This window comes from Lactuca saligna, chromosome 4, assembly GCF_052625555.1.
Source record: "Lactuca saligna cultivar CGN05327 chromosome 4, ASM5262555v1, whole genome shotgun sequence".
Classification (NCBI taxonomy): Eukaryota; Viridiplantae; Streptophyta; class Magnoliopsida; order Asterales; family Asteraceae; genus Lactuca; species Lactuca saligna.
The window spans coordinates 330,297,338-330,358,285 of record NC_136420.1 but is presented as its reverse complement, the minus strand read 5'-3'; the positions used below and the strand labels follow the sequence as shown (position 1 = coordinate 330,358,285).

Genomic DNA, 60,948 nt, shown 5'->3' with positions numbered 1-60,948 from the left:
GTATTAAGTAAATTTTTAATATTAATGTTTTATTAATTTTGATGTTATTGATCTTAACTTCTTCATTTTGCCTGTTTTTTTAGCGGAAACAACAACAATACTTACCACTTGGGCCGATGAAATTGTAAAAGAAAACAAAAAAACTTTTACTAAGTGGGATGTTCGCATGATCTCAAATACGAAATGCAAGGTCAAAAAGGGGGCACAAAATGTGATTGTTGATTTCCAACATATGACATGTACATGTAGGCATTGGCAACTTGATGGGATTCCTTGTGGTTATGACATGTACATGTAGGCATTGGCAACTTGATGGGATACCTTGTGGTCATGTCATAAGATGTTTAACAGTTAACAATTACCAAGACTACTTTAGGTATGCATTAAATAATTACTTTACCGAAACACTGAGGAAAACATATGAGGAATCAATAAACCCTCTGCCAAAGCCATCCGAATGGGAGATCCCCGATGATTTGATGGTTGTTAAGCCACCTATAATGGATAAACGTCAGCCAGGCAGGCCAAGAAACATAGACCACATTCCATCCCAAGGCGAGGGTCCAATTAGAAAAGAGTGCTCTACATGTGGTCAAGTAAGACACACGAGAAACAATTGTACTGGAAGGGCATCTGGTAGTGGAGCACGTTACACAATTTCTACTGCAGAAATGACATTTAATATTGGTGGTTCAGCGAGTTGCTCACAAACCTATGACACTAATTTTGATATAAAACAACCTAGAAATGAAGAGCTATTAACTTATTATGTATTGTAATTTTTTTTATTAAATCTTACAAGACATTGCTATGCTTTCATATTTTAGTTTAGTTTGTAGATTATAACAATTAATGAAGCTTTTTTATTATAATATTTAGTTTGCAGATTTTAACAACAATTACAACATGGTATTTAAAAAAAACAACAAACGATCCTTTTGCAACCTAAGCTGTATCATGATAATATTACAACAATTTTGTAACTAATTTTTAAACTTAGGGAATTGCAATGGGTACTTCTCTTTCTCCATTGTTATATAGTCATCCCTAATTCTCATTTTGTCTTCCAAACGATCCTTTTGAACCATAATGTGTATCAACTGCTCGTCCTTCTCAGCAAGCCATTTTTCAGTCGTTTTGATTGCCTTTTTACTCTTTTTTATCCAATCTTCATGCTCTTTGATTTTGTTTTTATTGAGGTCTATCCATTGTTGAGCTTGTTTGCATTCCGATGCAATATCATTAGCACGTTGAGTGAGAAGTCGGGATGACTCTTTGTCCTCTTCTTGTTGTTCTTCAGCCTTCTTCAATTCTTCAAATTTTTCATCAGACATATATGGCCCGACTGAAGAGGATGTAAAAAAAGGGTCGACTGAATCACAATAGTAACAATCTACTTTGTTGCATGAGCAAACTTCGAATTTGTGTGAGGAACTCATAATAAGGTTAACATTATAATAAACTGGTGCTATAAGTGGTATTTATACATACTAGACAGTAATGACAGGTCCAACTTTGAAATGACTAGATAGTAATGACAAGTCACTGCAGTAACCTCCAAATCGTACTGAAACTCTTAAGTGACAAGACATAAATGACTGTTTGACATGATAAGTCACTGCAGAAAGCTGATAATCGTAGTCCAAATGCAACCATTTCGTAGTCAAAATTGTAATTCATAGTCATGTATTTATTTATATAAATAGATGTTTAAGATCTAAAAGCCAAACACCCAAATCATAAAAAAGAAACAAACTCCCATATTTAGAAATGTCGCTGAATGCAGCAAGTTCTTCGAATGAAGTACCTGGTTCCAATTCTGAAAAGCTATGGACGACAAACGAGGTGTTGGTTCTTACACGATGCTGGATAAGTGTTAAGGATGGTGTATCGTTACTTGCTCCCCCGCATTGCCTAGTTGGTGATGAATGGACTCGCATAACAACTTTGTTCAACCATGAGATGGGACAAGGACAACAACGTGAAAAATCAGATGTTGTTACTACATAGATGGATGTAAAGGAAGAAGTGGCATGGTTCAATCGAGCGTGTAATTATGCGAAAAGTAGCAAACTTCGTTGTCGGGACGAATAAGAGTTTTTGGAAGTTGTTACAGATTTTTACATTTGTGAGCGTGACGGTGGAGACTTCGAATACGAGGAAGTTTGGAAGGTTGTAAAAAATAATTAGTATTTCATGTAGACCGCTCTATTTTCCGTTAATAATAACCCATGGACTTGTGTTTTATTTTAATGTTTTGTTTGTAGTATGTCCTTGTTTTTCATGTAATTATTGTAATGGTTCATGGAATTCTTGTTAGTAATGTATTCTAATGTATTGTCAAAACTAATGCAATGAGCATTTATTAATTGAAATTAAACATAGGAGATGCATCCAATACATACGAAATACATAAAAATAATGCAACGGACATTTATTAATAGAAATTAAACATAAGAGATGCATCCAATACATACGAAATACATGAAAATAAAGCTGAACTCACATAATAAAGTAAAATAGATTTTAAACAAACGGGATATATTTCAAAATACTCAAAGGAGCTTCAAACTGGAATTCCAACCCGTTACACAATGACTTGTATTCCTCCTTAGCAGCTTCCAAGATGACCTCCTCAGTAGCATTTAAACGGGTGTCGTCAATTTTGGTATAAAGATCGTTGAATAATAGAACTTCGGTTTTCAATTCATACCATCTTGCTAAGATGTCTAGTTAGTCACGATCATTTCTTGTAGTTATTCGGTTTTCAGCGTTGAAAATATTGGTTAAACGGGTCCAAAACATTGGATCGTTCAACTTGCTTGTCTCGTACACATGAATATAAGCACGTGTAAGAACCAAAAACTCTTCGTTGCTCCATTTTATAGAACTCATTTTGATTGCAACAAAGAGAGTAAAATCTCAAAAACAATATTTGAACAGCTGTATTGGTTGTTTATTAAACTAATTATTTAACTTAAAACTTAATGCCAATTTATAGTAGTTTATACACAAAATCGCAGTCCAATCTTCTAATATGTTTGCAATTCATAGTCAAAATTAACTGACGAACGCAGTGTACTATACTAATAACACAACAGATCACTGTTCGAGTTGACAAGTCATCCTCGTCGAATGACAACACAATACACTGCTACTTGAGTTGATAGGCCATTGCACCGTGAAAATAAGGAGTCTCTATAAAAAGTTGTTAATATCATTTTAATTGTATCGTATTACTTCCCCCTTGAAATTATGGACTCACCTGTACCCGATATATGGAGGAACGAATAGGAGGTCGCTTTGGTTCAAGCTTGGATTATAACTGTAGAGGAGGATTTTCCATCGGGCCCCCCACAAGTTCGCGCTGGATCATTTTGGTCTTGTGTCTATCATTTGTTTCACCATTTAATGGGGCATACTCAATATCGAAGAAGAAGAGATGTCAAAACGAAGTTTCTGGATTTGAAATAAAGGTGAAACAATTTCAATGTATTTATAACGAGTTGGATAATGAACATGCAAATATGGATGAAGATATTCTGCGACAGGTGGATTTGGAACTATACCGTTTTGAATATGATGGTAGCGAGTTTACCCACATAGATGCATGAAATCTTCTAAAGAATGTCTCTCATTTTTAATATACATGTTGGTTAAGTTGATTGTTTTTCGTTAGTTAAGTTGATTGTTGTTGTATGTGTGTTTTATTACTATTTAATAAATGCCCCTTACTTTTAATGTATGTTGTTTCCTCAATCGCTAATAATACGACATAAATTAAATAACTAATACATAATACGACATAAAATATAAACGGGGTACATGAATAACTAGTACATAACACGACATAAAATAAAAATGGGGTACATGAATAACTAGTACATAACACGACATAAAATAAAAACGAGGTATATAAATAACTAACACGACATAAAAAAAAAAAAAGAACGGGGTACATAAATAACTAATACATAATACCACATAAAATACAAAGGGGTTACATGAATAACTACTGCATTGAGAGAGGTAACAGGACCATCGTTTTATTTGGTATTTCCCAAAGCACATGTGATGATATAGTATTCACTAACTCAGATCCATATGCAAGTCGCTACACGAAATTAGTGAACTTGTAATCAACCATTTTGTGAATGGCTTCAAACGTACGGGCTCTTAGACATGCTATAGCGTGGCCACATGGTATACCACTTTTTTGCCATTTCCCACAACTACATACCCTTCGTTCAAGTTGTACGTTCGTGGTGACAAAATTGTCATCGACTTCAAATGTATCACCATACAAACGTCTTGCCATCCAATTATAAGACTTGTTGACACGTTTTTGAACCTTACTCTCAACATAAGGGGTCAACCCACCAGACAAACTCCCTGGAAAATCTGATAATTTTAGAAAAATATTAACACAAGAAAAAAACTAAATATAACAATCTCCCTTACCCGCCACTTCAACCCGTTCAACATACTTTGATTGTATCGACGTATTGATTAACTCAATTATCGTTGTTATAGGAAACTCACAGGTGGATATAATTTGCAAAATTTCAGGGACATCAATCGATTTAACATTGTAACGTACTTTTGGGAAAAATGCTCGTGTCCATTTTGAAATTGCTATATCGTCAAGCTAGTAAATTGGGCTCCTAAGCAAGGTGCAGAAAGGTTGTTTCCTACATGCACTTTACAACCTTTCCAGACACAAGTAAAAATCATCAATGCTATATGCATTGCATGACTTCCAAAACAATGATTCGACTTCCGTATTGTTATGTCCGATTGACTCACGTATTTTTCAAGCTATATCTTTAGGACAATATCCATGATACGAATCTGGGTAGGCACTCTGAACACCAAAGTCTATTTTATCACATAGGTTGCTTATGAAACCAACCTCTGTATCCTCACCTAAACAATCTTTTAACCTCATCATGAACCATATCCATGATTCTTCACACTCTAACGTTCCCAAACTAATTGCTAAGAGTAGGGGTTCATGATTTCCATCTAAAGCGATTGCGAAGTACATTGTTGTTAGATAGCTCCCAAGAAGGGGTAAGTAACCCACATTTATCAACGGTATCATGCACCTAAGGAAGGTACAAATCTACATAATAAACAAACATATATTAGTGATAAGTAAAAAGTAATCGAGATACATTACCATGAAATATTATATAACACAATAAAAGAAATATATTATACCACGCAACCTAAAGCCACAAAACAGAATTGAAAGCGGTTGGTATCCGTTTTCTTAATGGTTGTGAAGGTATTAGGATTTGTTCTTTGAAGATTATGCAAGAATATTGGTAGCTGAGAAAAGCTTCTTTCGGTGTAAGTACTCATTTTCACAAGCAATGAAAGTGTTTTACAATCATCACACAAATGCAATTATAATTATATTGAAATTAGTGTTTCTCTACAGCTCATACTTCATAGTTCAACTTTTTAAATTCATAGTCAAACCAGTTCATTTGATAGTCAAAAATCACTAACCGACAAGACAAGACAAGACAATGTGCTTATCTGCAGTTCATAGTTCAACTTTTTTCAATTCATAGTCAAACCAATTCATTTCATAGTCAAACATCATTAAGTGACCGACAAGACAAGACAAGATAATGTACTTGTCTGCAGTTCATAGTTCAATTTTTCCAATTTATAGTCAAACCAATTCATTTCATAGTCAAACATCATTAACTGACCGACAAGGCAAGACAAGACAATGTACTTGTCTGCAGTTCATAGTTCAACTTTTTCAATTCATAGTCAAACAAGTTCATTTCATAGTCAAACATAATTGTCTGTGATATAATTTCTTTTATAAATGGGTGTAAGTCATTATGAGAAATTTATCTGAGAAAATAACTCATAATTAAAGGAAAAATAAAGGCTTATGGCATACTGCAATTGCAGAGGTGAACGTATCGTTAGGATTTCGGGTACAGCTAAAAACCTAGGAAGATTGTTTTACGCTTGCCCATATTTGGTATCATGTTCTTAACGTCATTCATATTTAAACCCTCGTGTTTACATGGCAACAATTCTTACTGTCTATGTTTAAATTCACAGGGACCAAAATGCGGGTTTATCAGCTGGGTTGATGAAGAGAATGACCAATCATCTATGGTAATAGCTAAAGTAGCTAACTCTAATAAGCTCTTTCAATCAGAAAATAAGAAGTTGAAGATAGCATTGGTTTGTAGTTAGGTGTTGTTCTTGGCAGTTCTTGTTTACAAGTTGTAAGCTTTTTAATATTATTTTGATAGTTTTGAAGTTGTTAGGTCAATAAATTGTTGTATTTGTACTTATGTTTAGAACCGTGTACTTGTAACGTTCAAACGAATGTTCTTGTCGTTCTTATGCTGTAAGTATTGATAATTTATTAGTAGGTCATTAATTTGTTGTAATTGTTATAACGTTAAAACTAAAAATAAACTAATAATCAAATCCAACATTAATTTACATATATAAAAATATAATCCAACTACATAGGACCAAGACTCGACCCCCAAAATTTTTTTGCCATCCGTTGGCGAAACTCTAAAGTTGCGTTCTTTGGGTCAGTAAGTTCACGGATTGGTTGACCTAAGACTAATTGCTCCATAAACATACAAACAAAAACACCGCAATCTCCCAAATGACTAATTTGTTGGGAAACATTTTCTTCATAAATGAATTGCATATTTAATGGAATCCTTGGGATGTTCCTTCGGGCCCAATAGTTAATCTTGTCTAAATAATTTGCCACCCGAGATTCAAATTTGGTAAAGGTTCCATCAGATTTGAATTTTTAATAAGCCACTCTACCAAGACTATCATAAATATGGACTTCCATTGATGCCAATCATAGTTCCCCAAATAGCCAGTGATTAGGGGATGAATGAATCGGCAATAGGACCTGTATAAGGATAAAAAAAATTATGTTTTTTATATCACAATACAAAAACATAACGACAATATCGATAATATTTTGAATATAATAAATTAAGTTTACCGTATCGATATCCCACCAAGCAACCATGAAGTTGGGGTACATAGCAATACCAGCCATAAACGCCCTCCAATCCTGTCCTTCATCCAAAGGATGACAAACAAATTTTTTTTGAGGCATTATTGTATGTCGGTCCCCCTCAAACCGTGTCTCCATCAATAGTCTATACCAAATGGTTATATACTGCACAAAATTATGATAGTTTTGTTATTGACTAAAAAACAAATTACTTTTAAAATAATAAATTAACAATTATTTTACCGTTGACTCCAACCATCCATCGTGTGTATGACCAAACAAGGCGCTCCAAAAATCTCTATCTAACACGAAATTAAACAAACGATGTTGGACATCATATGAATGAAATAAATAATTGTGGATGACAAGCAAAAGTTAGCCACCACTCGTCCCTAATGCTCCCAAAGACCCTCCATAGCAAACCCTAAGTGTTTTGGTGCAAGATCTAAGGCTTTTGAGTGATTTTTGTGGGTTTTGACCTCAAGGAAGAAGGAAGAGCATAGAAGGATCAAGAGGAGGCTAAAGGATTCGAGTTTGGTTCATCATTTGAAGTCTTTGAAAGGTATAAAGTATGTACCTTGCTTATTTATTTGTTAGATCCCTTTTTGGGGAAGATTTAGGGATTTTAAGTCGTATGAGGTGACCAACCATGAATTGCAAACATGGTTGGGGGTCAATACTTCAGATCTAGCACTTGGGATGAGTCACTAGACAGATTTGGGTTGCTTTTGCACCCAAGGAAGGCCCCATGCAACAAAAGAGCCATTTTAGAGCCTTTTTGGCTCAAAAGTCCCATGCGTGCACGTACGGTTCGTAACTTTACGTGCTAGATCGAGCTTAGGGGCTTGGATCTATCATTTGGACTAGTGTTGTACATCAGAAATTGAGGATTTAGGGTGTGGACGTCATCGACTTGGCGAGTCCGTTCTTGGGACTCGACGAGTCCAAGGCTTGAGTCTCATATCTGTTGAGGGTCAAAAGAACTCAGTTGGGTGTTAGAAGGGTTGTAGTAGGACAGAAGGAGTGAGCCAACGCATTGGACTTAGTTTTAGACCTTTAGTTCATGGGACTCAACGAGTGCTAGAACAGACTCGGCGAGTCCAAGGCAATCTTCTTATGTTTGAAGATGAACTCGACGATTTGTTCATATAACTTGGCGAGTCAAGGTTAGGACTTGTTCATGAAATGAAGGTGAACTCGATGAGTTGTTCATACAACTCGGCGAGTCGGATGAAGGTTCACTGATGTTTGTAAAGAAGCGGAACTCGTCGAGTCGTTGCCAAACTCGACGAGTTGAGTCATGGATAAGGACGAGTAAAGGGTAGGGACTCGACGAGTTGACGGCCCAACTCGGCGATTCGGTTCAATTAGAAGTTGACTTTGTCTTGCACTTGGTTGGGGGTAAAATATTCATTTTACCCTAAGAGTAGATATCGGATTCTGACTAAGTGTTTTATGGGGATTATAGCTAGAGGATTTCCGGAGCAGTAGCAGTCAGAGGTTTCCTGCACAGATTTTCAGCAGCTACTCGTACGAGGTGAGTTACCTTCCAGTAGGGGTGGGTCTAAGGCCACAATGCCGACCCACCAAAGAAAAATAATTAGGAGATGATTGTCTTTGTGATAATTATATTGGTCTGGTTATGTGCCTTGATTATGAGATCTATCTATCTGTATGATATGTTATGTGTATAGTAGGGATCAGTTTCCCAGACAGCGGTCCTTAGGACCGAATGGTAGGTCAGTACCCGGATATGCATGACTGTATGTTATATCTTGATTTTGCATGCTAGTGGTAGGGGTGGAATATTCCCCAGTTACCGGTTGAAAGATACCGATGATGATTACTGGTTGAAAGATATCGATGATGATTATCGGTTGAAAGATATTGATGGAAGTTACCGATTGAAAGATACCGAAGATATTTTATGGTATGTGGTATAATGGGGGAGCTCACTAAGCTTTGTGCTCATGCTTTCTGTTTTGGTTTCAGGTACCTCTTTGTCTAAGGGGAAGGAGCCAGCGGCGTAGCATCGCATCACACACACACACACATGATTTCGCATCGGATTTTCTGGGATGGCACTCTGAATTTCATTATGTTGATGTCCTGATTTGGGACCCAATATTATGATTTTGTAATGTGTGGCTTTAATGACAATGTTATGGTAAAATGTTTTAAAAATTATTAATTAAAAAATGAAATTTTCGGACTTGAATTTTGGGATGTAACATGGATGGGGCTTTGTATAAGTTGTTCCTCAAAAAGGAAAAAGCTCATGATATGGACATAAATTTAGTGCAATGGAGCTCTACTGTAAGTCAAAAAATAGCAACAAAATTTTGTTCATTTCTTTATTATATAAATTTTATGGTTATATTCATTTGATATATAATATAAATTTTATATAAACTTATATCTATTTTATTATTTATAACATTCATTTTCCCTTTTTCTTTATATATTTCAGGCGGGAAATCCATTTTCTTTTCCTTCTGTTTACCAAAGTGTGCATGTCATTTTCTTAAATATTTTTTTAAACATTATTTTTGACTAATTGGTGTTTCTTTATAGGGTAGTGTATAGTTGGAAGATCTGAATCCCAATCCATTATAGTTGGTACAATAGACAAAGGGTAGTTACTATTTGGTTTGCATCTGTTTTTTCTGTTATATCATATTGAATAATTTGGTGCTATTGCCCGAAGTGCTAAGTAATAACACTAATATGGTTCTCATAAATTTTCTGCAAGCTTATAAGAGGCTATTGCAGAAATTTTATCCGTTAACCTGTTCAAATTGTTGGCACACTATGAAGGATCGGACGTAATGTTTGTGTGTTAGAGGTTGCATTATTGTGATGTTATTCTCGTTTCAAGAATTCGGTAATTTTATACAAACTTGCTTTCCAATGTGCGTTTACACAAATATTCAAGCAAGATTTTGTGTTTTGTAGGTCACCAGAGGTCGAATCAAATCGTTTCATGCCGAAGAGAACGTAATATGTTTCTATTATCTGTTATAGATCAAATACAAAATTGTTTCTTTTCTGGAAATTTTTATAAGTTTGCTCTTAAATATGTCAAAAGTTGGATAAGATCGTAAAACAAGTTTTTTTGTGTTTGAAATTCTTGTAGGTGTTGTAGAAGTGATAAATTACTAATTTACCCATTTCACATCTGGATATGAACCTTTGAATGTTGGGACAAGACTTCATGCTATAGAAGGATCATCCTGCTAAGAAATCAAGAATGAAATTTCTCTCTTTCGTGACATGATTTTTTGCTTCTCAGGGTAAAACATCATTGAAAAAATATAATTGTTTGTGTTTATCTATTTCAATTCTCATGTTTTTGTTTTCCTAAACGAACTCGGTAAAATATTCAATACAAGGGGAATAAAGGGAAGAAGGTACCATTTGGTCCACCTTGAAATAAAAAAAAAAAGGAACACACCGCTAACGGTATGTATGATTCTCCTCTAGTTTACTATTAATTTATTCCTTTTTTATTGTCTATCACTTATATATCAAAAAAAATTATGTTAAACACAAACAACAAAATTAAATGTTACACAATATATATATATATATATATATATATATATATATATATATATATATATATATATATATATATATATATAATCAAGAATTGATTAAATTCTGTGTTTCAATTTATAAAAAAGAAAAAAAATGTTCAAAGTCTATAAAAAAGTATTTAATTTTTTTATAAACAAACATACAAAAGAATATGTAAACTAAGTTGTGTAATTAGATTTGAAAAAAAAATTTAAAAAGTTTTAAATTTTGTTTTATAAAGACTTGCTTAAAAAAAGTAAATTTCTAAAAAAAAGTTAACGAAAGATTGTAAACATATTTATATCACATCTATAAAATTCATTAAAATGGATAAACGTTATAACTAAAAAATGAGGTAATTATTAAAAAGTTTTTTAATCAAATTTATGAAAAAAATTAAATTTAGTTGTAAATTATAAAATAAAAGTTTGAAAGGGGGCTGCAAGTAGTTACTAAAAGAAAAATAAAGAAGTAGAGATGGATGGATTCCAACCTAGTTTAGGAAAGGATTATTAATGTCAGGGAAAATGAAAATTAACTTTGATTTTGGTTATATTTATTTATATTTTCATATCAATAATTAGTTTGTTTCTAACAATTAATATAAAAGCTTTTTGAGATATTGATTTATAACATCTTTTTATTTATTTATTTTATTTTATATACATTTGTTCTTGCAGCAAACCCAACAAGGAGTTAAATTACTAGAAATAGCAAACGCAGGAATGGCTACTCTATCGCCTTCTTCTCCCCCTTCTTCCCCATTCATCACCATTACAGGTTCTCTCGAGGTTGCTCTTCGTTTATCTTTGTGCAATTAGTTACTCGATTCATTGGATTATGCATTTAATCATGTTATTTATTGTCCTTAGGCAAATTGACGACTCGTAGATTAATCAATTGTGCTTTTAGAAGCAACTGTGGTAAGCGCATTTCACGATTTAGGAGCGGTGTGATTGTAACAATGTCGATGGAGAAGAAGAAGAAAAAGAAGGAGGTATGGATATGGACGGAGAACAAGCAGGTTATGACGGCAGCTGTTGAAAGGGGTTGGACCACGTTCATCTTCTCTTCTATTCATCGCCAGCTCGCTACTGATTGGTCTTGTAAGTCTACTGATACTGTTAGTTACTTGCTTCTAAAGGGAGATACACTCGGGACTTCAGTTGTTATGTAGGAAATTTTCAGAATTATATGGATCGATTTGTTTTTATATGGATTTTCCTCTCAAAAGCTTAATCGGATGCCCCTAAATAGCTTTCAGCGTAGGTTAGATCATAGATGCTAGCAACACATTATCCATTTTAGCTTAATTTCTTTAGAAGCTCCTATAGGATTCACCATGAGTTACTGATTGCTAAACCTTTCTGTCATGTTGTAAATCTTCCCATTCCTTTTCCACACCTACGTTGACATTTCCCACAAATCACATATTGTGAGAAGTTATGAACATATGAATGTGGTAAATTCCAAGAAACTATTTTCATCCATCCTGATTTTATTGTTGCTACACGCAGCAATAGCATTGATAAATCCCATCTTCATTGAAGACAAGAGTCTTTTTGACAACAAGGCTAAATTGGTTGCCACAATTTCTGAAATATCTTCGCCCCAAGAATTGGAGCAACTCCAGCCAGCTTATGAGCATGCAGATAACATTATTGTTGATCTATTGGATTGGCAGGTATATATGCATCTCATCCCTTTCATTCTTATTCTATATGTCATCAGCAAGATTGCAGACAATTTATGTCATTTCCACTTGTTTATTTTATATGTTTTATACAAACATATATTAGTATAACAGGTCTATATAAACTTATCCTTACTTATTTTGTTATCACTTATGTTTTTTCAGGTGATTCCTGCAGAGAACATTGTTGCAGCATTTCATGGCACTCGCAAAACAGTCTTTGCCATCTCAAAAGGTCTCTCAGAAGCTCAAATTTTCTTAGAGGTAAACCTTAAAAACCAAAAGTTTCTATTCTTACAAAAGGATGTGCAGATTTTCAAGACAATTTCACATTGTAATTATCTGATATTATTTGCCTTTTGTAGGCATTGGAGCAAGGTTTAGGGGGAGTAGTTTTGAAAACTGAAGATGTTGAAACTGTCCTTGAGCTAAAGGTACATTTTTTTTAATACCCATAAAGTCTCTATAATTCATACTTTCTTACATAATTCATATTAATATCAGGAATATCTTGATAAAAGAAATAAAGAAGGCAGCCTATTGGATTTGACCAAAGCTACCATTACTCGAGTTCAAATGACTGGAATGGGAGATAGAGTTTGTGTTGATCTTTGCAGCCTCATGAAACCCGGTGAAGGCCTTTTGGTACTCTCAATCCTTCTTTCTTGTGTTTGTTTTTTCTGATAAAAGACATTAATGCCCTTATCCTTATGGATGTAGGTTGGATCTTTTGCAAGAGGATTATTCCTTGTTCACTCAGAGTGTCTAGAGTCAAACTATATAGCCAGCAGACCTTTCCGAGTTAACGCAGTGAGTTTCTATTTCGGATGTATTTTATTATATAAATTATATAAGTTACCATTTTCTAGTTATATAAAATAACTTATTTGTAGGGAATATTTTCAGGGGCCAGTGCATGCTTACGTGGCAGTTCCAGGTGGCAAAACATGCTACCTTTCAGAGCTGAAGGCAGGGAAAGAGGTTCTTGTTGTTGATCAAAGTGGTATACAAAGAACAGCTGTAGTTGGACGTGTAAAAATCGAGACACGACCTTTAATCATTGTTGATGCAAAGGTTTAATAATTTCATCTCAAATAATTAGTGGAATGCTGACATGGCAATATATTTTTTTTAACTGCTTAAAATATGTATAACAACAGGTTGATTCTGATTCTGACAAGGAAACTTTTTACAGCATTCTTCTACAAAATGCAGAGACTGTTGGATTTGTACCTCCTATAAAAGGTGTGTATATTTTAGGGTTGTTTTATATTATTATATATAATATATATAATATTATATATTTATTTGGTGACAGGTGGAGGAAATGAAGCAACAGCAATTCCAGTGACGTCACTAAAGATTGGTGATCAAGTGTTGGTTAGAGTACAAGGTGGTGCTAGGCATACTGGTATAGAAATACAAGAGTTCATTCTTGAAAAATGAATTTTCATTTATTTTTCATGATGTTTCATATATTTGGTTGGAGTTTTAACGAAAAATAGACCATATGATATATCTTAAAAATATATTGAGAGTTTTAAAATTGGTGCGTAGGATATTGACATTTAGGAAAACTACTGACAGAGTCTTGCCAAACTCCACCACCTCTCCATCTCTTTCGGATGACACAATAAACTTCTCCCCTTCTTCCTGTTAATAATCGTGACAAGTGTTTTCTTTGATGTTGAGTTTTGTGTTGTGAAATAGTGTCGTTTTGTATCTTTTTTGGGCAAAATGAGTGCAATTGTGTAACGTGATTTATTCTTCCATGGCAATTTTGTAACGTGAATAGTATGTGGAATGCAATAAATTCATGAACCTTTTGTTAATGATTAAGGGGTAAATAAGTTGGTGGAGACGGGAAATAACCTTTAAACAACCTATGAGCAATGATGAACTACAGCAAAATTTGTGCTTACAACCCAAACCAAGAAGAATGAGCTTGAAACTAGAAATAATGGGAATGCTTGTATTAGGAACACCTTAATCGTTCTTATTAGCTAAAAATTATTAAAATAATGATGAGCAAACATCTAATGATTCCAAAGATTTGGAAAATAGTATCTACTTTTTAGTTTTAGTTTGATGGCAACTCATATGGAAGTGCTGGAGACAATCTTTCTCACGAGTTGTTATCATCCAAAAATTAGATAATTATTCCTAAAACTTTGAACAACATGTTGGATATTAATGAAATATGCTAGGAAACTTTACTCGCATATACAAATTCATAAATAAGATATTTCTAAGAGTTATTTAACCAACATAATATATGGATAAACAATATCAAATAATGTTTTAGCAAAAATACAACAAAAAATATATTTAATTAGGATGAGCATTTGACACCATAGAACTTTACCATTGGGAAAAAATCGGAACCGGCCCCCGTCAAGCCTGACCGGACTGGAGTTACATATTATCGGGTCGGTTCTTGGTTTTGAGATATCCACTTCTTTGGTTTCGTAGGCTAAACCTTGGTATGGAACCGAGAACTGAAATCGATATCCCCTTAACCGGTTTGGTCTTGGTCTTGTATTCCTTGTGTATTTCGGTTCTCAGGTATTCAGTTTTCAGGATCGCAACCGGTGTTCATCCCTAATTTTAACATATATGATACACCTATAGATATAAATAGTCATTCATGACAAATGGGAACTCCTAAAGGCCACACAAGGCTTTAGCTATTATGGTCTCACAATGATCCACAATTAGTTGTAGGTGAGTTAGAATTAAGTTCATGATATTATCCGCCAATGTAATTCACCTTGATAATGGATTAATGGTGGTGGTGGCACATGTGCGACATTGACTCTCTAATCTCATTGCAATACAAAAACTCTCTCGTAGTCATGTGCAATGTCTAACAATCTTTCAGAAATATTTATTGGCATATCAACATCTATTTTATATTTTAATTTAATTTTTGGATATTTTAAATAATAAATATTTACTAATAAGTATATAACTAATATAAATAATAATATACTATTTTCATAAAATAATATAAAATGATCAAAAGATACCAACTGATATTGCAAAGGTCGTTGGAGAATTGAAATTTGGAAGGTCTTTTGTTGGTTTGAGTGGCATGGCACACGTCACTTAGAATGGGGGATGGAAATGCTAAAAACCACCGTTGTGGTTGCTCAGAGAGAAAATAGAGGCGAAGTTGGCTTCATGCTTCAATTCAAGGTATCATTTCGATCATAATATTGGCTTCAATCTCTATATTCTGGATAATTTCTTCCGGTTTTCTACTAGTTGAATTCTGTTGTGGTTTTGCAGCTTGATAAGGTAGGGTTTTAAAGGCGATTTGTTGATCAGGTACGTTTGTCGATCTGAAGTTAACTGGTTAGAACCCTAGGTCGTCGTGTAATTTTGCATTTGATTGGTTGAAGTTTGGTTCGGTAGCAGATCTGTGCTAGGCTATAGATACATTGCTTGAATTTGATGCTTATGCTGTGTGTCGTTTTCGCAATTGCCTTTTAGCTGTCTCTGATTTGAATTTATACTTACTATGAAATAAAATGATAACTGTTCTCTTATAATTACTTAAGTTCTTAATTCATGTTTGAGACTTTCGGTTTTCATTACATATAGACCATGATAATATCTAACACAAGTGAATTTGTTCATATTAGATTAATGATACATTGAATATGAGTACTTGAGTATTGACTTGAGCATACTTATCTTTTTGCACTGAATCATACTGCTTTTGGAACGTTGTTTCTGATCTTTTAATGAACATTGTGAGAATTTTGACTCATTACTTGTTGGTCATGTTGACATGCTGTACAAGTGATGGAAAAAGAACTTGAATGAGAAAAATGATTTATGGAATTCATTTATGGAATCCAGGGACTTTTGAGTTTTGAGGTTACACTGTTTCCAACTTCAATCTTTAACAATGGGAAAATCTCCTGGAAAGTGGGTCAAAACTGTGCATTTTGGGAAGAAGTCATCAAAATCTAATCTCTCAAATGTAAGTAAATTACATTTGTGTCTATCACTTATATTCAAGTAAGCATACTCTATGGATTATTGACCTAATCATTTATTTGATCCTGTATTATTGAAGGATGCTACTTCAGACAAAAAGACATCAATCACTATCAACTCACAATCAAATGATTTTAGTACTGATTCTTCTGTGATATCAAGTCCACTGTGCAATGTCATCACACATTTAGAAAAGAGCTCCACTGACAACTTAATCTATGATAGTGCTGCAAATGATGATGAGCTAGAGCAGGCTGCTACTAAGGTGCAGGCAGCTTTCAGGGGATACTTGGTATGCTTCTGGAACTTGATAAAATGTATTCTAAAAGATCATTTCAGGAACATGTATTTCACTCCTTTTACCAATATAGGCAATGTACTTCATTTTTCACCCATTATAGCAACATACTTAGGTTTCTTACCAATAATAGAACTATTTAACCCACAATAGTAAGAGTAAGGAGGTGAGATTCCATAAGAGAGGTCTTGGGATGGCTTATACCCTTTTTTTATTATCATTTTTTGTTTTATGTCTTATGTAATAAGTGTGATACATTTACTAATATTAATATCTCCGTGAAGGCTCGAAGGGCATTTTGGTCACTCAAAGGCATTATATGGCTTCAAGCGGTTGTTCGTGGTCAAATAGTCAGGCTTTCCGGAAGTTGTCCTCAAATGCTGCAAAAAAGACATCTACAAGAACATTTGGTAACTCATCCTTTTTGTTTGGTTCTATTTAATCATCGCTCTTCTCATACAATATCTTCCCCCTTTTTTGACTTCAATTTGTTCCATTACACATCTTTACTAATATTGTCTGTATTGGAATTAGGATTCCTACAGTTGTGTAATATCTTTATAGTACAGTTTTGTAATACAAGGAAACAAAATTGGATGCAAAACAAATATATACAAGTATATTACTTTTTTTATTTATTCAACCTTAAATTCATGGATAAAATAAAACAACTTTATATAATTTGGGACACATACAAAAAAGTATATACATTAATAACCAGCTATTCACTATCCATATTTGTTCACTCTAAATTCTTTGTCAATCAAAGGTACATATACTCTTTTTGTTGTACCTTATATGTACAAAAAAATTCAGAGTGACCAAATATGAACACAACGAATAGTCATGTATAGCTGTCCACATTAAGTGTTTAACCCACTAAGCCTATTAAGTAAAAAATAAACAACAACTCATTTTTATTATTAGCCTTTTGTAGGAAGTGGAGCAAGGTTTAGAGGGAGTAGATTTAAAAACTGAAGATGTTGAAGCTGTCTTTGAGCTAAAGGTACATTTTTATCACCCAATAAAGTCTTTAGTGAGTCATGGTTTCTTACATGGTTGATATTATCAGGATTATCTTGATGAAAGAAATAAAGAAGTCAACATACTGGGTTTGACCAAAGCTACCATTTCTCGAGTTAAAATGTGTGGAATGGGAGATAGAGTTTGTGTTGATCTTTGTAGTCTCATGAGACCTGGTGAAGGCCTTTTGGTACTCTCAATACATATTTCTTGTAATTAATTATCTTGATACTGAACAAAACAGACTGTACTACATTTGACATCATATAGGACATGACATGACAAGTGATAACAGGTTGTACTGTATTTGGCATGTATATGATATCAACATAACAAGTTGTACTGATTGAAAAGGACAAGACAAGACAAGACATGTTTTACTGCTTTTAGTATGCATTGGACACATATCAATGTTATTGGGACCAAAAATTGTAATATTTTGGTGTCACACAAAAAGGTGGGACGGGGACTCACTCTCCATCTCTCGCATGTGAAAAAAGACGATAATACCCTTCTCATACTCATCATCTAAAAATATCCCTAGAAGACAAAAGACATGAATGCCTTCATCCTTATCTTGTAGGTTGGATCTTTTGCAAGAGGATTATTCCTTGTCCACTCAGATTGCCTAGAGTCAAAATCAAATTACATTGCCAGCTGGCCTTTCCGAGTTAACGCAGTGAGTGTTTATTTTCTGAGGTATTTTATCATATTAATTATGCCATTACTGATTTTCTAGTTATAGAAGCTTATTTCTTTTTTAAGTATTAACTGGATACATTTTTTTAATATATAACGATGGCGTGTCAACATTTTCAGGGGCCAGTGCATGCTTATGTGGCGATTCCAGGTGGCAAAACTTGCTATCTTTCAGAACTGAAGGCAGGGAAAGAGATTCTTGTTGTTGATCAAAGTGGCATACAAAGAACAGCTGTAGTTGGACGTGTAAAGATAGAGACACGACCATTAATCATTGTTGATGCAAAGGTTTGTTTGTTTTCCATTATTTTATTGATTGTCACTTAACTGTTCTCTTTAGTGATTAAACCTTTATTTATTTTTTTACCTTTAAGAAAAAACATTTTTTCCAGGTTATTGTTATTGTTTTGTACTATTGTACTTTGTCCTTTTTTGAATTTTAACCTTTTTCAAAACCAGGTAACTTGAAAAAATGTCAAATATAGTAGATTGCCCTGTCATAAATAAATTCAAAAAGGGAAAAATACAGAAAATCACTTTTTTTATCAACTCAATACTTCGTTTTTCACAGTAAGAAGCTCCTTTTTTTCGACGAAATTGGTCTTTCAAAAATGTTTTCTTGAGAAATAATCATGAATTTTTTTAAAAAAATGAACAATCCCGTAGCACTAAAAAAAATCTTGATATTTTTTTGGCCATTACGAAATTGATGGCTATTTTAGGGAATATATGAACTTTTTGGCAAATTAAAGAAATTGGCTATATTTGTCTCTTTTTTTTTCTATGTTTTTAAATGGTCAAAAAAGGATAATGGGTTAATCACTATAGAATATAGAATATGTAGTTAAGTGGTCAGATCCATAAAAGGATAAAAAGTTTTCTGTATTTTGATAATCACTATAGAATATGTAGTTTAAGTGGTTAAATCCATAAAATGATAAAAAAAAAAAAAAAATTCTGTATTTTGTCATATCCCAAAAATTATCAGAAAAAATAATCAAAAGTGGTTGAATCTTTCTTCGACATTTATCATTACAGGTTGATTCAGATAAGGAAACTTCTTACACCATTCTTCTACAGAATTCAAAGACTGTTGGACTTGTAGCTCCTATAAAAGGTTCGTAATTTTAAAGGTTGGGTTTATATTAATAATAGTGTATATATATATATATATATATATATATATATATATATATATATATATATATATATATATATATATATATATATATAATATTGATTTGGTGACAGTTGGAGGAAATGAAGCAACAGCAATTCCAGTGACGTCACTAAAGGTTGGTGATGAAGTGTTGGTGAGAGTACAAGGAAGTGCTAGGCATACTGGTATAGAAGTCCAAGAATTCACTCTAGAAAAATAATTCTGTTTTTTTCTTCCTATTTTTCTTGTTATCTTGACACACAATTTTCATAATGAATAGGTTGCTTAAACATCGATACCGATTTTCTTAAGGCAATCTAAAGGTGCGAAATTGGCATGTCAAAAACGAATTGGGTCAAAAATCAAAATTGATACTTCTTTTGGAATTAGTCAACTACCGTTGTGTTGATCTGCAATGAAAGTCATAATAGAAAAAATTTAGTGTCAAAAATTTCACTAAAATCACTAGACTTCGATAAAAAAAATATATTTTATGACCACTTTAACATGCATCAAAGTGATCGACATTGAAAAAAGTATATAAAACGTTGGTGGCATTCGTTAATGAAAGTGAAATATAATGGTTAAACACAAAATAACCAAAAGACAATTATTTTATGCAATTTACTTTAATTATTATGAAAAAAAAAAAAAAAAAAAAAGACTAGTTGGCCAATTTTTTGGTTTACCGAAGATTGGCTGCATAAACAAGTTAAAGTAAAAAATACATGGTTATTTGTTTATGAATTAATATCGAAATGACGACTTAACAAGTTAAAGTAAAAAAAATTGGCTAAAATAGTAAGACATTAACCCTTCAACTATTTGCTCTTCTTATTCCTCTTAATTGCTCTAATGTTTAAATTGATGAATATTTGGTTAAAAGTTAAAACTATGAATATTGAAAATGTTTTCTTGAAATGTAATGTTAATTCAAGTGTGTGCTCTCTTTTTTAGATTTGGTTAAAAGTTAAAACTATGATTCAAGTGTCGTCTGTTAACAAATGGAATCACGAATAATTAAAGAGTAGATATTTTCAAAAAATAAATACCATTTTAAATATATATAAATTACATATATAACTTAGGAAATATTCGATAATAAACTTTTAGCTTAAACAAAAAACTGTAGATTTAAATATTTTATTTATAAAAAAATAATTAAAAAGGACTTTTTAAATTTTTTGAATTATAACTAACTTGAAAAACTATTAAATATTGTTTGCAAGATTTTCCAATTCAATGTTTTACGCTCAACCTGTCCAAATAATTTACACACATTTAAGATTTTAACCCGTTAACTACCTGTCCATATTGCCATCTTTACAGCTTATAAGTTATAAACTGCACGTAATTAAACAGAACAAAAAACTACGCTCAAATAAAGATTTTTTGGATATCTTTCAAAATGCGCGCTTTCAATTTCAACATTGAAAATTCAAACAACATATAACTTTGATCAAAACAAACACAAACAAAACCACCAACAATCCATCAAAACCAGAAAATTTCACAGATTCGCCACATCACCAACACCTATCTTCCAGGTTTCGGAGATCGATACGCTTGATTCTGATGATACGGCGAGTTTGAAATCGACAAACTCCTACCCCCCTGCCCTTTCCCCCCACCATTCCCAATTCCATTCCCATTCCCATTTCCATTCCGACTTCCAGTCCTTTCCGATTGCATCGCCTGAAAATACGGAGACGAACACGCCATGTCTTTCAAATTCGGGAGCGGTTTCAGCGCTTCATGAACTTCGCTCATCAGCGGTCTCGCTTTCGGGTCGCGGCTCAGACACAATGTCGCCAACTGCGCCGCCTTCTGTGCGCCGCGTATCGAGAATCTTCCTTCGAGCCGTGGATCGATTAATCGGTAGAACCGTCTTCTTTCTCCTAAATATGGGCGGGCCCACTCCACGAGGTTGTGTTCTCCGTTGGGTCGGTTTTTATCCATGGATCTTCGACCCGTTATCATCTCCAGTAGAACTACCCCGAAACTGTACACGTCGCTCTTTGATGTTAAATGTCCTGAAATTTGATACATCGGGTTGTAAATTGTAAATTAGTTGGAAAAAAGGAAATGACCTTTCTACCCTTGAATTGGAAAGCAAGATTTTTTTTTCTCACTTGGGTAGAGTAATTTGAAAATGTTATCTGATCGCAGCATTGTGGTTTCGATTTCTTCTTATTGGGACACTGTACTTTAAAAAGTAAAAAATAGCAATGCACTTTTGCTTATTTGTGTATTATATAGCTAGCATCCTACTTTTTTTTTTTTTTTTTTTTTTTTTCTATTAGGACATTATGCTTTCAATTTTTCTTATTATGACATTATATTACGTAGCATCCTAACTATAACATTGTACTTTCAATTTTCTTCTTATTAGGACATACTGTGAAAAATCTAAAACAGAAGCATACTTTCGTTTATTTGTGTATTATAACATTGTACTTTTCAATTTTCTTCTTATCAGAACACAATACTTCGAAAATCTAAAATAGCAACAGACTTTCTATTACCACATTTTACTTTCATTTTCTTTTTCTTATATAGGCATTGTACTTTACCTAAATATAGCATTCTAATTTCAATATTTTTTTTATTAGGAGATTTATACTTTGAAAAGACTACCCAATTGTAGCACTGAAAATTGTTTTGTATTTGGTTGACATTACTATAAATAGGTAGATTTTTTAAAGCACAATGTTGTAATAGGAAGAATTCAAAGTATGATATATATATATATATATATATATATATATATATATATATATATATATATAAAATAAACAAAATCAATAAAAGTATGTTGCTATTTCTTGCTTATAACCCTTGGAAGGAAAATAACGCACCCGTCATGACATACTCAGGGGCAGCATAACCATATGTACCCATCACACGAGTCGACACGTGGGTCTTATCGCCTTCCGGACCGTCTTTCGCAAGTCCAAAATCGGAAAGTTTTGCATTATAGTCCTGAAAATAAGTCATCACGGTCACAATAAGACTATTGTTGTACTGTGTTTGGTGTGCATTAGACTGATTCTGATAATAATGTGTCTGATGTCAATGGGACACAAACTGCAAATTTTTGTTTTCTATCTCACTCCCACCTAAAAAGGTGGGCTTTTTTGTCTTTTTGTCCCCCACCCAAAAAGGTGGTTGGACAACAACTCCAGACTCCTACAAATTTCTTGTCAGTGCAAGTGCAAAAAGACGTAAATGTCCTCCTCATCCTCACTAGAATACTAATGTTAATGGAACAACATAAGCAAAAAAGGTGGATTTTTGTCTTGTCACATCCAAAAAGGTGACTCATGTCATAACAATTTCTTGTCTGTGCAAAAAGGCGTAAATGCCCTTCTCATCCTTGTTATAGAAATTAATCAAATAAGGTGTAGTTAGGAATTTAAAGAGCCACAAACCGCATCGAGTAAAATATTTGATGTTTTAAAATCACGATAAATAACGGGTCTTTCTGCTTCCTCGTGAAGAAAAGCAAGACCCTTTGCAGCACCAAGTGCGATTTTCATCCTCATTGCCCATGGAAGTGGCAACGACCCTATAAAATTCAAGAAAATGTTTAAGACTTTCTATTAATAGAAAGAACGACATAGAATAAAAAACACAACATACTTCTGAACAAATGATTTTCCAAGCTTCCACGTGGCATAAACTCATAAACAAGCAGCCTTTGGTCATCCTCGATGCAATAACCAATTAATTTAACCAAATTTGGATGCAGGAGGTCTCCAAGAAAGTTAACTTCCGCCTATCACAAAACCAAAAAGAATATATATAAAAAAAAAGTCAACCATATTATCATTAAATACACATAGTTTCGTATCAATTTGGATGATATTTTAGGGATAATCACAAATACGACCATCATATACTCTTTCTATTTAACAACTAGATCGCCTTTCGGTCCACGTGCTTTACTTAAAATCACAAGTTTGGGCCACTTTTTGAAATCTTCACGATGTTATCCTTAAATTTGCATGTTGTTGCGGATTTGGTCCATGTGCTTTACTCAAAATCACAAGTTTGGTCCAATTTAAGACTTGCATTTCATTGTAAGAGCCTAAATTCACCACAAAATGAAAACTTAAAGATGACTTCAAGAAGATTTCAAAAATTGGACCAAATTTGTAATTTACTCATAAAAAAAATAAATCATATCCCTATATTTCATCTCCAAAGGGTCAAATAGATAAAACCTAAAAACTTGATGGGTCAAACCGACCCGTTTTGATCCATTATCCAACCCGCCAATTTCCCCACCTCTATTTTCCATAAACTAAAAAAAAAATTAAAAAATAGGGTTAGAATTACATACGAGCCATTCTTTGTGACCTTGTAGACCATCATGGTTAAGGGTCTTGACCGCTACGGTCAAACCGGTGCCTGGTTTGACCGGGGCAGTTCCATTCTCATTAATCCATCCTTTAAAAACACAACCAAATCCACCCTCACCAAGTAAACTCTCTGGCCTAAAATTCCTTGTTGCAGATTTAAGTTCACTGAAATTAAACTTTCTAAGTTGAGAAGCAATTTTAAGTTCTTCTGTTATGTTCAAAGTCGATGTATTGCTTTCCTCATTGCTAGTTGTTGAAGATGATGCACATGGAACAACCGGTTGATCTGTACTTGTGTCATTTGTTGATTTACTTTCCGCTGTTTCACATTTAAAAAAAAAAAATTAAGAATTCAATCAGTTATTGCCATTTATATGTATACCATATTAAAAAAGAAAAAGAAGAATCATGCAATTATTTAAGAGTTTAATATATGCAACATACATACACTTTTTTTACCAATAGAATCAATATATTGCTATTATTGGTAAGAAATATTAGTATGTTGTTATGATAGGTAAGGAATTGTAAAGAAACCTACGTATGTTGCTATTATAGCTTTACATATTGTTGTTATAGGTATACGAAATACAAGTATGTTAATATTATAAATAAAGAAATGCAAGTATTTTGGTGTTATGAGTAAAAAAATAAAGCGCATTGTCTAAATTGGATAAAAAGAGTAAAGTAAGTTGCTATTATAGGCAAGGAATAGTAAATTAGTGTGTTTGTTGTTATTATGTGTAAAAAAATGTAAGTATGTTGTTAGTATGGGATTACATGTGATAGATAGACAAAAATGTGAGAAAAAAAAGTACGTTGTATATTAGTAAAAGAGTAAAATTTGTTGCTATTTCATGTAGTTTTTTTTTTACCGATTTTTGAAAACACTAGAACTCGTGTGGAAAACATGTTACTATTTCTTTTTATTGTCGTAGGGAACATGATATGTTTGTTAGTAATACGTTTTGAAATAGTCAAAGAAACTATCGAAACATGAAACATGTGTTTCTACTTAAAAAAGAAACCAAAATACGCGTCAAAATCAAACAAAATTCAAAAGTGAGAAGCAATCTTTCCTTTTTGGTCATACCACAAATAAAGAGAGACACTTTCCCTTTAATTTTGTTCCCCATTGAGAAATGTATTTCTATTTTTGGGCACTAAGCCATTTTGAAAGTGGTTATGTGATATTGAATAATCGGATATGATTAAAAACATCAATGGTGATGGTGTATGGATATGCTTTTGCTACTTGAAGGTGTAAGAATCACTTTTGATGGTGTTCTTATTTTTAATTTTAAATTTAAATACTATATAAGTGATTTGATCTACCCTTTGACACTCTCTTTTGTTGCAACTAGTACCAAAACATTCATTTGACCCTTGAAAAAAATCATATAACACCTACTTAACATTTCATTTTAACAAATAAAAACTTCAAAAAATGGGAATCATTAAAATTTTGAAAGATAATCTCCCTAAAATCAAATGCAAAATACCATTAACATAACCACATATGCACAATAAGACTATATCCACAAGAGATTAAAGCTAACAAAGATTCAATTATGCAGATATCTAGTACAGAATAATAATAATATGTTTATCCATATCTACATATTGAAAAGAGCTTACAAACTTAAAATTGCATTTTAATGAATGAAAACTTCAAAAAAAAAAAAAAAAAGGAAAGCATTGAAAGACAATCTACCTAGAAGCAAATGCAAGATTTCATTAACATAAACACAAATACACCACAACGACAAGAAATTAAAGCTAACAAAGATTCAATTATGCATATATTTAGCAATGAAATAAAATTAGTGAATTTGAGTCTTGAAAAATTACCATATTGAGTGCTACTGCCGCTAATAGAGCTCTCAACTTTAGACCTTGAAGATATGCATCTTCCAAAGAATCTGAACTTAATCCAACACCCTGTTTCATTAACCTCGTCTTCTTTCTTCTTCCTTTCCTTCAATTTATCCACATTCAAAACCCTAGTTTTCATAGAATCAGGACCCACCCCCATTTTTTTCTTCAAAAACCCTAGATTTCAATTTCTCAACCACAAACCCCTTTAAATAATTAAAAAAGAATCACAACCCATCATGAGCTAAACCACACTCCCTATACACCCCCAATTCAAACACTCTAAGCTCATCAAGATACAAAGCATCAAGCTTTTCCATTATTCTCAAAAGGGCGTGTTCTTGAAAAACGGTAAAGCACAAAGGAAGTGAACCCCAGATCAGAAATCGGGTCGGATTTTTAAAATGGGGTGAGGATCGATTTACCCAGATCATAAAATGACATGCAAAGACAATGGCGCCGAGAAATACGAGAGATTCATGGACGAAAAACTTTCAAGAACCCTAATTTCAAGAAACCACAGGGGCAAACAGTTGAGAGTCAAAAATGTAGTCCGGATATTCCCACACCCACACACACTCACTCACACACACTATTTTTTTCTTGATAGAGACAGGGCGAAAGGGAAGAGGGGGTAAGACATAAAAGATATAGAATTTAGATATGTAGATATGAGTATATGTGGTAAAGAAAAAGTTTTTTTCTCAAGAAAAGAGGAGACGACAGGGCCAGTTATCGAGGCCAAGTAAGAAAAACAAGATGAGAGAGACGAAAGGAGGGTATTTGTGTCGCTCTGCGTTTCGCGTGAAAAGCAAAGCAAGGTAGAGGGAGAATAACATGTAAACGTATGGTGGCTAGAATATAATATTACTCTATTTAGGTGTAAAATTAGTCTATACATGTGTGAAATTACATCTTATAATATAATTTTTTTTATTCTAAAATAAATATGCTTATTATTTAAATTTTAGCTACAATTAAAAAAAAAATCTTCATATAAGTTTTTAGTTTTTACGGGTAAGTTCGTAGCAAAATTATATTATAGGACCAAATAATATAACTTAATTATTGGTGGTTAATGAAATTTTTTTAAGACTCCATTGTATTATATATAATATGAGAAAATAACATTGTAGCATAATAAATTTTTAGTTTGTCCTAAAATGATTATTAAAATAATTTTTTATGTAACACGTCAGTGAAGTTACAAAATTGATGTCAATTACATCATTTTTACCAAGGAAATGAGAGTTTCAGTGTAAATGAGAGTAAAAGCTTGTCTTCTTCGTTTTCATTCCATTACTCAAAATTGATGTTGATTTGGCACCCACCGTGGAGTCATGGTGTTTAAAATCGTTTGAGAATCATATCTACCCAACCAACGTTATCATCTTCCTCCATTCCTCTCGTTTCCTAAAAAAATCTTCCTCCACCTCCACACAGAGCTTCCAAGAAAACTTCTGAGGCACTAAAGAAAAACACCTCTCCGGTCGCCACCCAAGGATTTCAGGATCCTCCTGTACTGATTTCCAATGATGAGCTATTTGCTATGATGAAGAGACTGGAATGACAAGTCACTCAGCAGCAGGAGAACAACAAGACGGTACTCAAGGAAATAGAGAGAATGATAGGGATGTTAATTGGGGCAAACAGGACAGTGATTGCATCCCCCACCGCAGAAAATATCTAGCTTTTTCATCCCCGCCCCTGCCCCCCACCCTTGAATTCCTGAATTACCTTCGCCCCCGAAAAAAAAACACAATAAATTTAAAGTTACAACCCAAAAAAAATCAAAGAAACATGAATGATTACGATAAACTTCCAAAAAAAACCACAATATATCCAAATCTATCATCAGAGTAAAGTTCCAAAAAGCACAATAAATCTAAAGTTATAAACCAAAAAAATGTACGACGAGTTCAATGAAACATCAACGATTACTATAACACATAAGTATTTTACCTTTCATCTTTCTCTTCATCTTCATCTTCATCAGCATTTAAGTCATCCACAAGACTACCTATAAAAATATTATAGTAAGCAACACTTAATATGGAAACGATAACACAAATAACAAACAACATAAAACGCATACCTTTTTTCCAGCCATATAATCAATTTTAGGTACATATGATAACTTCAATTGTTTTTGGAAGAAGTTTAGTACAATGTGGATCAACAATTCTACCACTAGTAGAAAAGGAAAACTCTAAAGCAATAGTAGAGATGAGAATAGTCAATATGTCTCTTGCAATCACACCTAAAGTAGGATATTTAATAGCATTTAGCTTCCACTAAACTAAAATATCAAAATCATGACTCCTCGGTAAAGTATTTTCTTCTAAGTACACTTCTAACTCTGTTTTCCACACAAACAACAATACGAAAAGAATTCCATGAAAAAAACATCTAATAATTATGTCTCAACATTGGGAGTTACATTTTGAGTAGAAGTGAGGACATTATCATCATTGCGTGTTTGGCTCACACATCTTGAATCGTATTGTTGATATATGCCTTCACAAATTACTTTGACATTCAATAGATGAACTTTTGCTTTATCATCTCCATATATAATAGGGAAAAAGTACTCTAGGATTTTCATCTTAAACCTAAGATCCAAGATGGTAGCCATAGACATCACCCCATAACTATCTTCCCAATTTTTATCAAATTTTGTAACCATACTTGACGCCATTGTACTAACTTCCGTGAACTTGGAGTCATTCCATTTCTTTAAAGCTAACTTTATTTCGCAAATTTTAGGAAAAAAAATGTTAGTGGTAGGATATTTTGTTCCCAAAAACAATTATGTGACACTATAAAAGATCTTTAGTCCGTCACAAAGTTCATTAGCCAAATCCCAATCACTTTCATTATGTAAACTCTTATATTGGGGCTCACGATTTTTAACATGAATAATACTTTTTTGTATTTCATGGCAGTAGCAAGCATCAAGTATGTAGAATTCCGGCGTGTTTTGCAGTCAAGGGCTATTTTTTTTTTTTCACAAATAACAGCCGATTGTTTTGCATTTTGTTTAAATGTGTAACATTTGGAAAATTCTTGAAAATTTTAAACTTTTAAAATAAACCTTAAATCATCATTGTTTACAAATTGTTTTCAAAATAAGTTTCACATTAGAGAAATCCCAAAACCGTAAAACAAAACATGAGGAGGTGCACGATCACTCCTTCGCCTTCCCCTGATCCTTTGAAGTGCCTAAAACATAATCCAAAACTGTAAACCTAAAGCTTAGTGAGTTTCCCCTAAAATATCGATACATAATAAATAGCACAAATATAATAACAACATGCAATGGGTCCACAACTTTACAGACCGGATTACCCCTGAGCCCAAAACATAAGTCTGGCTTGCCCCACGGGCCCGCAACTTATTTTTGGCTTACTCCCCAACCTGACCAGTCAATAGACTGAATACCGCTAAGCCCTCAGTATGAGCCTGGCATGCCCTGTCCGGCCCTCAGCTCGTATCTAAAATGGTCATGAGTACTCAGTATGAGTCTGGCATGCCATCCCTGGCCCTTAACTCATATCTAGCATACTCCAGGTTTTGTTGGCTACAATACAAAGCAGTACTACCTCAACCCATCCAAACAATATGTCAACATATAACAGATAAACAGACACTATCACAGGTAGTCCTACAGATCTACTAAACTAGCTATTAAGACTAGCATGCACATATAAACCATACTCAGCATATCCATAATGTCAGGTTATCAAACCAATAGGTCGGACTTGGTGCCTTCAACCCGAAAGTACAGTGAGGAAAACTCACCTAACAAGCAGTTAAACCGATAAGATCTAACTTTGAATCTCATCTCCCGACTCAAAGCCTATAACCATCATGACCAACCCATCAAAATCTCAAAATACCCAAAATTCCCTCAAAAGTCTAACTTGGTCACCCATAGTCAAAGTCAAAGTTAACGGTCAAGGTCAACAGTCCATGTTGACCCAACTCATCGAGTGCACCTCTTGAACTCGTCGAGTTCTACAATACTCAGAAAGTCGGGGCAAACCCTAGCCAACGTGCCGAGTTTTCCCCAGCTTAACACATACAACTGATTCTTCGATTCCAATGACTCTAAGGCTCAGATCTAAAATCTAAATGTGTCTAAAAGGATAAAGTTTCCAACTTTATCCTTTGGGGCTACTCCAAATGCTTAAAAACCCTTCCACAAGGCTTGAAAACTCAAAGTCTTAATCATTTAGCACAAAATCCTTGATATCTAGAACCCAACTTTTCCAGAAGAGATTCTAGCCTTAAAACGTCCCAAAGGTGGGTGTTTTATAGACATGCATGTCCAATGCATGTCTTGAACCAAAAATGGGTCAAAAAGGGGAAATATGACCTAAACTCCATGCATGGCATCAAAGCTTGACTACAGACCATATCTAACCCACTATAAGGTCATCTTGACCTAGAGATTCATAAAGTTGCAATTTATGAAGTCTATCTGATGAGATTAAACTAACCTTTAATCTATAAAGATCGATTAGATCTTGAACAAGTATATAAACATAAACAATATGAATGCAATAAAAAGAATAAGTCAAGATGGAATCAAACGTGTCGAATGATTAAACAAAATCCTCAGAAGAGCTCGATTATGAACATCAACTGTAGAGGATTGGAAGGTTACAGGAACGATCAAAGAAAAACGTTATCGTCTAGATGTATCGCTATTTTCAGATCTCTAAAAACCTTAACCTAATATGCATGCAAGCGTAAACTTATATACAAAACATAAAAGGTTCACGGTTGGACAGGCCCAAACCGGAATACAAAGTAACATAATCTGTCGAGCCCAAAAGACGCAATCTTCAAAATAATTTTCAACCCAACAATCTCCCCCTTTGCGTCAATTTGGAGCGAGACCTTCATTAGTTACTTGGGCCAGCAGCTGAAGCAGACACCTTCTTCTTCACGGTACTAAACAGACATTTGGTGATGGAGAGAATGGTCTGTCTAAACCGGATGTACCAATTAATCATATCTTCAAAGTACTTGATGTCATCAGCCGAGTTCTCTTTACACCGTTTGATAATGAACAACACATGCTCCAAACAAGTTGTGGTGTAAAGATGCTTATCAGCTAAAGCGAAGAGACATTTCTGTCCTTCCGCTCTAGTGAACATAACCGAGTTGCGTCTCGGGTCGATCCTGCCCAATAGCATTTGGTTGAGATCATTGGCCGATCCCACAGGAGCAATCTTTGGTTTCTTCTTGAAGATTGTGGCGACCTCCTGATCCATTAGGGCAACCTCCATGATGTAGCAGGCTAACATCCTTTAGACATGGTCTAGATTGGGACCATATTCAGCTTCATTAGTCAAAAGGATATTATACATGACAATCCAATCATGAGGATTTAGATTCGGTAGATCTGCCAGGGAGATAAGATGAGCAGTTCTTGCAGATCCCCGAATCAACTTGAACCGAACATTTATAAAACGACCTTCAGTATAAGGTTTCAGCACCCGAACGTTTACAATCTTCTGGGCGCTCCAAGTAAGGAATTGTGGACAAGCAGCCGCCAGATAGAAGTCAATGAGCTCCCTGTCAAGCTCAACGTTCGGGTGAGGGACTTCAAAGATGTTTGAGAAGACGTGGAAGATGAACGCCTTTCGAGTCAGCGGCATATCGAACTGCGAATCGACAGTGTTGTTGCATTCGAACGAGATAACCGGCTCGAGCCATAAAATGCTAGGAGTTTCAATGGCCTCTTTAATCAAACGTTCCCTGGTCCAGGCAGGGAAGAGAGTCTTTCGTCTCTCAAGGAGATCGTGGGCTTCTTTTTGTTTGCGTTCGGCTTCTTCAGCCTCTCGCGCCACACGACTGGCATTTTCATCAACCTTGCGACTGTTCTTTCTTTTTAAAATGTCAGCAATGGTCTCCTTGCCGCCTTCTTCATCTTCTTCCTCAGCTATGTTTTTACCTTTGTCCTTCACACCCGAGCCTAAAGGTTGATCAGTCGGAGATGGTTCGGTCGTGTGAGTAGCTTTGGAGGAAGGAGGTGGTTTTGATCCTGTCTTCTCATCTCCCCCTTGTTTCGGAATGGACACGAAACTTGGGAGCCCTTCTACTTTGTTAAGAAGATCGATGGCTGGAGAGAGTTTTTCAGCAAGGGAACGCCTCACCGAAAAGTTTAAGATGGGATCGTGTGCTTCCAGAATGTTGGATATAGCAGCGTGGACATCCGAAACACACGTCTTGATCACCTCCCTTTCGAATCGAAGATCTTCCAGTTGATGTTGGGATTGGGAGAGTTGAGTTGTCTTGACCTCAAGGGCGGTTGTTTTGGTTGCCAGATCGTCCATTAACGAACGCTCGGTTGCAAGATCCTCTTGTAGCTTGGCGAGGCGAGCATCAATGGAGGCACGAAGGGCCGAGTTGTCGTCGCATATGTTTTGGCGGAGAGTAGCGAACGAAGGCAACTCCGATGAGACAAAGTTGGCTAATTGTTGAACAATTGGTTCCAAAGATGTCTTGGTGGCATTGGCACTTTCCTGCAGGGACTGCAGCAGGGTACAAGCGTCAGAAAATAGTTTATCGACTTTTGCGGTCGCAGCCTCATAGGCTCTGGTAGAGGCTTCAATCGCAGCAGTTGCTGAGGCCACTGAATCATGTTGAGCCCTGGAGAAGGCATCAACAATTTTCTGAAGGGCATCTTCAGAAAGAGAGGACTGCTGGTTGGAAGAGGAGGCGAGAAGTAGGTCAATCTTCTTGTTGAGCTCTTTGAGATGCTTCTTTGTTACTGGAGCATCATCCTCCTCGTCACTTTGAACTTGAAACGGACTATAGTAGACCGAATCAAAGATCATATTTTCACCATCAAGATAAGGGTTTTCGCCCTCAGAGGCATTTTCAGGAGATGAAGGGGGTGGTGAAGTTGGGGGTGTTGTGGGTTTGGAAGGATCAGGTTGAGTGGGTGATGGTAGAATTTTGGTTGGTGGTTGAGTATGGGTAGTTTCGGTTGTTTGGGTTTTGGTTTGAGGTGGTTCGGTTACGTGTGGTGATTCGGTTGTAGTTGTAAAGATTGGTGGAGGGGAAGGAATTGGGGAAATTGGAAGTTCCATCTCTGGGGTAGGGGACCGAGGTGGTGTGTTGCCTCGTTGAGGAGATGCGTCTCCTTGAGAGTCGTCAGAACCCGAACTCTCACCCTCAGAGTCACTCGAAGAAGAGGGAATTACAAGCTTTCGCTTCGGTTGGGTCTTCCTCCTCTTCGGCGGTGGGGATTGTGCGGCTTTCGGTTGTTTCCGCTTTTTAGGAGAAGGTCCCTTTGGAGCTTTGGACGTTTGCTTACCTTTTTCTGCCTTTTTGCCCCTGCTTACCGGTTTGTCTGCATCGTGAATTGACCTGAGCATATCCGGGGTAAGTTCCCTTGGACCAGATGGTCTTAGCTCCTTGAGCTTCCGAATCAACCTGCTGTCAGAGGGCACGTCGCCATACATTGACTCCGGGATAGAGCCAATGAAGGAGAATTTTGATGCATCGGAGACGATGATCTTCTTGGTATGGAAAGTACCAACAGAAGACATCGATGCACCATCAGCAGTAGAAACATCAAATTTATCCATGGCCCATTTTGTAATCAGGATCCAGAATCGGGCCAACGATACCTCAGAGTGTCGGGATGAAGAGGAGAGGCTTTGAATAAGTTGTTGCCATAGGACAAACCCATAGTCCAGGTTAATCCCATTGTAAACCCCGTACATGATGGTGAGGAAGAGACGACTTGCACCATCTGATCCTGAGCTTCTTTCCGACAAGCCCTTGAAAAGGACTGTAAATAGACCGTTCCACTGTGGCGGCAAGCATGACTTTTTGAACCTTGCGACAGAGGTAAGAACTTCTGTGTATCCCATGTTGTAAAACATGTTATACAGATGACCAATCTGAATCGACTCCGGATGAACTCTTGAAGGGTCAACAGCAAACCCTAGCAAGGTGCAGAAACGTTGGCGAGAGACTGAGGTTTTGTGTTCTCCAATCTCGAAAAAGACCCGGTCGACGGCCTTGTCGTAGAATGCAGTCGCGTAGACCTGCGATAGGGCCACCATCGGCACAGATTCGATTCTGGAGAGAGCCGGAACAAGTTGGGAATACTTCAAACACTCTATGACCGGCGACATATAGGAGTCGTACGCCAGTGGGTTAAGATCAATGACCAGACATTGTTGTGGGCGAATGGAAAGGATCTGTGAGGTAGCATGAACAGAAGAGGAATCAACCATTTGTTTTGCAGGTATGAAGAAGATGATGAACAGGAAACTGTTTGGGAGTATTTGCGCTCTGGAAATTTTGAAGGTGGTAAAGAGGTAAAAGGTGGTGTAGTGGGCTATTTATAGTGGGTGATAGGAGAGAGAAAAATCGTTTCAAATCTCTTATGGAAATTTGAACCGAGTTGTTGAGTGACAGATGGATGACAGTTGGGGCGTGCGATGATCACGTAGGAGAGAGAGTGTCAGGTTCCTAGGATCACGCTGCCCAACAAGCGCCGTTTCATAGGGACAAGCCGTTACTATTTCCACACGCGCATTTAATGCCACAGGACAAGAGAGAACTTAAGGTTTAAAAGGATTCCCGTTAAATTACGATCAACCATTTATTAAGAAATGTTGAAAGGCTCCTTTTAATTAGGCTAAAGAAGAGTGGCTTGAAAATAAAATCTCAGAAAGAAAAATAAGAACTAGATCCCAAGGGAAGAAATGTTATGGGTTTTAACAATTTCATAGGAATCACATAAAATTGGAGATTTTAACAGGGTACTTTCGTCAATCCTTTAGTGAAAACTTGTTGTTCACCGTCAATTCATTAGGTGTGGAATTTTGGGTTTCACTTAGCTCGTAGTGACACAATACTAAGATCATAAACACAGATGTTGTGTAACCATAAACCTCAGTGGTAATTTTTGAGAGTCTCAAGGGTTACTATGATGGAATGAGTGTAGTGGAGAAGTAATGTGGAGATGGTGTAAGAGAACGAAGTACCTCTGCTGCGAAAAGAAGGACCAAGCAGGAAACTCTTAACTCATGTGAGAAAAGAGTGAGGTAGCTCACGATTAGAATAAATGAGTTGGCCTTATTGGGAAGACAAAGTTTGTGTATACCAGGTCATGAAGGCCATTATTCAAAATCTTATGAGGCTTGAGACACATACAGCAGCATGCTTCTAGGGACGCTTAGGTATTTCATCAAATTTATCCCCATAAACGAACACGAACACACAAAAAATAAAATAAAAAAAATATTTTTTGGAGTTTTTGAGATTAAAAAAAAATTTTGAAAGAGGAAAAGAAAAAGAATAAGACTTAAAAAAAATTAGACATAAAAAAAACTTTAAAATTAGACAAAAGGAAAACCGAACCCGAACATTCAGTTGGTTTCGGTTGTTGAAAATTTTGAAAAACCGAACCCGAACCTTCGGTTGGTTTCGGTTCTAGAAAATTTTGAAAAACCGAACCCGAACCTCGGTTGGTTTCGGTTCAATAAAATTTTGAAAAACCGAACCCGAACCTTCGGTTGGTTTCGGTTCAATAAAATTTTGAGGAACCAAGAAATTTAGGCAAACAAGAAAAAGTAATTTTAACACGAGGAAAAACAAAAATTGTACAAGAAATATACAACATAGAAAAACTACCTTTGAAGTAATGAGTGAGTCAGATAGTTGAACCGAACCCGAACGTTCGGTTGGTTTCGGTTCTTACGTTTGAGTTTGAGAGGTAGTGTGAGGTACTGACTCTGATTCCATCATACCTAGTCCTTGCAATATTTTATAGAATGATGCTTCAGGAAGAGCTTTTGTAAAGATGTCAGCCAGTTGATCAGTGGTTCTTACGAAGTGAACTTCGATGTTTCCATCTTCCACGTGATCTTTGATGAAGTGATACCTCAGTGCTATGTGTTTGGTTTTGGAGTGTTGCACTGGGTTATGACATATCCTAATTGCACTTTCAGAGTCACAATATAGTGGGATCTTCTTCATATTGAGTCCATAGTCTCGAAGTTGACTTTGGATCCAAATCACTTGTGATGTGCAGGATGCAGCTGCAATGTATTCCGCTTCGGCAGTAGACAACGACACGCACATTTGTTTCTTGGATTGCCAGCTGACTAACTTCCCGTCAAGAAATTGACAACCACCAGTTGTGCTTTTACGGTCGAGTCCACATCCTCCAAGGTCAGCATCAGAATAGGCTTGAACAAAGAAGCCTGAGTTGGATGGATACCATAGACCTAAGGAGGTGGTTCGCTTGAGATAGCGTAAGATGTTCTTCACTGCAAGCATGTGAGGTTCGCGTGGGTTTGCCTGAAATCGAGCACAATAACACACAGAAAACATGATATCAGGTCTGCTAGCAGTTAGATACATCAGTGAGCCAATTATTTGACGATAGAGCGTGATATCGACAGCCGGTTTGTCTAGGGATGGGGTAAGCTTGGTGCCGAATGCCATTGGGACTTTGACTTTTGAGTCACCCATCATGCCAAACTTTGCTAGGAGAGTCTTCGTGTAAGCTTCCTGATTAATAAAGATGCCTTCAGGTCCCTGTCTTATGTTTAAACCAAGGAAAAAGTTAATTGGACCCATTGAGCTCATTTCAAACTTAGTCTCCATCAGCTTTCTGAATCCAGCTGTTAAGCTGGGATTTGTGGAGCCAAAGATGATGTCATCGACATAAATTTGAACTATCATAAGGTGGTTACCTTCCTTTTTGCGAAAGAAGGTTGGGTCAACCGAACCTTGTTTAAATTTAGACATCTTTAAAAATTTTGTAAGCGTTTCATACCAGGCCCTCGGAGCTTGCTTGAGGTCGTACACAGCTTTATCCAGAATATAACAATGATTTGGATGCTTTTCATTTACGAACCCAGGAGGTTGCTCCACGTACACAGTTTCTTCGAGTTCTCCATTGAGAAATGCACACTTGACGTCCATTTGGAAAACCTCAAAGTTCTTGTGAGCAGCATAAGCTAGAAATATTCTAACAGATTCTAGCCTAGCTACTGGAGCGAAAGTCTCTTCATAGTCTATCCCTTCCTCCTGACAGTATTCCTTTACCACCAGACGAGCCTTGTTCCTTATAACATTACCTTCCTTGTCCATTTTGTTCCTAAAAACCCATTTGAGACCAACAACCGAAGCATTTGGAGGAGTTGGAATGAGGCGCCATACTTTTTTCCTTTCAAATTCGTTCAGTTCGTCTTGCATTGCTTGAACCCAATCAGAGTGATCTAGGGCAGTATTAACTGTCTTTGGTTCAACCTTTGATACGAATGAGTTAAACATACAAAACTCAACCTTTGAAAATAAGGATGTCTGTTTTGCCTTCAGTTGTGATCGGGTCAAAACCTTTTCAGAAACATCGCCAACTACTTGAGAGACAGGATGATCTCTGGTCCATTTGATAAGAGGAGGGTAATTCGGATTAAAGGTTGGATCTAGTTCAGCATTGATCATTTCTTCTGGCTCAGATTGGCTATCGTAATCGAGTGTCAGATCATCATGTTCGTCCTCAATTGATGAGCTTTGAGAGGCATGAGGTTCAGGTGTTTCTTGTGGTACTGAGCTTCCAGGCGTCGAGGCATCTTCGGTTGGAGAGGTATCTTCTGTTGGAGAATCATCTTCGGTTGGTGAAAGACCTTCGGTTGGAGTGGTAGAATTTAGTTTCCCCTGGACTTGTGAGCTTGGCTCCCCCTCGACTTGTGAGCTTAGCTCCCCCTCGACTTGAGAGCTTGGCTCCCCCTCGACTTGAGAGCTTGGCTCCCCCTCGACTTGAGCGCTTGGCTCCCCCTCGACTTGAGCATTGTTGGAAGGCGAGTCATTAGTGGTTGATCCTTCTTCATGCATTCTTCTTGCAGCATCTTCGACAATTTGCTTCATATGATCAACTTTGTTGTCTGCTGCACCTGCTTCGGAGAGTGAAGCTTTCTCTGGTTCGTCAAAGAGCTCCAGAAATGTCTCGTAGAAATTGGCGACCGAAACTGTGACCTTGTTAGTTAGAGGAAAGATTTCCCCTGCAGTGTCTTCTTTGGCCTGTAGCTTCTTGACATAGGTATCGTCAAAGGTCACATAGTATGTTTCTTCAATCCTTCTCGAACGCTTGTTTAGGACCCTGTACGCCTTGGATGTGAGAGAGTAACCCAGAAAAATTCCCTCGTCGGCTTTGACATCAAGCTTGTTGCGGTGTTCTTTAGAATTAAAGATGAAACACCTTGAGCCGAACACATGGAAAAATTTCACATTGGGCTTTCTGTTGTTCAGTATCTCATATGGAGTGAGCTTGAACCTCTTGTTGAGATAGGACCTGTTCTGTGTAAAACAAGCAGCCGAAATAGCATCAGCCCAAAAATAAAGAGGTAAGGAAGCGAAACTTAGCATGGTTCGGGCAGCTTCACACAAAGATCGGTTTCGTCTTTCGACTATTCCGTTCTGTTGCGGTGTGTAGGGAGCTGAGAAATTGTGACTTATTCCCTTTTCTGCAAGAAACTCTTCAAACTCCCTGTTCTTGAATTCGAGACCATTGTCGCTTCTGATGTTGCGAACAACCTTCTTGAGTTGTACTTCAATTTTCTTGATAAATACTTTCAGCTTTTGAGTCGCTTCAGATTTGAGCTTTAGAAAGAACACCCATGTAAATCGTGAAAAGTCATCAATAATAACAAGAATATACTTGCTACCACCGATGCTTTCGATAGATGAAGGACCACACAAATCGATATGAAGTAATTCGAGTGATTCAACAACTTTTGTGTTGATTATAGATGGGTGACTTTGACGACTCTGCTTCCCCATTTCGCATGCAGCACACAAATGATCTCTGTCGTACTTGAGCAATGGAAGGCCCCTAACATGACCTCCAGTGACAAGTCGGTTGATATCTTTAAAATTGAGATGAGATAATCTTCGGTGCCACAACCAGCTTTCGTCGGATTGAGCTTTTGACAACAAGCATATAGCTGGGTTTCCATTGATGGGTTTAAGGTTTAAGGGAAACATTTCACCCTTTCGCTCTGACTTGTGAATCACTTTCTTTGTCTTTTTCTCTATGATTTCAGAACCTTCATCATCGAACGAGACTTTGAGACCTGTACCTCCAACAAGCTGAGATACACTAATGAGGTTGTGTTGGAGTCCTTCCACATAAGCCACCTTCCTTATAGTAAAATCCCCATTTGTTATCATCCCGTATCCCTTTATGGTGCCGAAAGAATTATTTCCAAACTTGACGTTGCCACCATTTGCAAGAGATCTGTATTCCCTAAGCTCCTCTTTCCTCCCTGTCATGTGACGTGAGCAGCCACTATCGATGTACCATTCTTCGTCGAACTGCTCGTCACTTATAACCTGCAAGAATTAGGCAGATTTAGGAACCCAAAGTTTCTTGGGTCCACGTGAGCTTTGCATGGGAACGGGTATAGTAAGTGAGATGTCAACTAGATATGTTCGTTTTATAAGAGTTGTTTCATCTTTCCTTTTAATGGTAAAAACTTTTATTTTGTTAGGATTGGGTGTGTTCGATTTGGACTCTGGTTTGGATTCATAGACCTTCTGCTTTCCCTTTTGTTCATCTGACGAATGAGATTTTTGAGAACAAGAGGAATCGGTTTTAGAATAAGATGGAGATAAATCGATGGAAGTAGAAGAATTAGAAGAACGAGAAGAATTAGAATGAGAGGGTTTGTATTGAGAAGATTTCCTGGCTGGAGACTCTAGGTGACCCTTTTGCTTTTGATAGTTGGAGGGACTGACCTTAGAGTTTTGTTCTCTTTTGACTTCAGAACCGAACCTTTGCGTTCGGTTGGAGCTGTCTTTGGAACCGAACCTTTGGTTTCGGTTGAAGTCTTTTTCAGAACCGAACCTTTGCCTTCGGTTGATATCTTCTTGTGAACCGAACCTTGGCTTTCGGTTTTTGTGACTTTCAAGCTTTCCTATAGGATTGTTTTCATACTTCAGATTCTTGTCTTGGTGTGAGAAATATGCATTCTGGGAATGCCAGAATTGTTTCCTTTCAGAAAGGTTCTTCCTGTATCTATTGTTCCTTTCTCTCTTCCTATTCCTCATCTGTGTAGGTTGATGATGAACATTTGCTTTCGGTTTCGGTGTCTCCTTGGCTGGTTCCTTTTGAACTGCAGGAGTTTTACTTTGAGCTGAGGGAGTAGATGTAGCGTGTTCTTTTGCCGAACAATCATCCTCCTGAGGAATATCTTTTGTACCACTGGTGCTTGGCTTATCGAAATTATCCAGCTTATTCAAGGGTTCAGGTATGTATCTTCCTTTGCTCTTCCAGGAAGTTCTTTCAGATAAACCAATGGTTTCGTCTGAATTATCAATTGGAGCTTCCCAGAAGTACTCATCGCAGCCATCAGCATTGTCTTCGTTTACAATAGCTGTGAGTTCAGCTGTTTGATGTTCGGTAACTCCTATCACCTTGTATACTTGATTCGGAGTGGTCCTGACCTTTTGATACACAACCGCTTTCTCAACTAATAATGGAGACTTTTGATGGGACAACCGAGCGAACTCCACTGAATTTTCAGAAATAAGATTCTTGTGGTTTTCAGGTTCGGTTTTAATAAATTCTGAGCAATCAACCGTGTCCTCTACAGAAATTTCACTCATGTTTTCTTCCTCGTTAAGCTCAGATGCATTTTCAACATCAATTTTGTTTTCTGAGCTTACGTTGGCGTTTAAAGAGTCAAATTTTTGCATGGTTTCGGTTCTCAGTTTAAGTCTGTCATTTTCATCCAAAAGTTTTTTAAGCATGTCCTTGTGGTCTTTGGATTTAATGAAGGACTCAATTTTGTCCAGTCCATACATGTAGGTCGGATTGACATCATCAGACGATATCACACTCTCACAATTTTAGGCTTCGGCATCGATTTCATCCTCCTTAAACTCTAGGAAGGGCAAAATCATGCGATGGATCTTTTGGCCTATTTCACAATCCAAGTGAAGCTGAGTAATATTAGAGTACAAACGTTTAGCAATTAAACAAAAAACATTCCGCTGTTTTAACAATTCTAAATTGTCTCTTTGCAAATAAATGTTTTCGTCTTTAACTTTAACTAATTCTGACTCCTTTAACTCGATCCACATTCTCCGCTCCTCACTTTTCGACGCCACCCTGCTCAATTGATCAGTTAGGTTAGAATTGGTGACTCGAGTTTGAGTTAAGCTACTATCTAGATGAGAAATTCTTGTATTAACGTTTTTTAGTTCTTTCTCATATGAGGATGATGGTACTTTGCATGAAATAAAAACAGATTGTACCTTCTTTATCAGTTCATCGAGCTCATTGAATTGCTGGCTGAGAGGTTTGACCGTAAAGCACATGTCCTCCTTTACCTTCGGTCCATCGCTTCCTCCATCGGTGTTGTATCCCCGCATTTGAGATACATCAGTTACCATGAAGCATCTTCCTCCACTTCTTTCCTCCTTAGTCACATAAGCCTTTCCATGGGTAGGCTTCCTCACTTCCTCGTCTTCTGAGTCGGTAGACCAAACTTCCGTGCTACCGAACTCGTCATCATTAACAGAACCCTGCACAATGAGAGCATTAATAGAAGGGTTAGCGGTAGACTTCTTCTTTCTTAACTCGTCCAATCTTTTCTGCAACACAGCTTCCTCATCATTTCCATCATCCTTTTCAGCCATCTTCTTAAGGACACAGTCATTGGCATAGTGGTTTTTCCCACCACAGTAGAAACAGCTTACTCCGGAATCGCCATCCACCTTCGGTTCCTTCTTGTGCTCCTCAGCCTTCGGTTCATTGTTCACCTTTTCAGAGCTGTAACTCCCCTGCCAGTTTCGGTTTTTGTTGCTGGGGAATCTCTTCTTTATGAACCTCTTGGGATTGGACACCATCATGGCATAATCCTCAGACGTGAGATCATATCCTCCAAGTTGAGATCTTCATCTTCCATCACAACTTTACTTTTAGATAGGAGGGCCATCGAACCAAGACTAGAGACGACGTTCTTTTCTTGCAGCACAATCTTCTCTTGGGACTTGAGAATACCCACCAGTTTCGCCAAAGAGTATGATTTAAACTGCTCATGGGTTTTGACTGTGGAAACCACTGCTCTCCATTCAGACCTCAGACCATTCAATAAAGTAACCTTCTGTTCGATAAGCTTCCTTTCAATATCGTGTTTGATCATCTTGCTAAGTAGATGATTAAAGCGATCAAATGTCTGGGTCACGGTTTCTTCGACCCCTTGCCTGAATTCTCCAAACTCAGATAAAAGCAAAGTTTGAATAGAATGTTCAAGATCCTCGTCTGTAGAATACAGTTCACGAAGTCTATCCCAAACTTCCTTTGCCGTCGTGCATGAGCTAACCAACCTGAATGTGTCGGACTGAAGGGCGAATCTGATCAACCTTAATGCCTTGATATTGCACTGGAATTTATCCTTTTCATCTTGTGCAATATCCTTCACGTCCTTTAGCAGATCATTGTACTCCTTTTGTGTCTTGATGATTCTGGACGATGCAGAATGAGAAAACGGTCCATTGGTGATGGCTTCCCATATGAGATACCCATTATCCTCCGATCCAATCAGGTAGTCTTCAAAGTGATGCGCCCATACTTCATAGTCATGGGTGTATAAGATTGGAATCTTTGTCGTCGAACCGATGCTGTTGGAAATACTAATGAGGTTTGATTGCGTCGCGTCCATTATGATCGTAAAACCTGTTCAAAGATCAGACTTGTAATAAAGCAGATTAGGGCAAAACAATAAATATCAAGATACGTCAATAAAGAGATGACGGCTCAATAAATATTGATAATTGCGGAAAAACCCTAATGGAAATCTTTTTCACAGAAAAGATGTGTATCGATTACACAGCCTCCTGCTCTGATACCAATTGATGAGATTAAACTAACCTTTAATCTATAAAGATCGATTAGATCTTGAACAAGTATATAAACATAAACAATATGAATGCAATAAAAAGAATAAGTCAAGATGGAATCAAACGTGTCGAATGATTAAACAAAATCCTCAGAAGAGCTCGATTATGAACATCAACTGTAGAGGATTGGAAGGTTACAGGAACGATCAAAGAAAAACGTTATCGTCTAGATGTATCGCTATTTTCAGATCTCTAAAAACCTTAACCTAATATGCATGCAAGCGTAAACTTATATACAAAACATAAAAGGTTCACGGTTGGACAGGCCCAAACCGGAATACAAAGTAACATAATCTGTCGAGCCCAAAAGACGCAATCTTCAAAATAATTTTCAGCCCAACACTATCCATTGCAACATCCAAGAATAAGGAGAAAAAGGGACAAAACTCAAGATCTATCTACATAGATAGATAAAAATCGGATTTTGAATACTTACAATGGTAAAAAAGAGTGCCAAACTGAAGATGAAGGCTTAGCTTTCTATATCCTTGCATCCTTCTTTAAATCTTCTCTTTCTTTTCTCAAAAATGGCCACTAACTCACAATATGAGAAGGAATGAAGATTAGGGTTCACAGAGCCGATACTAGGGTTTAGAGGCTGATAAAAGATCAGCCTCAAGGACATAAGGAGGTTATATAGGGTGCAAACTCTAAAATTTAGGGTTTCTCTACCAGCCGCCAACTCGTCGAGTTTTCCTCACCAACTCGTCGAGTTGTTCCAAAAAGATGCGCGACCCAAAAGCCTTCAACACATTGAGTTAATGCCATCAACTCGATGAGTTCCAAGGAAAACTTGCATATTTAAGAAATAAATCTCATACCTGGAAATCGAGATGTTACAACTCTCCCCCACTTGGGTTAGGCTTTGTCCTCGAAACCTGTTGCGGTGAACAAATCCGGATAATGCTCCCACATCTCATCCTCCGGCTCCCTGGTCCAACTAGATCCCTTCTAATGTTGCTACTGTACCTTTAGCAAAGGCATCTTCTTGCTACGTATAACCTTTACCTTCCTTTCCAGAATAGCTACCGGCCTCTCGACATAGCTCAGGCGCTCATCAACCTGAATATCATCCATAGATACCATTGTATACTCTGTAACATCCATAAAATTTCATCAAATATAAACTTTTCAAAACAACCTTTTGTATATAGAGGTGTTTACAAAAATTGTTGTTCCCAAAACATTATTTAAAAATAAGAATCTCTTTCAACATAGTTTTTAAAACATTTATATTATCATAGTTTCCCAGAAATCATAAGTCCAAAACGTGAGGATGTGTATGGTCACGCCTTCACCTTCCCACAGTCCACTGAAGTACCTAAAACCATAAACCAAAACTGTAAGCACAAAGCTTAGTGAGTTCCCCAAAGTACCAACACCCAAAAAGATAACATATACAAATAACAACATGCACACATAGCTTTAACATGTCTGGACCGCTCACAAAACCTTCAACATGTCTGGTCTGCCTCACCAGGCTTTCGGCCTGTCTGGACCGTTCTCTAGGCATTTGGCCTGACTGGTACGCCCTATTGGCCTTCAGTGTATCCGGGACGCCCTGGGTCTGTTGGCCTTCAGTACTAAGCAGGTCCGCCTCAACCCAACCACACAACCATGTCGAAATACACATAACGGATAAGCATGCATATAACATACTGATATAAATATTATAGGGATTGTTGACTGACAGCATTAAGCAGTACAGTCTCAACCCAACCACACTACATCAACACATGTTACTGGAAAACATATAACAGGATACCGATCACTAAGGATAGCATCATCCTATCTACCAGGATACCGATCTAACAGATCACTAAGCATAGCATCATCCTATCTACCAGGATACCGATCTAACAGATCACTACAACATGACAACATCCTATCTACCAAGATACTGATCTAACAAATCACTACAACATGGCAACATCCTATCTACCAAGATACCGATCTAACAGATCACTACAACATTACAACATCCTATCTACCAGGATACCGATGTAACATATCACTACAACATACAAGCATACAATAAACCAAGATAACAATCCAAAGGGCCGGCCTTGGTGCTGTCAACCCATAAGTATAGTGAGGAAAACTCACCTCACAAGCATCACTGATTGATAAGATCCAACTCTCAAATCTCAGCTCCCGACAGAAATGCCTACAACCACCATGTGACCATTTCCATCAAAACTCCGAAATATACCTAAAATGCCCTCAAAAGTAAAACTTGGTCAACCATGGTCAGAGTCAAAGTTAACCATCAAGGTCAACAACCCATGTTGACCCAACTCGTCGAGTGCACTTATCAACTCGTCGAGTTCCTTTAGTATTCAAAAAGTCGGGTAAAACCCCAGCCAACTCACCGAGTTGGCTGGAAAACTCGCCGAGTTTTACCCTTTTACACATTCAGTCCTTTTTCATCAAGTACAACGTTTCAAGATGTAGATCTAGCACCCAAGAGCTAGAAAACAACCGAAAGTTGCTAACATTACGTCCATACATGTCACAAAGAGGCTCCAAACTGAAAGAAGGCTTAATAATGGGACCTAAAACATGAAAGGGGCCTAGAACTTGATAAAGCTTGCAATTTTAAGTCCAAAGAGGCCATAAAACGTCCAGATATGAAGTGATAACTTCATGAAACACCCAACCTGTGAACAATCCCAAAAATGAACCAAATATGACAATAAATTTCCAAGAAAGAGATCTAAGCAATAGATAAGCAATGTGTCGACTTTATACCTCAAAATGACTGCAAAAAAGAGTAGGTTATGGATGTAAAGCCTTCTTTTCAATCAAGCCACTTCAAACTTCAAGCTCCTTCAAAAGAGCACCAAGAAATCACTCTTCAAGCTCATACATACACAAATATGGAAGAGGATGCACGAAATAGGGTTTTTTTTGGACAGGGGAGACTGATATGGAGGCCACCCAAAGGGTATAAGGCCTTTAAATAGTGTGCAACACCCTAAAAATTAGGATTTCTTAATCAGCCACCAACTCGTCAAGTTTTCCCTCACCAACTCGTCGAGTTAGTCCAAAAATATCTACGACCCAAAAACTTTCAACACGTCGAGTTGAGGCCATCAAATCGCGAGTTCCAAGGAAAAGTTTCCTTTTCATAAAAATTCTCATACCTGGAAATCGGGATGCTACAACTCCTCCCCCAACTTAAATTAGATTTCATCCTCGGAATCCGTTCTTACCTTTCTCATCACACTACACAATCTTAGCCGCGTTACCACAACCTGAGAAAACCATCGCCTCCCCAAGGCAACCGAAACCATCCCTATAAAAACTCACCATCCTGAAGAAGAACGGGCCTTAAACCCTCACAGAACCACCTCTACCTTTCATGAAACTCGGAATCTCAATTTGACCTGACTTATTGACAGACCACCCGCTCTGATTCACTACCAAACCAATTCCATAAAAAAAAATCAAGCTGAACCAAGTACTTCCAACCTAAATTACCTTAACGCATAGAGGGATGAAATCACTGATCATATACACCTATAGATCATTTACACTTAAATTAGATTTCATCACCGAATTCACCCCTTACTAACACTCATAACAAAACAACCACTCGAGGAACGTACTCAGACATCCTGCACATAAAACAACCTTCTCGAGCAATTAAACCTATATAAAACTGCTAACCTGAAGAAGAACAACCCATGATCTTATGCAAAGACCCAACCTTATATATATATATATATATATATATATATATATATATATATATATATATATATATCCAGACTTGGATATCAAATTTGTACGACTCCCGGACCAACATACATATAACAACTAACTCCCAAGCAAGAACACTCATACCTGGCACAATCAACCTCGGATTGGAAGACCAAACATGTCAGGTTCAATCGATCATAAGGTTCGGCCATCCTCGGGATGGAATACCCTAGATTGGAATACCATTATATACATAACTCAGGTCTAAACTCATAACCCGAGATCCAAGGACCTGCCCTTGCATTTTATCCAAATTCTTCTGATTCAATGCAACCCTTCACCAAACCTGGATACAAAGATTTTCTCAACCACTGTTGAGACTACCTGTCTCACACCAGGTCCAGCCACCAGGTTTCCAGAACTTGGAAGATAGGTACATTCCAACCCAAACAACCTTTCAAATACACCATCATGATGACATTACACCTTCTGTGTGGAACTCACTTCTCGCACCACAACCCAAAGATTCTCCACTTACATCATAGAATTCCAGAATACAGACCTTGCACGGATACACTCACGATTCCCAACACGAGTTTCCACTAGAGGCATCCTCGAAAATGATTGCTCAAATTTTTCTCGCTGAACCTTTTCTAAAATTGCTGAATATCCATTTGTTTCTGCCCTCATTCCCTAACTGGGGCATTATCAGAACTTTGAAGAATGATAATCGAAACATACTGAACACAAACTTATCCCAAAACCAAACCATATGAAAAACCCAAAATCCTAACACTCTTACCTCTATGTCATGCCATTACCGACCACTGCTTTGACAAGTTGTGATGACAAGGATTTGATTGTGCAAGGACAAGGTTTGAAAACTCAAACCTTGAGTTAATGCTTAAGATCAATGTCTGATTCTAATTATAAGGTCCAGTCAAGTCTGGCAAGACCATTGGAGACTGAAGATGATAATCAACAAAGTACTTCAAGTATTAAATGAGAATAATCAAAGTAAAGGCAGTGAATGAGCAAATATAATGTTTGAAGTTGATTTGAGAGAAAAGTGAAAGTGAAGTAAATGCAAATATATCTATCTTTGGAGCAACAGTCCGTCATTGATTCTTGACATTAAACACTCCTTAAATAGGAGAAAGGAGTACATCCTACAAAATGAAGCACATACATAGGACCTGACAAAAGAGTTACATCCGACACTCTGATTATCCACTTTGACAAAATAAACTAAGTCCTATGTACTCTTACATCAAACAAAACGATAAGAATAATAAATGCATAGACGGATAGACTGATTCGGAGATAATCTTCGTTCGGAACATCTTCACTTGAACATACACTCAACTTCGGACGCAAGCTCCACTTCTGACCATAGGCAAGGTTCTAAACCAAATTATACTCCAGAAATGAGACTAACTTCAGAACATGAAAGATTGGGGATTACTAGAGGTTCACTTTCAGGTTCAAACAATCTCCCTACTAAGTGAACTTAGCAATACAGTCAGTTTATCACGATTCTTCCTTGATGATCACGTACGCCCTATACAACCATTATCTGACCTCGATGTACCATTGCAACTGACTCACAAACTTTTCCTTGACGTGCTCGGGTGCTTCAGACCTTGATGCTAGACTGATGAACTTTTGAAGGGATTTGTTAGGAACCAAGTGTTTGTCAAGGACTCATAAGAAGTCATTCTTATTTGTTTTTCTTTGAAGATAGAAAAAACCTAGTACTAATTCATTAATGGGTCCTTCTGCTAAAAGTTCAGCTTCTAGCAGTTTGAAATTGATTTTGGCCAAATATTTCTCGGTTCCGAAGAGACGGGCTAACTCAAAGTTACACCAGTAAAATTCAACAACGTAATCTTTGAGGAATCTCAAAGCAGTGTGGTAAGCTCCAATACTGAGATCATCAGATTGAATGGTTCCGAAGTGAGCAGTGATTGTGAGAATGTCGTATGGGTTGATAGTAGGGAAATCTACATCAGTGATGTTTTTTTGTGTTGATTTGCTTCAAAAGATGTGGTACCAGAACAATACATAATTAAGCTCAAACTTGGTCAGGATCTTCCTTCCAAATCCATAAATTTTGGTGATCCTTTTCCAAGACCATACTTCTTTTTGAGGAAGTGCGTTCTTGGAATAAAAGGTCTTTAGTCTTTCACGTTCTGTTCGGATGATCATTTGAGGATCATCGTCCGGATGGAGAGGAGCAAACTTTATGTAGTACTTACTGTAGGGTGAGAGAGGCAGATCAAGTTGTTTTGAATCATTGTTAGGAATATCATAGTACATGAATGGTACTATGTCCATGAATGATTCCTTCCCTTTACAGGGGAGAGATCCCTAGCATTGGATTTAGATTGCCTTTGAGGGCTTGAATCCTAATGCTCTTCTCAAGTGCTTGATTGATTTCTTCCTGGGACCAACCATGTTTTTTCTTAGGATGTGGTTCGAAGTGGTGAGCTGTATGAGCTTCAGAGATAGGCTTTTTTCCCTTGTCTTTTTGATTGTTGAGGATGGAACGAATGTGCTGCATATTATCATCGATAACAAATTTTAGAGGATATGAAAGTATGGTCTCTTTCGGAATATCATATGAAATATGGAGTGGAGATCCTTCATCAATTGGAGCAATCTTGGAAGAGGGAATCGGAGGCAACATTAAAGGAGTGGCACGGAAAGCATCAACCGTTAGTTTGGTTATAGCCTTAGCCATTTCTATACTTCTATGAAGAACATCAGCCAGGGTAGATGGCCAAGAGACTACTGACCAAATTCTTTGCTCTTCCTCTATTAGCACTTTAGCAAGATATTTCATTGGATCTTAAAGTCCTAATACTCCGTTCTTCACATACACATCTTCATCACTTATATCATCATCGTCATCATCATCATCAACATCAACACTATCTAGAGAACCTAAAAGAATTTGTAGAGAACTATCAAAGCTTTCATCTCGGAGTCTGAATTCCGAGACAGGTTTCCAGGGTTGAGATCTTGAGTTGGGTCCTTCTCCCCCTCTTGCAGTGGAAGGCCCGACAACCGGTGCAAGCATAGATGATTCATGCAGGTCTGAAAAATTTTCAAACACCTTTTGAAAATTGGTGTTGAGTTGGATAGTTAGGGCATCATAAGCTTCAGTTGTGGGAGCCCAAGCTTTGAGATGATCAAACAAATTGGAGAGAATGGAGAGCATCTCATCAAATTTGTGATTCGGAACATCCACGATCTTCCATGATGCTCTAATAAGCTTGATAAGGACTTACTGCATGATTCGATTGAGTTCATATTTCTTATGGATCTCCTTCTCGAGCCTTTGAATCTGATTCTCATGACAGACATGAGTTTGTTTAATAAGCTCGTTAATGGCACTAACCAAATCGTCATGAACCTTAAACATCTTGGTGATTGTGTCATGGTAATGGTCAACTGAGGCATCATATTTGTGTTTCACTTCCTCAATAGTGTGCTTGAGCCTTAGAGAGATAAGTTGATCAACTTGAGCTTCTCGTTTAGTAACATTGGGTCTCGACTTTTTAGTTTCAAACAGTGATAAAAGGATTGCATCAAGCTTGGAGTCCAGTCTGGAAACCTTATCATCGATTTTGGCATTAAGTCCGACCACAGAAGTCTCTATGGCACCATTCCTCTTTATAGTGTCAGAGACGTTGTGTCAGAGTTCTAGAATGGCAAACGGATCGATGTAATTTCCTATTGAAGATCTGGTGTCCGAAGTGGAAATCTGGGATACATATTTGTTAGCCGTTTGATTAACTGGAGTTTCTAAAGTGGGATTGGGCTTCGTTGTTGTAGGTGGAGTGTCTTGTTTGGGAGTGGATTTAATGTTGGCTTCGAGATGCGTCTGATGATTGTCAACTTAGATTTCTTCATTAACTGGTTCCAAAGACAAGGAAGAAAGTTTGAAGTCAAAATCATGTCGTGAGGAGGAAGGCTTGGACGCAACAAAGAAAAAGGTGAGCCTTGGAAGAGCAGCAATGGAGACACTTAAATCATCAAACAAAACTTCATTGGAATGTTCTTCATTGGGATCGGGTTGCATAACATCATGATGACCAGTCTTTGGAGTTTCTCTGGAAGTGAATTCCATATCGGTGATTTCGTTAGTAGGGGCAGTGAATGGCATGTTTCTTTGAATTGACCTATTCCTCATGGAGATGAGAATGGCTTCAACCTGAGACATGGTGAGCTCTAGATATCTGGAATACGCCATGTTCACATAATCTTCCCACAAAGGATCGTTGACACTTGGTCATCCTGTACCCTTACCGGGTATCAGACCAGTTAAGGTATCTAAGGTTGGAGGGATTGCTCCAGCCTTGGAGTGGTTGGAGTTTAGAACAGGGGTTTTGGACTGTGTATGTATAGAAGAAAATGGGATATCAAAACTGACACGTGGGTTTGTTCCAAGGGGCAAGGAACTATGGTCAACACCTACATCACCTTGTTGGGAAGGTGAGGGTGGATTATGTGCAGACTCCCTGTGAGTGTGTGCTTGTGATTTTGAAACTCCAAGGGGGTACCTTGAAAGAGTAGATAGGTGGGGTAGGCGGATGGCCAGAGTCAGCCAGAATGTTCTTGGTTCCTTCCTATTGGGAGGAGGAACTGACTTTGGTTCTCTTTATGGCTTTGGGCTTGGAGGGAAAGGATTTCCTCTTAGCAGATCTTTTCTTCTTGCCACCTGGGGGAACATGTTGGGCCACTTCCGGAGTAGGCTCAACGGGAACCGGGGCAGATTGTGTTGGGTCAAACACAATCTAGGTCTCCAAGTGATATTTCAAATGAATATATTTGGAAGGTAGGATGGCCATCATATGTTCCGATAAACATCTAATTGGTCCGAATGAAGTTTGGTCCGTAATACGATAATGTCTAACAATTTTAAATGAAATGAATACCTCTCTCGGAATCGTATCCACTAGAATTGGTTCGAACCTTTCACGGTGGAGTTGTTGGAGCATTAGGGCCCAAAATCTAGGGCTTGAAATCTCGTTTGGCTTCCTCTTGATGGCGAACTTGCGAAAATATTGCCATAAGACTCCAGGAAGATCAACGACGTTGTTCCTGAAGGAGAAGATGCTGTAAACCACATACAACTAGTCTTTACTAAGGGTATCCGTACCCATGTGTTTTTTAGATAAACCCCTAATGATGAAGTGCATTAGAATGGCCCAAAGTCCTGAGACGACTGATTTTTTGAACTTTTTGGCTTTGTATTCTTGACCATAGCCAATGTGTGTAAGAAACTGTTGAAATTATTCTACAGTGGATTCTTGAACCTTGAAGCTTGAAGGATTTTCTTTGACTCTGATAGCCTTAAGAAATGTAGACTTGTGGATAGGAACAATTCGATCACCCGTAATCTTTGTCTCAAGAACGTCGTTCTCGATTTTGATTTGTTTGGGATTGGTGGTTCTTGAATCTTGGTGAGTGGCACGAGAATCAGATGTTGAGCAATGAACTCAATCATAGCTCTGATAGGATCGTCGAAATCCATGGGATCAATGGAGAACAATTGCGTTGTGTCTTTGAGAAAGGGTTCATTTTACTGTGAAGATGATGACCCTTTGGAAGATTTCTTTTTCGTAGTGGTTTTGGGAAGTTTTGGAACAGTTTAAGTGATTTCGGGAGCGGTTTGTGAGATTTTTGAAGGTGATGAGGATGCCATTGTTGCAGGTGGTTGAATGCTTGAAGAACATAGTTGAGAGAAAAAGAAGAGTTTTTGGCTTTTTGTGTGCGTAAAGGGTAAACTGGATATGAGGAGGGTTTATATAGGTTGTGAAAACGGGTCGGGTTGGAGAGGTAATGATGAAATCTGAAAATGGAAATGGATCACATTAATTATGTTGTCATTTTCAGGTGAGTTGATCTGCAAAGACTAAAGATCCTATTGGCTCAAAGCGAAAAATAGTAACTATCACTTGGGTGATGTAATGTTCACTTTTCAGGGGCGCGTGCACCTGGTGTGAGATTTAAGGGTGAAAAGATAGGTATCATCAAAAAGTAACCGTTAAGAAGAAAACGCTTCACCTTAAAAACTTTTGGACTTCATTAGGTAATTTGATTTTAGAACCATATGATTCCAGAAGGATTTGAAACGATTTATAACCATGACGAGTTAAAAAAAATGAGTGAATTCGAAATAAGAGAATGTTCCGAGATAGATTCTGAATGACGTATTTTAGTCAAAAAGATCCGGAGTGAATTTTAGAAAATTCTGGGGCCAAGAGTCCGGAGTGAAATGATTTTGAAATACCGGAGTAAGTTTTGAAAATATTTCCGAAGTGAAATTTGAAAAACTTCCGGAGTGAAATTTGAAAAGCTTCCAGGTGGAATTTGGAAAACGTCTGGAGTGAAACTTGAAAACAATACCTTTCCGGACTTGAATTCCGGGATGATCTTATGAAGTAAGTCATGAGATGAAAATAGTACCAGTCTGACTATATTGGTCATAGACTTCATATGATGAGATGAGTTATACAACTTAAAACTACAAGAGGTGGTTACACAAAAAGACATGTAAAATGATCCTATTTATTCTGAGAAGTGACAGTTCCGAGATGATTTAAGATTTGATTCCAGAACCTTATATTATTTGATGTTTCCATCAGAGAGTGCAAACCTCTTGAAAGAACTGAGGATATGGCATCATCATACCCATTTTGTTTAGAAAGCTATTAAATTTGGTTTCATCTAATGCCTTAGTAAATATATCAGCAATTTCATCGTCAAATGGAACAAAAATAAGTTCAATGTCACCATTTAAAACATGATCTTTAATAAAATGGTATCGTATATCGATGTGCTTCGTCATAAAGTGTTGAATTGGATTGTGCAAGTTTGCAATAGCACTTTGAGAATCATAATAGTTTGGGATTTGTTGAAACCAGTAACCATAATTCAAGAGTCGGGATTTTATCCAAAGAACTTGAGATGTGCAGCTAGCAGCAGCAATTTATTCCGATTCGGCTGTTGAAAGTGCAATACAGTTCTATTTCTTAGATGACCAACTGTCCAATCGTTCGCCTAAAAATTGATAGCCACCGGATGTGATTTTTTTTTGTCCAATTGAAGATCGCCATAGTTCGAATCCGAATATGCTTGAAGGAGGAAACTCTTATTTGTCGGGTACCAGATTCCGAGATTCTTTGTTCCTTTAAGGTATTATAATATTTTCTTAATGGCCGATAGATGAGACGTCTTTGGATTGAGTCGAAATTTGGCACACAAACATGTTGAGAACATGATGTCCGGACAACTTTGAGAATCATAATAGTTTGGGATTTGTTGAAACCAGTAACCATAATTCAAGAGTCGGGATTTTATCCAAAGAACTTGAGATGTGCAGCTAGCAGCAGCAATTTATTCCGTTTCGGCTGTTGAAAGTGCAATGCAGTTCTATTTCTTAGATGACCAACTGTCCAATCGTTCGCCTAAAAATTGATAGCCACCGGATGTGATTTTTTTTTGTCCAATTGAAGACCGCCATAGTTCGAATCCGAATATTGTTGAAGGAGGAAACTCTTATTTGTCGGGTACCAGATTCCGAGATTCTTTGTTCCTTTAAGGTATTATAATATTTTCTTAATGGCCGATAGATGAGACGTCTTTGGATTGAGTCGAAATTTGGCACACAAACATGTTGAGAACATGATGTCCGGACAACTTGCTGTAAGGTAGAGTAGTGATCCAATCATTCCTCTGTGCTTCTTTTGTGACATCCCCAATTTCACGGTCAGAAAAGACCGATTTGTTTATGCTTTGTTTTTAAAATCAGAGTAATCTTTTACAAAAAATAGTTGCGGAATTTGTTCCCAAAATAAAATATGATAAAATAAAATTTATCAAAACATTTCTTAAAGAGACTGTACTTTTCATTAATTATAAAACCTCAGGATGTCATGTTCCGATACAGACCAAAAGCATAAACAATAAATAGACCTTACAACAATTATTTATAACTACTGATCTATAATCCAAAATCTCTCGTCAAGTCCACCAACTTATACCCTTGTGCCATTACCTGTAATGCAAAGAAAACTGATCGGGTCAGGCTTGCGAGCCTGGTGAGCATATAGGGTTTTCAACCGACAATAATATAATTATTATATTCAATCATCAAACAATCAACCCAATTACCCATCCCCATTATCTTTGTTTATTCTTAAGTACTTTCCCTAAGGAATTATCCTAAGGATCATCTTCTACATCGTATTTACCTCTCATCTTCTTACATCGCATTTCCTTTATATATATTCATTCCTAAAGCATGAATACGTAGTCACAACATCGCCTGGACTCGTAACTTTTGGGTTATGAGAATTCTAACACTCCTAAGTGTACATGCAACCCTAAATACCTTGGATCTATGTTTTCTCAATTATACATGCAAATATGAACATCCAAGGTATTATCCTAATCTAGCATACAAAACTATCAATATAACAAGATAAAATACATACCTCTTTGATGTAGAATGTCTTCATGAAGCTTGAGTGCCTAGTGCCCCAAGTGTGACACCTCAAATGCTTCACACAACACCAAATACACTTGGAATAACTTGAGAGAATTCTACACTTCATGAAAATCGGCTAGCCCTCTCTAGAATAATACTAGTGGCCGATTTTGGTCAAGAATAAGATCTTTATATAGTGTTACAATTAGGGTAAACTCTAATTGTCATGACTTTCCATTTCCTTGGATCCATGGGTTCAAATACACCATGGAGCATCCATGGACCATCCTATGGGTTTTAGCCCAACTTGATTATCCATGGAGCATTAGCCCACTATACAAGTATGGATGATTTACACAATCAACCCATATATTTAATTAGTCTTCTTTTGATCACTTAATTAATCCTAGATTAATTCTTGATCAATACTAATTAAATAATCTCATTATTCTTATTATTAATATACTAGAACTTATAATATATTAGTAACCATAAGTGTCTTATTTCTCTCATTATAGTCTATCCAAGTGCATGATGCCATGCAACCCAAATGGACCATGCCGGGTCGGGTCAAGTCTTACCAATTATAGTTATGGACTTAGACATTAATCCAACAGTCTCCCACTTGGATAAGTCTAAAACTATTATTGCGTATGACTTCAGGAACCAACTGGCAATCGTAGCTCTCAAAAGCTTCTGTCGAACTCTGACCTTGTTGATGAACTCTGACCTTTGTCAATGACTTATCTATTAGATAAGGGATCATATATTCCTCCATTCTAGATATCATATGGACTAAGACATGGATTATAATCATTCTCTCTGTCCATTTGTTGTTTCCCGATTTCCGATTTATGACGACTGACTAATTGAACAAATCAAATCAGTCCTGGCCCGGGCGAGCACTTCCATTTGTCATCATCAAATCATCGAGGGGCCCACAAATATCGCTTTTATCCCAAAGGTAAAAGGAATGGATAAACTTCGACTCATATGGCTTGTTCTACTACTTGTTGAATCATACACAAAGGCATGTTTTATAGCACCGAGTTACCAAATGCGGTTTCGTGCAATCAATGTACAACCAACTCATAGTAACAATTCATATCTCTAGGTTTGAAGAATATAAGATATTATCGTCTCATGATCACTCGTGATAAAATCCATGAAGTGATTCCAATGAGCGCGGGTTGAATCCAATACTCAGAACTTATGAGCACTCATGAGTGTTGTAGCCATTTGTCCAACACCTTAGACCTCTACAAGCCAACCCATGACAGTCTTAATTCATATCTACTTCCAACATATGACCGACTGTGGATGGTTTGAATAACTTAGTCATTCCGGAAGAATAACCTAGTTTATTCGGGAAGTCAAAACATGCAAAGTGAAACACAATAATAATTGAATCCAATATGGTATCAAAACCTATGAAAATAAATAAAACACCTTTTATTTATCACCATATGATTACACATTATTCATTGTATACTGTTTCAGCTATCAACTTTATTCTTGAATTTAAAACAACAGTTGTCCCATGCTCCAAGCATGTACACTATGTTTTCTAAACACTAGTCATGCCATACACCAAGTATGCATACTATGTTTTTCTATGATCTTTACTTTGTGAACTAGATCAATTGAACATAACTTCAATGATTCTCTTTTCACACTCCCAAATCCTTACTGCAAATGCAAGAATTCCATATTCATGCCATTTACTGAAATCTGTTAGATTCTAAACTTATATGCATTGATCCTCTTGTAATGATTATGCACAAAGTCATAAGGACTTGACAACAACCATTATAGACCATTCCAAAGGAGATCAACTCCTTAGAAACATCCTTCTTGCATTAAGTTTCCTTAATCTTACACAGATTGAAATTTCTGACTTTGAAACATTTCCAGATTCATTTTGACTATCACTTCTGAATAAGAGTTGCCTCCTTACATATTATGTCAATATGTTCCTTCCAGAATTATCACTATACTTCCAACTTTCCTTGAGCAACCAATCTTTGGTAAACCTTAGATTGTCCTCGACAATTGTTTAATCCTTTTAGTCATATCCAGTTCTAAACCTTTTCCCTTCTTAATGCCCCAGGCATTTGGAAACTTTTAGAACGGATAACTATAGCACATGTAATCGATCCTATATCCGAAGCATATGGGACATGATTCATGATGTCTCACATAAAGACTAAACCAGTCTTTTGCTATAACATTTCCATTTCTATTTGCCAAGTTCTCATAATTTAGATTATGAAAAGGGATGCCGTAATCATAATCGAATTTTAGAACGCAAATAATGGACCCATATACAGAATTTCCTTATGTTGAGCCATTCCAACATGAAATTCATATATATTTCCTTGACTAAATGATTAAAACCTCACGATCTAAGCTTATAGATTTGAGATGAAGTATAATTTCCTCTCCCTTAATTATAGCAAAACAACTCTTTCCCAGTTGAAACTTTTGTTTTCTATAATTAACATTGCTAGCTTGCAATACTTATCATAATTATCATGCTCCCACTAACATGATGATTATTAGCATAACACTTATGCTCCCACTAGCTTTGACATGTACTCAGAAATTAACTGACTTTCTTACCAAAGTTCAGATTTCTAATACTGGATTGTTTTGATAGAACTTTATCAAAATCATACACCTTCTCTTAGATAGCACACTTGTGTGTCTAAACAATTATGAAGAGGGATGCCGTAATCATAATGGTTAGACCTTTTTGCCACTTCTCACAAGTCCAGGTTAGTGTGCCGGTAAACCACACACGCTCCACTAACGACTTTGAGAATGCAAATATCACAATTGCTATCTAACTAAAATCTACTTAGTGAAAGTGTTTCCTCACCATCATTTTCATGAATCGGAGAGAAACCTTATGACACTTAGATTTAATGGTGTATGTGTTCTTATCCATGTGAATTGTCAAAACCATAGTCACAAGACAAAGATAATGACAAATCCAAAACCATATGGATTGAACTCAATCTTAATTTCTTGCCACATGGCAGCTCAAGGGCCTGCCATTGCTTCCAAATTGTTGTGCAACCAATTGAGAACTCTAAGAACTCAACTTTAACTGGAATGGGCACAGACTATGTCAGCACGATAGGTTATAAATCTCAAGTCGTGTGCTAGTGAAGAACTTTAGGTTTTATTCTTGATTAGTTCTTGAGACTTTCAAGACCTTTAAGACTCCCACTGTCCTCTTGACCTATAAGACTCCCTTGTCAAACATCCAAGAGATAGTGTGGATTCTAACCAAGACAAACACTTCACACAATTGGCCTAAGCTGGTCTTTGTTTTATCCAAAACATCACAACTTACCAATTTCAAATGTACAAGAGTAGAAAACTTTTACTCTTACATTTGATAAGTGTTCTTAAACCTTCTTTAAGACATGTCACTCATATTACAATCTTGGAGTATGACTCTAAGACTTGTATTGGAACGAAGTATGACTCATCTTCTTGATTTAACCATTTCAACAATTTCAAGATCCCTTCTTCTTAGTCATAAGAATGCACTAAGACTTCCTTAGAGAACAAATTTTGATATGGTTTCTTAATCATTAAGATGATCACAAAGCTGATACTAAAGTACTCTCCCATCTTTTCAGATTTGAGAAACTTTTATCCTTTTGCCTAATTTGATTCTTCTTATCCGCTCTGCTATGCATTGAAACCTTTTCCAGTGTCTCAGAGTTACATTTAAGCTTGTAAGTATAATCATATTTACTGAGCTTTAGTAAACTATGACGAATAGCCTTATATCTTTTGTGGTGGACTTAATCAGTGCACATGACTATGTACTCGATCCCTTAGTCCATTACTTGACTCACACATCCATGTGAACAAGTAATTAGTCTTAATTTTTCCAATACTTGAAAGTTCTCATTCATCATGCTATACAACTTGCATGATTCCAAGTTTCGGTCCAATTGAGACTTGGTGATGAGAATCTTTCCTTATTTGGTAAATTTAGACATTACCACAAATGAAGGAATCAATTTCATATTTCCACTCTTGCTATTAATGGAATCATATAAGCAACAATTTTTTTCCTCAAATGCCATTGTAAGGATATTTTAAAATAAATAAAATCAAAAATTTCTTTTATTTTAAAACTATGCGGAAAAACTTATCCTTACAATCCATATGAAAACTTGTTGTTATCTATTCCTTAGCAATATCTCATAACTCCTAAGAAGTAGCTCAAGAATCCGATTTTCAAACTACGCGATAGAAATCCATCTATGCGATCAGATTCAGCATATTCTTTCTTTAAGTTCCTTTACTTTTCTTTGATTCTTAAAACATTACCATATGACCCAGTCACATCATGTATCAGGAATCTCAGAATAGAAACTTAATAGAGTTAGATTAGTGGACTTTACCTGAAGTAGAGTCAATCTTATTGACTTTAACATCCTTAGGTAAATTTGGCAGCTTCGCAACTAATGACCCTTACTTTGGCAATATAAACATATGGACCCTTTGATAATGGTACACAGGACTATTACAGACTTAGCCTTTTTCTCTTTACCATTTGGTCAACCTAGTTGACTATGGTCAATCCCTTTCCTTGGGAAGAGAATGTTTTTTCTGTATTTCCAGTGTCACCATTGTCAATGTCTATAAAGTTTTAGGAAGTTGATCTTAGCAAATAGATAAGATCATTAAGGGTCTTGTCATAGTCTGTTTCATAGGTGTTCCAAAAGAACTCACTATGTGACTCAGAAAGTGATTGAACCACCAACTTTCTCAAGACTTTGACACCCAACTCTCCCGGCTTGTCAATATGTGACTACATCTCCAAGATGTGATCACACCAAGACCTTTACTTGCCAATAGGGCTCGAGTGACTTTAAACTTTTAAAGAACTTGTGGGGTAGGGAGAATAATTGGAGGAGGTGACAGAAGTATGATTTCCATTGGAACATCATCTTCATTTAGGCACGCTAGTTTCAAGAGATTTGGGAAGATCATAAATGTCTAAACCAGACATGTTTTGGGAGATATTCAAGATAGTTGATCTTAAAGTCCTTAATATGACACCCAATATGAAATATTAAGGCTAGAACCCAACAGACTATTTTATAACTTAGAAGAGGTATGCCGTAATCCAAGCTATAAAACAATTTGAAGGTAGGTGAATGACGATTCACCAATTTCCACCAAGATAAACGAAATGTATTATTAGGTTTTAATTGGTTTTGAAACTCCTAGATCTTTTGAGATTCATTGAATTGTTCAATGGCATGTTTCAATCTCGAGTGTGCCCTTCAGGTTTTGTGACTGGGATGTTGAGGATCACAAAACAAGGTGTGAAGTAACCATGCAAATTACTTGGTACCCTTAATAAATTACCCCTCAATCGATGTGCCGGTTAACCACACACGCTCCATCGATACTATGATAAATATTAAGTCACCCTTTACCTACCTTGTTAAGTCCAAGTTAGTGTGCCGGTTAACCACACACGCTCCACTAACGACTTAGACAAAGTGTAAAGTGTAATTTCATGAATTAGCACCTTATTCACATTTTCCTAAGTAACTAAGATTGGGAATTATTAAGAGTTTAGTTACTTAGTATTTATCATTAATACTTTTAATGAAGGGAGAATTATAGTCCTGTCAAACCCGTTCGGCTAACGACCCTCCACCGGTCAAGCAAGCGGTGGGTGAGAGTGGACACCCATTAAGTTGTCATTTTATAGGCAACAACCTTATACCCACCTTATAGACCGGCTTCGTGAATGAGGCGTACTAGCGGTAAGACCGACTTTACTCTTATACATATATATATATATATATATATATATATATATATATATATATATATTTATATATATATATTATTAACTTATAATATTATAAAGTATAAGGGTTGAATTTTAACTTTTAAAATTCTAAGGGCTAACTTGGAATTAAAGTATTCATAAGTGAAAACTTTACAAATTCCAAAACTTGAGGGCAAGTTTTGAAACTATTCAAAACTAATTAATTCCATAACTTATGTATTTA

General features: G+C 36.6%; 4 protein-coding genes across 8 annotated transcripts; 2 read left to right on the top strand and 2 right to left on the bottom strand.

The window, feature by feature from the left end:
* Window positions 1–11,289: 11,289 nt before the first annotated feature.
* Window positions 11,290–14,137, top strand: LOC145044106 (uncharacterized). 5 transcript variants are annotated; one of them, XR_013681213.1, is made up of 11 exons: window positions 11,293–11,392; window positions 11,485–11,718; window positions 12,130–12,296; window positions 12,471–12,569; window positions 12,671–12,739; window positions 12,810–12,950; window positions 13,026–13,115; window positions 13,212–13,379; window positions 13,501–13,550; window positions 13,624–13,716; window positions 13,863–14,137. XR_013681213.1 is itself a non-coding variant. In XM_078992920.1 (11 exons), exons 1-11 carry the CDS (start codon window positions 11,338–11,340, stop codon window positions 13,868–13,870), a joined length of 1,209 nt encoding a protein of 402 aa, XP_078849046.1. In that variant the 5' UTR covers window positions 11,293–11,337; the 3' UTR covers window positions 13,871–14,137. The 5 variants fall into 5 exon arrangements, 4 of the variants coding, with proteins under 4 accessions (XP_078849047.1, XP_078849046.1, XP_078849048.1 ...); XM_078992920.1 differs by having other exon boundaries at window positions 13,466–13,550; XM_078992921.1 differs by having other exon boundaries at window positions 11,290–11,403; window positions 13,466–13,550; window positions 13,624–14,137.
* A 1,204-nt stretch (window positions 14,138–15,341) lies between these two features.
* LOC145044105 (uncharacterized) lies at window positions 15,342–19,901 on the top strand. Its single transcript, XM_078992918.1, has 12 exons — window positions 15,342–15,503; window positions 15,597–15,635; window positions 16,173–16,296; window positions 16,393–16,605; window positions 16,896–17,021; window positions 17,549–17,617; window positions 17,684–17,824; window positions 18,218–18,313; window positions 18,454–18,621; window positions 19,372–19,450; window positions 19,585–19,677; window positions 19,773–19,901. Exons 3-12 carry the CDS (start codon window positions 16,222–16,224, stop codon window positions 19,811–19,813), a joined length of 1,101 nt encoding a protein of 366 aa, XP_078849044.1. The 5' UTR covers window positions 15,342–15,503; window positions 15,597–15,635; window positions 16,173–16,221; the 3' UTR covers window positions 19,814–19,901.
* Window positions 19,902–20,864: 963 nt separating this feature from the next.
* LOC145044104 (serine/threonine-protein kinase PBL34-like) lies at window positions 20,865–26,559 on the bottom strand. The gene is made up of 6 exons (XM_078992916.1): window positions 25,708–26,559; window positions 23,838–24,175; window positions 23,135–23,270; window positions 22,924–23,060; window positions 22,351–22,474; window positions 20,865–21,525 (listed from the first exon to the last, which is right to left on the bottom strand). Exons 1-6 carry the CDS (start codon window positions 25,889–25,891, stop codon window positions 21,029–21,031), a joined length of 1,416 nt encoding a protein of 471 aa, XP_078849042.1. The 5' UTR covers window positions 25,892–26,559; the 3' UTR covers window positions 20,865–21,028.
* Window positions 26,560–27,539: 980 nt separating this feature from the next.
* On the bottom strand, window positions 27,540–28,429 carry LOC145040943 (zinc finger BED domain-containing protein DAYSLEEPER-like). Its single transcript, XM_078988826.1, has 4 exons — window positions 28,172–28,429; window positions 27,860–28,025; window positions 27,694–27,751; window positions 27,540–27,579 (listed from the first exon to the last, which is right to left on the bottom strand). The coding sequence occupies exons 1-4, from the start codon at window positions 28,427–28,429 to the stop codon at window positions 27,540–27,542; spliced, it is 522 nt and encodes a 173-aa protein (XP_078844952.1).
* Between the last annotated feature and the right edge of the window lie 32,519 nt (window positions 28,430–60,948).

Bases quoted from the DNA above. Each gene is read 5' to 3' on its own strand.
- LOC145044106 (XM_078992919.1), top strand. From the start codon at position 11,338: ATGGCTACTCTATCGCCTTCTTCTCCCCCTTCTTCCCCATTCATCACC. The intron at 11,393-11,484 runs GTTCTCTCGAGG...TATTGTCCTTAG, and splicing joins CCCATTCATCACCATTACAG to GCAAATTGACGACTCGTAGA. The intron at 12,740-12,809 runs GTACATTTTTTT...TATTAATATCAG, and splicing joins AAACTGTCCTTGAGCTAAAG to GAATATCTTGATAAAAGAAA.
- LOC145044105 (XM_078992918.1), top strand. From the start codon at position 16,222: ATGGGAAAATCTCCTGGAAAGTGGGTCAAAACTGTGCATTTTGGGAAG. The intron at 16,606-16,895 runs GTATGCTTCTGG...ATCTCCGTGAAG, and splicing joins CAGCTTTCAGGGGATACTTG to GCTCGAAGGGCATTTTGGTC. The intron at 19,451-19,584 runs GTTCGTAATTTT...ATTTGGTGACAG, and splicing joins ACTTGTAGCTCCTATAAAAG to TTGGAGGAAATGAAGCAACA.
- LOC145044104 (XM_078992916.1), bottom strand. From the start codon at position 25,891: ATGGGGGTGGGTCCTGATTCTATGAAAACTAGGGTTTTGAATGTGGAT. The intron at 24,176-25,707 runs GTAATTTTTCAA...AATGTGAAACAG, and splicing joins CGGCAGTAGCACTCAATATG to CGGAAAGTAAATCAACAAAT. The intron at 23,271-23,837 runs GTATGTAATTCT...GTTTTGTGATAG, and splicing joins AAGGTCACAAAGAATGGCTC to GCGGAAGTTAACTTTCTTGG.
- LOC145040943 (XM_078988826.1), bottom strand. From the start codon at position 28,429: ATGGCGTCAAGTATGGTTACAAAATTTGATAAAAATTGGGAAGATAGT. The intron at 28,026-28,171 runs GTAACTCCCAAT...ATTTTAGTTTAG, and splicing joins TCCTCACTTCTACTCAAAAT to TGGAAGCTAAATGCTATTAA. The intron at 27,752-27,859 runs GTACCTAAAATT...ATATTTTTATAG, and splicing joins AACAATTGAAGTTATCATAT to GTAGTCTTGTGGATGACTTA.